General features: G+C 32.7%; 3 protein-coding genes across 3 annotated transcripts in view; 2 read left to right on the top strand and 1 right to left on the bottom strand.

Annotated features, from left to right (window-relative positions):
• The window catches only part of LOC124924290 (probable polygalacturonase At3g15720), a 4,395-nt gene extending 3,586 nt beyond the window's left edge, over positions 1 to 809 (top strand). The window contains exons 9-12 of the mRNA XM_047464348.1: positions 3 to 84; positions 182 to 290; positions 370 to 486; positions 570 to 809. Of these exons, the coding sequence (XP_047320304.1) occupies positions 3 to 84; positions 182 to 290; positions 370 to 486; positions 570 to 809 (548 nt within the window). The remainder of the gene's footprint in view (positions 1 to 2; positions 85 to 181; positions 291 to 369; positions 487 to 569) is intronic.
• Positions 810 to 31,190: 30,381 nt separating this feature from the next.
• On the top strand, positions 31,191 to 40,171 carry LOC124924288 (probable polygalacturonase At3g15720). The gene is made up of 9 exons (XM_047464347.1): positions 31,191 to 31,469; positions 38,057 to 38,191; positions 38,307 to 38,501; positions 38,703 to 38,729; positions 39,109 to 39,316; positions 39,400 to 39,481; positions 39,564 to 39,672; positions 39,750 to 39,866; positions 39,935 to 40,171. The coding sequence occupies exons 1-9, from the start codon at positions 31,191 to 31,193 to the stop codon at positions 40,169 to 40,171; spliced, it is 1,389 nt and encodes a 462-aa protein (XP_047320303.1).
• An 11,508-nt stretch (positions 40,172 to 51,679) lies between these two features.
• On the bottom strand, positions 51,680 to 54,026 carry LOC124924287 (probable polygalacturonase At3g15720). The gene is made up of 9 exons (XM_047464346.1): positions 53,865 to 54,026; positions 53,558 to 53,737; positions 53,351 to 53,401; positions 53,027 to 53,053; positions 52,595 to 52,802; positions 52,424 to 52,505; positions 52,218 to 52,326; positions 51,998 to 52,114; positions 51,680 to 51,913 (listed from the first exon to the last, which is right to left on the bottom strand). The coding sequence occupies exons 1-9, from the start codon at positions 54,024 to 54,026 to the stop codon at positions 51,680 to 51,682; spliced, it is 1,170 nt and encodes a 389-aa protein (XP_047320302.1).
• Positions 54,027 to 72,089: the final 18,063 nt, after the last annotated feature.

The raw sequence follows: 72,089 nt of genomic DNA, 5'->3' as shown, positions 1-72,089 counted from the left end.
AGGGGATGATTGTATTGCAATTTGTTCCGGTAGTTCAAACATTTTTGTTGAAGGAGTTCAATGCGGACCTGGGCATGGCATAAGGTAAAATATCGTCCATTTGAAAACCCTTTTTGAATCTGGATCATTATCTAGATAAGAACCATAATAATCATGTTTTTTTATTGTCATATTATTGAAGTGTGGGTAGCCTCGGTGAAGGGGGGTCTCAAAATACTGTGGAAGATGTTCATATACTAAATTGCAATTTCACTGGAACACAAAATGGGGCAAGGATAAAGACATGGCAGGTAAATAAATTAACTATGTTGAAAAATAAATTTATAATTTAAAAACCATTTAACACTGTGATTTGATCTTATTTTATAGGGTGGAAAAGGATATGCAAGAAATATTACATTTGAGCACATCCAGTTGAATGATGTTAAGAACTCTATTATTATTGATCAAAACTATTGCAATGGAAAACACGACTGTACCGCAAAAGTAAGTATATTGTTATACATCATGTCTAATTAATTGTGTACAACAATATAAGTATTACTTGTATTGATATATTTCTTTTGAAGTCGGGCGCGGTGGAAGTGAGCAATGTGAAATATATAAATGTGCAAGGAACGTCTACAATTGATCGAGCAATACTCCTAGATTGCAGCAATGAAGTTCCATGCAATAATATTGTTTTTGACAATGTAAACATAACTTCAAGCTCTATGGGTGTCAATGTTTATGCGACTTGCAAGAACGCGAACGTGTCTGTCCCTTCCGTAGTGTATCCAGTTGTATCATGCAGTATTGGTGACATTTAAAGAGTTAGATTTGATGTTTTTGTAATCATATTAATTGCTCTCATTTTTAGTTTATAATCATGATAATAAATTTAATTATATATATGAGTGAAATCATGAATGTTTCATATTGGAATAAAATGAATAGGTCTCTCTATCCATATTATGCTATATTATTTGCACATTAACTAAATATACTATACACTTCATTATCTAGGGATAGAATGATGTTTAATTCTACATGGTTAGGGGAGAGTTGTGGTTGATTTGAATACATTTATGAGTGTAAATAAATATTTGGTTCAGGTTTCAGGTTGACCGCTCATAAAATTGGAACGAATAATTAAAAAATTAAAATTAAAAAAGATGTATATAAGTTTTGAATTTGTAACATATAAATTATATGTATGGTTGTTTGTGTAGACGTTAGAGTTGGTCATGAGCATGTTATATGGGTGGGTTCTGGTTTTGGCTTGTCACATTGGTGTTTTTGTTTTAGGCATCATCGGGATTGGCTATCTAGTATTGCGTTATTCTATTAATGAAATGAATTTGTTCAAAAAAAAACTTATATGTTTTAAATTCTACCAAATATCTTTATAAATATACGCCGATAAATTTGCGACATTTTAATATTTTATTAAGTTCTTAGATGTTTTGTTTTATTTAATGTTATAGGATGATATATTTTTTTTTTTTGGAGAAGAGGATGATATATGTTTAATGTGGGTTGAGGGGTTTATTTCGAATTATTAATCATATAAATCATATACTCATACACAAAATTATAAATATTTAGTAAAAATACTAAATATGTGGAGGATATAAGTTGTGATAATGGGGATCGGAAGGTCGGTACATAATATACTTGAAATGAAATCATGGGATTAGTAATTGGTCTATTGAGATACAAAAATATTAATATGAATGAGATTGTTAATTGACCGAAATTAGGGTAAAAATGGGTCGGTATAAAATACTCGAAATAAATCACAAGATTAGTATTGTTTGATTGGGGAACGAAAAATATCGGTGTTAAGGTTAGGGGTGAGCAAACGGGTAAACCCAACCCATATTCAACCCAAATTAAATTTACCCAACCCATATTATTTATTAATATGGGTTGGGTATGTGTTGGGTTGAGTATGGGTTGGGTAACCCAAATTATTTTATTTTTATTTTTTCATTTAACATGTATTTGACTCATTTAACACATTATTATTCGTTTAATACGTTTTTGACATTTTAACTCGTTTTCCACATGTTTCACGTTTTTGACACGTTTTGAAATTTTTAACACGTTTTTCACGTTTTTGACAAGTTTAATACGTTTTCACACATTTTTGACACGTTTAACACATTTTTGGCACTTTTAACACATTTTTGACAAGTTGAACACGTTTTTATGTTTTTGGCATAATTAACATTTTAACACATTTTGACACGTTTTTCACGATTATGACACATTTAACGCATTTTGACAAAAAAAAATTCAAGTTTTTGGCACGTTTAACATGTTTTGACACGTTTAACATGTTTTTCACATTTTTACACGTTTAACACATTTTTCACGTTTTTGACACGTTTAACACGTTTTCCACGTTTTTGACACGTTTTGACATGTTTAACATATTTTGACACGTTTTTCACGTTTTCGACACGTTTAATACGTTTTTCACATGTTTCACACATTTTGACACATTTAATATATTTTTGGCACGTTTAACACATTTTGACATTGTTGACATTATTTTCATGTTTTGACATGTTTAACACGTTTGACACGTTTTTCACGAACATGACACATTTAACACATTTTGAATTTTTTTCACGTTTTTGGCACGTTTAACACGTTTTGACAGGTTTTTCACATTCTTAACACGTTTTTCACATGTGTTTTCACGTTTCTGGCACGTTTTGACCTGTTTTCCATGTTTTTTACATTTTTGGCACATTTTGACATGTTTAACAAGTTGAACATGTTTCTCACATTTTTGACACGTTTAATACGTTTTTCACAGTTTGACGTGCCAAAACGTGAAAAATGTGTGAAACGTGCCAAAACGTGAAAAACGTGTTAAATATTCAAAAAAACGTGTTAAAACTTATCAAAACATGTTAAAGTGCAAAAAAACATGTTAAACATGTGAAATGTGCAAAAACATGTTCAACGTGTTAAAATGTTAAAAACGTGTTAAACGTGTCAAAACGTGAAAACGTGCCAAAAATGTAAAAATGTGTTAAACGTACCAAAACGTGTTAAATGTGCTAAAAATGTGTTAAATGAGCCAAAAACGTGTTAAACGTATTTAATATATCAAAAACGTGTTAAACATGCCAAAAATATGAAAAACGTGCTAACGTGTGAAAAATGTGTCAAATATGTCAAAACCGTGTTAAATATGCCAAAAACGTGAAAACATGTTAAACGTGTGAAAACGTGTTAAAATGTAAAAAAACGTGTTAAACATGCCAAAAACGTGTTAAACTGATTAAAAACCTATTATCGTATTATACATATTAAAAACGTGTTAAATGTGCCAAATACGTGTTAAACTTGTCAAAAAAATGTTAAACGTATTAAACATGTCAAAACGTGTTAAATGTGACAAAAACATGTAAACGTGTTATTAGTGTGAAAACGTGTTAAACATTTCAAAAACGTGTTAAACGGGCCAACAACGTGAAAACATGTTAAACGCGTGAAAAACGTGTTATAAGTGTGTAAATGTTTTAAAAAAATAAAAACGTGTTAAGCGTGTGAAAATCGTGTTAAACATGTGAAAACGTGTTAAACGTATAAAAACGTGTTAAACGTGTGGAAAAATGTGTTATAAGTGAAGAAAACGTATTAAAAATATTTAAAACGTGTTAAACGTGTGAAAAACATGTTAAACATATCAAAAATGTGTTCAACTTAAAGTTGGAATATGATTAGTTTATATTGGATTAATAATAGAGAATTAAATTAAATTTATATAATTTGTGTAATTTGGGTAACCCTAACCCAACCCATACTGAGCTCAACCCATACTCAACCCAACCCATATTAACCAACCCAAATTAATATTTTGGGTTTGGGTAAACCCAAATTATGCTCATCCCTAGTTAAGGTAATGGTTAGTGGAACGGAGTTAGTGTAAAGACGTCGATACAAAATACTAAATATTGTGGAGTATATAAGTTTAAATGAAGGTGATCGGGAGGTCGGTACAATATATGCTCGAAATGAGGTCATGGGATTAGTAATTGGTCGATTGAGGTAAAAAGAATATTAATGTGAATGAGATTATTGGTTGTCCGAAATGAAGTGAAATGCTGAAATTAGTAAATGATCGATTAAAAAACAAACAAAAATGGGCTCCTCTCGTATGGTCAACCAAGATCATTCATCGACACCAGTTCATTCTATGGCTTGCCTTCTGGGAAAGACTCAGAACTCGTGACCGTATCAATAAGTATATGAGCATCTTGGACGTGAGAAGTCTTCTATGCAACGAAAGTGAAGAAACCATTGATCACCTGTTTGGGAGCTACAATATAGCATTGGAAATTTGGGACAGATTTTCTAAAAGTCTGGAGCTGATCAGTTTCCTACATGAATGGAAAGAAATCAAAGAAGCAACACTACTCAAAGCCAAAGGAAATAGATTTGCAACAAACATATTCAAGTGCGACTTTAGAGTAGTAGTTTACAACATTTAGTAGAATGTAATGCAAGAGTCTATTGCAGAACCCACAGAAGTCTTAGGATTTGTATCTCCCAAATCCAACCTACTTGAAACAATCTGTAAAAACGCAAGAAAAAAAAACACAAGAACACACAGCTTTATAGTGGTTCACTCAAATTGAGCTACATCCACTTCAGCCACCACCAAATTTCACTATGAAGAAGAAGAAGGAATACAGAGTTTTTTCCTCACACTTTATCTCTCTAGAATTCTGTCTCAACAATGTAAACCTTAATAATCACATATTTTTAGGGTAAACATTCAGGTAATAAACCTAAATAACTTTGGTCAGGCCCAAGCCCAAAACCAAAAAGAAAAACTCAATAAACTTTAATTAACAATGTAGAGTTTATTATAAGTGTAGGCTCCATAACTCAACAATCTCTCACTTGGAGACTAGCTTCATCATCTCTCTATCAGTAGTGACTTTCCATTCGGTGTCTTAACGAAGAAGACTAACTGATGTTGCACACAACTTCAGTTTCTCATTTGTCAAAGCTTTCGTCAACATATCAGCTGGATTCTCACTCCTGGAAATCTTCTCAAGAGCTAATACTCCATCCTCTAAAGCTGACCGGATGAAATGATAACGAACCTGTATATGCTTCGTCCTGCCATGATAAACAAGATTCTTTTCCAAATGAATGACACTCTGACTGTCGCATCACAACACACTTTCCTCGTAGTCTTAACCCAATTCTAACAAAAAAAGGTTGTAACCACATCATCTTCTTAGCAGCCTCTGTCACAGCAATATACTCCGCCTCACAACTAGAAAGAGCAACAATCTTCTGCAATTTTGAAACCCAACTGATTGCAGTACCTCTTAGAGTATAAATGTACCATGTTGTGCTCTTCTTACTATCAACATCACCACCATTGTCAGCATCAACATATCCTTCCAAACTCATATTAGACTTTCGAAAACACAAAGCGAGACCCCTACTTCCTCTTAAGTATCGTAGTATCCACTTTACTACTTCCCAATGTTGTCTACCTGGATTGCTCATGAATCTGCTAACAACTCACACTGCATGTCCTATGTCTGGTCTTGTACAAACCATCGCATAGATAATACAACCAATGACAGAGGCATACAGAATAGTTGCCATGTAATTTTTCTCCTCCTTTATTGAAGGCGACTGATCTTTAGATAGCCTGAAGTGACTAGCTAAGGGGGTAGTAACTGGTTTTGCATCATACAAGTTGAACCTACTAAGAACTTTTTTCATATATTTTTCTTGTGAAAGCTTGAGAACTTCTTCATCCCAAGGATTTGTTTAGCAGCACCCAAATCCTTCATTGCAAACTTTTCAGAAAACTCTTTCTTGAGCTTGTTAATCTCATACAAGTTTGCTCCAACAATCAACATGTCATCAACGTAGAGGAGCAAAATAATGTATGATTTATCAAATCTCTTGATATAGCAGTAATGATCACTTCCCATCTTAGAAAATTGTTACTTTTCATGAAGTTATCGAACTTCTTGTACCAATGACTTGGAGCCTGTTTCAAACCATACAGACTCTTCTAAAGCTTACACAAACTCATCTTTTCCTTTGATTTAAAATACTTCTAGTTGTCGCATATAAATCTCTACATCTAGATCACCATGAAGAAAAGCAATTTTGACATCCATTTGTTGAAGATGAAGGTCTTCTTTCACAACCAAACTCAAAATAGTTCTGATTGTCATCAATTTAACTACTGGAGATAAGATCTCATTGTAGTCAATACCTTCTTTCTGTTGAAATCCTTTCAAAACCAATCTTGCCTTGTACCTCATAGTTTTATGATGTTCTTCTTTAATCCTGAAGATCCATTTTTTGTGAAGTGTTTTCTTTCCCTTTGGTAGCTCAGTGAGCTCCCAAGTCTGATTCAACATCAAAGAGTCCATCTCATCTTTCATCACAGACTCCCACTTAATTGATTCATCATATTTTATTGCTTCCTCAAAGCATTCAGGTTCACCTCTATCTGTCAACAAGATATAGTTCAGAGATGGAGACCACCTCTCGACTAGTTTTTGATTTCTTTATGATCTTCTCAACTGTATAACCGGTGTTTGCTGATTTGCCTCTGGAGCCACGTTCTCAACGATTTCATCTTCAACAAGACAGTCTCTTCCAACTTGGAATCACCATATAATGTCTTGCCACCACAATCTTTATAGAGAACCTGTTCATTGAAGATAACATTTCTGCTACGAATGATCTTCAGATTTTGATTATCACAGAAACGATAACCAAACTCGATATCACCATAACCAATGAAAAAATATTTATTAGATTTTGGATCTAGCTTGATCCTATCACATTCATTAATATGAACATATGATAAACAACAAAATACTTTCAAATAAGAAAGGTTTACCTTTTTATTGCTCCAGGCTTCTTCAGGAATTCTGAATTCAAGAGAAACAGAGGGTTCCCTATTTATCAAATAGGCAGCAGTATTGATAGCTTCTCCCTAAAAAGTTTTAGGCAGTCTTGCATGTAATCTCATGCATGTTTTTTCAATGTTTGATTCATCCGTTCAGCTACTCCATTCTCTTGAGGCGTTCGGGGAACAATCTTCACCATACTGATCCCATTCACAGCATAATACTCTTTGAAATCTGAATTGATATATTCACCTCCGTTGTCGGATCTCAAACACTTAACTTTCTGATTTGTTTCATTTTCAACCAAAACCTTCCATTTCTTGAAAATAGCAAATACTTCAGACTTGTGCTTCATAAAATATACCCATAACTTTTTTATTGAATCATCTATAAACGTCACGTAGTATTGTGATCCGCCAATAGTAAAAATAGGTGAAGGTCCCCACACATCAGTGTGTACCAACTCTAGCCTTTCTTTCTTGAGCTCCTTCCCAATCTTTAAGAAACTCACCTGTTTCTGTTTTCCAAGAATGCAGTTTTCACATAACTGATGTTCAACAGACTTCAGTTATAGAATTTGTCCATTCTTCAAAAGAATTTTCATCCCTTTTTCGCTCATATGGCCCAACATGCAATTCCATAACTCATTGTTCTTTGAGTCATCAACTACAATAGCAACTAATTCTCTACAAGTTGAAGTCATGTATAACGTTCCAGTTTTGTGACCTCGAGCAACAACAATTGCTCATTTAGTCACCTTCCATTCACCATTTCCACAACTGAAATTGTGACCTTCTACATCATGTTGTGTAACAGAGATCAGATTGAGCATTAAACTTGGAATGTGTCTCACCTTATTAATCTTTTAAAAAGAACCATTTGCCATCTTCAATTTGATGTCCCCCATGCCAACAATATCCAGTGGCTCACCATCTGCAAGATATACTTTCCCACAGTTTTTAACCACATAATTCTCCATTAATTCTTTGTGAGCAGTGGTGAGGAAAGACGCTCCTGAGTCCAAAATCCATGAATCTATCGGGCTATCAACAGACAGAAGTAACGCATCAGTGACAGATTTTGTAACAACGTTGGCTGCATCATTTTTATCATCTTCATTTTCTCTTTTGTGCTTTGCAACTCCTATTTAAATGACCCTGTTTACCACAATTCCTGCACTCAAATGTCCGCTCAGACTTGGAATGACTCCTCCTGCTCCTTGATATAGATCTTCTCTTACCTCGTTGATTTTTCTAACATTATCTCTACCCCTGTTTTCTACATTCAGAGCAGAACCTTTGAATGTTTCACCAGAATCAATTTTACGAACCTCTTCAGTAAGAATACGATCTCTAACTTCAACAAATTTTAGTTTAGCATTTCTAACTGAATTACTAATTGCTACCCTCATAAGTTCTCAACTATTTGGTAGAGATGCTAACAAAATTAGGGCACTAACTTCATCCCCAAAATCAATCTCAACAGATAGCAATTGATTCACAATTGTATTGAATTCATTCAAATGAGTAGTGACAGAAGTACCATCAACCATTCTTAAGTAAAAGAGTATTTTCATTAAGTGTACCTTGTTGTTAGCAGATAGTTTTTCATACATATCAGAAAGAGCTTTCATCAGACCCATGGTGGTCTTCTCCATTGCTACATTATGAGCAACCGTCTTGGCTAGCGTCAATCGGACAACTTCCAAAACCTGTATAACAAGGAGTTTCTATTCAGCTTCATTCAAATTTTATGGTTTCTCACTCAAAAGAACATGAAGCTTCTTTCCATAGAGATAATCTTCAATCTGCATTATCCAGAAGACATAATCTGTCCCATCGAATCTTCCAATGTCGTGTCCTAAACTGTTCTCGCTTGTCATTGTTTTCAATGCTCAGATATAGCCTAGAAGCTCTGATACAAGTTTTTAGGATTTGTATCTCTCAAATCCGACCTGCTTGAAACAATCTGTAGAAACGCAAGAAAGAAGATCACAAGAACACACAAATTTATAATGGTTCACTCAAATTGAGCTACACCTACTTCAGCCACCACCAAATTTCACTATGTAGAAGAAGAAGGAATACAGAGTTTTTTGCCTCACACTTTATCTCTCTAGAATTCTGTCTCAACAATGTAAACCCTTAATAATCACATATGTATAGGGTAAACATTCAGGTAATAAACCTAAATAACTTTGGTCAGGACCAAGCCCAAAACCAAAAAGAAAACCCAATCAACTTTAATAAACAATGTAGAGTTTATTATAATTGTAGGCTCCATAACTCAACAATTCTAGAGAGATAAATACATAACCTAATAAAGAAGTGTTGAAGAATTGTGAAGAGACATAGTCTCGGATTGTGGCGCACTGGAGGGAACGTGGAGAAAAGTTTCAAGTTCGGAGCAAAATTAGAATATCAGTAAGAATTGGAATTTACCGTTTACTGAAATCATTAGAAACAAAAACATTGTAATCAGATAGTTCATTAACGATTTTGTTTTTATTGGGAATGATACGACTTCAAAATCATTCTAGGTCTGTCTAGATTTATCTCTTAAACTTGTAATTTTTTTCCTTTTTTGGAATTTTTTAATGAAATGAAGCTAAGTCGTTTTTTCAAAAAAAAAAAAAAAAAAATTAAATTAAGATAAAACTTTATAGTGATGTGAATTCCTAAGTTGCAGATTTACAGCATGCAAATGTAAAGCATGAAAATTATCCTACCAATTTTGCATTAGGATATTAATAGCCCGTTTCTTTTTTAGAAATGATTATGTGATAAAGTTGCAAAAAAAAGTATTAAATAGAAGTTAATCTTAATAGTCGATGTAGGAGATTAATCATGTCATTGGCAAATCTTTATGGTTTTTTTACAACAATAATGGTTAACATTTTCTTCTTTCCTAAGTTGCAAATTTGCTCTAGCTCTTATAAATGCAACATAAATTTAAAATCAAATTAAGTTAAGACTTGTGATTTTCTAAGTCGCAGATTTACAGCGTGCAAACGATGGTAAAGCACAATAATAATCCTACCGGTTTCGCACAAAGATATTTATTGTGGTTATCATTTTAAGAGATGGTTATGTGATAAAGTTTCAAAGAAGATTTTCTAAATAAAATTTAATCTTAATAGCTAATCAATTCCAAAACAAGTAATTTATGTTTTTTTTTCTATGACATTTGTCTAAAAATTTTATTCAAAATAAGAAATAAATTCTTGTATTTTTTTAATAAATTGAAACTTTTATTTTGAAAAATTAAAATTTGAGAAAATGATAATAATAATAATACTTACAGGTTATGGATTTCATTTTTAATAATATTTCAGATTCGATGAAGAATGAGCCAATAATAGAATTATGATAAATATGCAATTTAAAAATTACCTTAAAGACTATTAGTTAAAGATAAAGTAAAAAAAAAAATCAAAATATCCTTAATTTTTTAAATTGTAAAGGCATGTTTTGAGTGTATCATAGTTCATTAAAAAACAAATTTAAGAATATTGTAGCAAAATTATTTATAGAGATATTTGATGTGATGGGAGAATATGATAAGGAGTTCCATTTAGTAAACAAAGGAAAATAGTATATTGATATATCCTTAAAAACGGAATAGTAGACATCTTTTTATAACTGTTATTAATCAATTAACTGTTGGTCAACCTATATACTATCTCTTAGGCTAGTTTTGTGTATCATTTGAACATTTTTTTTACAAATGGATAAATTTTTACATGCACGTGTGGAATAAGATTAATTCATCTCTAATGCAATTACTAGACAACATACGGGATACTGTAACATATTTATTGATGAATATGTTTCATCATTATTTATATTGTTGTTCTTGTGTTCCTATATATTATGTAATAACGTCTCTAAGTGACATGAATTTGGTCAATCTTGAAAAATATAAAGGACTAAAATATAGATTAGGGATCCTTGCAATTGTTCTCATATTTCTACACACAACTTTATGAATTAATGGTGTGGATTTAAGTTGATTGATAATTCATGTTCTATGTCAATGGAGGACATGAGTGACATTTGAAGGAAGCCATGATAAATCACATAAGATGACAAGTTCTCAGAGAGCCTCATTGATGTTCTAGGTTAGAACTCATCATGCCGCAAGTTTTGCGCTTGGTTAAATGATTATGTGTGTTTTTGGGCTATGTGTTTAACCCGCTGAGATTAGTCATAATCCAAAAGAGAAGCAAAACCCATCATTTTAAAAAATAAAAATAAAAAAAAATAAAATAAATAAAGAATGACGAATTAACCATGCATGTAATATGTGATTTGTTTTCATTTGCATACAATTTTCTATTTGAATTTAGTTTTGTAATAATTTTCTTTTTTCATATAATCTTGAGGACTTATTGTCTATTGTGACTTTACATTTGGTCCCTACTTAAGTTCTAAAACAAGCTACAAATATTGGTATTAAGGTGACAATATGTTACGGTCTGCTCATCAAAAACCTCGGTCCTAAAATATTTTGTGCACCCGTCTCTCGGCCCAAGTGTGGATATGGGCCAGTTTATGTTTTTTATGGAATAATTCTGTTTTGTTTACTTTCTCTCTTATTTCTCTTGAAACAGAATTCTGTTATGTTAGAAGTAGTTGTAACCGAATACTTTTGGGTAAACCAACCTCTTTAAATGGTGATGCCCACCCCACTTTTTGGGGCGATGAATTGAATCTTTTGGAACTTGGTGCTCTAAGTTATCTCTCGGCCCTCATCTCTTTTTCTTGGACCGCTAGGTGTATACTAGTGGTATTTTCTTCTCACCCTGGTTTTTTCTCTCTTAACCTCGAATTCTCTCATCATTCTATGTCCGCTGCGTTTGAGTATTGAATTCTATCATCGATCCCAACAATCAAGAACTTGTTTCTTGAACTAAAGAACTCGAAAGGCTCGGTCATAGTTTAAAGTCTAACATTTGGTATCAGAGCTGACCAATTCTCAACATGGTAGAAACTCGCCAGCAATCAGAAATGGATGCGCTCAAGGCTCTTATTGAAAACTTGTCCCAACAAACAGCTGCGATGCAAGCTGCCATAGACCGAAGATTTGATGCGGGTGAAGAACGTATGGCAGCCTTTGAGAGCGGGGCATCTGGAAATGTGTAAGAACTCCGCCACAGACCCTATGAAGATAATTCTTGCCACGGTCCTTCACCATTTAGGCCCCCGCACCCTGGCCAGAACCGCGACCAACATTATGCTCCTCCTACTCGGCTAACCAAAGTCGATTTTCCTCAGTTTGATGGGTCGGATGTCGAGGGCTGGCTAATATCTGCCAATCAATTTTTCAGGGTGGACAAAACTAAGGATGCCACCAAATTAGAAATCGCCACCATTCATTTTTCTAGCGAAGCAAGAATGTGGTACGGGTCATATCTTCAAAACCGAAATCATATCGAGACATTATCTTGGGACGTGTTCAAGAGAGACCTTATGACTCAATTCGGGCCCTCTATACATGAAACACCAATGAGACAGTTGATGAATCTGAAACAGGTTGGGTCGGTTCAAGAATATAATCTGCGATATATGTCGATCTCTCAAAAACTCTACAGCATGCCAAGGGAGTACGTCATAGATTGCTACTTGTCCGATCTAAGGGAGGAAATTGCGAACTGCATCAGGTTGCGATTCCCGGATTCTGTAAACGAAGCCATGGCCATGGCTAAAGTCCAAGAAGCAACATATTGGTCCTTAATGAGCAGTGGTAACTTGTACAGCGCTGAAGCACCGTTGCTGCCCACGCCATCCAATACCAACACAGCTGGGCCGAGCACCAATACCGACTTCAAGAATTCGTCATATGGTTCCTCTTCAAATGCAAACCAGGGCCATGTTAAGCAAATTAGACCCAGCCTCAATGGATGAAAAGCGAAAGAAGGGCCTATGCTACTCTTGCAATGAAAAATGGCAATCAAACCATAGGTGTAAATCAAAGTTATTTATGGTCTCATCCCATCAAGAAGATCAAGAACCCGACCAAGAACCTGTTTTGGATGATCTATCTTCATTGCTCGACCCAAGGGATGAACCGGCCATATCCTTACATGCCTTGACCGGGTCTAAAGCTTTTCAAACGTTCCAGATTCTTGGCAAAATTGGGAACCTGCCGGTGGTGATCTTAATCGATACAGGTAGCACCCACAATTTTATCAATAGCAGGATTTTCGATAAAATAGACCACAAAAGCATAGCAACCCAGGTGCAATCGGTTAGAGTGGTTGATGGGTCTAATGTGTTATGTTCTAGTGTTTGTAAGGACTTGAAGTGGTCGATGGAAGGCAATGAATACCAAACAGAAATGAAGGTAATTTCCATGGACGGATATGATATTGTGTTGGGAATTGAATGGCTGATTACTCTAGGCCCGTCTTCTTGGGACTTTGAAAAGCTGACCCTATCCTTTGAGAAGCAAGACAGAACCACGGTCTTAAAGGGGATTCCTCAGTCGCAGGCCAGTTTGATGCATGAAAACCAGCTGGAAAAGACCTTAGATGAATATATTGTTGTTGCCAAAATGCAAGTAAAGAGTAAACCCAAATTTCACTCGCGGCAATGACCTTGGAAGATATTCCTAACTATCTAATTAGAAGCTATGGCTCCTTTGATGCTGTTGTTATGCTGGTTTGAGAAAAAGACTTGACCTGGATTTTTGAGCCAAGTATGGAGTTTAATCGAAGTTGGAAGAAATTATTTTTGCACCAGGCGCTGGAGACATTGCAGCAACAAAGGTCAGCTCTAAACAATGAAAAACTCGACCTTGGGTGCACAGAAATTCTAGACAGAGGCGGAGTGGCAAGCGACCCGGCAGTGCAAAAGACTGCAAGGACCCGGCCAGTTCCACTACTGAAGCGATTCTACCGAAATATTTTTAAGAAGACCGGTCCTATGCGGCGAAGCTTTCTGAATATTATGAAGCCCGACCGAAGCAATAGTTTCGAAGTTGAATATGCGTATTAGAGGCTGACCAGTCCACGTTCTTTTCGTCGAGGGCGACGAACCTCGAAGGGGGAGATTATGTTACGGTCTGCTCATCAAAACCTCAATCCTAAAATATTTTATGCACCCGTCTCTCGGCCCAAGTGTGCATATGGGCCAGTTTATGTTTTTTATGGAATAATTCTGTTTTGTTTAATTACTTTCTCTCTTATTTCTCTTGAAACCGAATTCTGTTATGTTAGAAGTAGTTGTAACCGAATACTTTTGGGTAAACCAGCCTCTTTAAATGGTGATGCCCACCCCACTTTTTGGGGCGATGAATTGAATCTTTTGAAACTTGGTGCTCTAAGTTATCTCTCGGCCCTCATCCTCTTTTCTTGGACGGCTAGGTGTATACTAGTGGTATTCTCTTCTCACCCTGGTTTCTTCTTTCTTAACCTCGAATTCTCTCATAATTCTATGTCCGCTGCGTTTGAGTATTGAATTCTATCATCGGTCCCAACAATCAAGAACTTGTTTCTTGAACTAAAGAACTCGAAAGGCTCGGTCATAGTTTAAAGTCTAACACAATACTAAAATAAATTTAAAATTTTAATAATATTTGAATACATTTATTTATCTTAAAATATTGAAATTGAGTTTTCCTCCTATAGTATAGTATTGCAACCCAAGAAGTTATATTAATATTTAGATATAGACTAAAAACAAAATGTGTCATAAAAGGTTGACGAGTTATTTGAAAAAGATCCATTCAAATTAAATAAATGGGAGTCGTTTAAGCACAACGACAAAAGCATAACAAGAAAAGAAAGAAAGATAAAAACAGAAATAAAAACAAACAAGCAACGTGACATAAATATGTTCACAAATGACCAAAGGGTATGATAAAATAACAAACTTTAACGAGCACAGAGATCTTCAATAAGATAAATGAGTTCCCCGACCGCATCAACTTGTTTTCCCAAAGAAACCTCCCCAATTGTCATAATAATAGAATTAGAATTATACGCATTGGTTTTCTACGGTTACTAAACGTTCTCCGGTTCCTTTCAAGCCAAATGGTCCACCAAAAGATAAGTGGGATAGTGGTCCAACGAGTCAGCCCAACCGAACTCACTGTCTCTATCCAAACTTCACAACAACTAATATTAGATTTTGGCATAACCCACTGAATACCAGTCATATTCCATAAAAGACTCCAAATCGCCAGCACTCCATCACAATGTAAGAGTAAGTGAGGCGCTGACTCCACTTCTTTATGACATATTCGACAACGGCTCGCCATAATACACCCTTTTTTCATGCATCTATCATCCGTTAAAATCCCTCTGTGCATGACACTCCATCCAAAGAAAGAGATTTTCGACAAAAGGTTGACAAGTTATAATTAACATTATTAAAGAAAGGTGGATGAATATATTTTAAAATTATAAAATCTTGTACTATGTCATGTTAATATTTAATTTAATAAATTGAGAATGAATTGAATAATTTTTATTTATTTTTTGAAAAAAATAGTTTGAATTGTATTATAAGTAATGTTTTTCGACTTTAATTTTCAAGAGTGGAGGTAACAATATAAACATAATTTATAATAGAGTGGTAAAATAATGAAAGATTAATTCATAAATATAAATCTTCCAATTAATTAATAATATCAAAATTAGTGAGCTCTCTGTCTATAATAACTTTTGTTTGAAATAAGAATAAAAATTCAGTACATACATTAATGTCCAACCATTGGACTAGCCAAAATTGTCTTGAACAAAAAAACATCCTCAAACATTTGAATCAAAATGTATATATTTTGTAAAATTTGGTATTAATTAGTTATCAAAGGTCTTAATAATATAATATTAATTACAAAAGTTGAATATGTTTTCTCAAGATAAAGAATTTTTTATGTTTAAAAATGTGTTATTGTTCTAACAATAAATACAATTAAGTATGTCAAATTTTACCCATTCTAGATCGAATGCTAAAAATTGTGTCTAAGAGACTAAATGTTACCGATTCGATTTCAACTAAAATGTTTTAAGTTGAACGAAATATCATCACTATGAGAGATTATACTAACTTTCTGTTTTTTTTTTAAAAAAAAAAATAGGCCAAAAATAAACTTAAAATACATGAAATGTTTTAGTTTGCTTTTAGTTGTTTCAACTTTTTGTTATGAGATAATTTTATAGAAATTGTTTTTTTTAATTATATATGTAATTTTTATCTTCCTATATAACTATAACGATATTCTTGCTAGTTAGTATAAAATGTATTATGAAAATAATTCATTTCAGGCAATAAAAAACCAAACAAAAGACAACGATGCCCAAACTAGTAAAAAGTAATCTTTAACTATTGGAAAAATGGTTGTTAAATATTGTTTTCAAGTCATTAAAAGTCATTAACAATAGTAACAGTTTGGTGTTATTTTTCATTATAAAATTAACCGTGAAACTTTCCTGTCTTTCTTTTTGTTACGAATGGATATCGAACAATTTTAAATGCGTCTCAAATGAAATAATTATTTTTTAGGTTAAAATCAAAATAACAAAAGTAACTCTACAATATAATTGAACAACTAGAGTTTTTAAGGAAAACATAACCAAAAACACATTTTAAATCAATCTTAGATCAAAGACTAGGTAAACAAACTTTATTTGCAACCATTCTTAAAAACTTCATAGTTATTGAATTTTGATAATTAACTTGGAGAAAATTTAAATTAGTCTGAACTCCATTTCTAACCATATTCATTTATTGAAAATATGTTTTAAACTCCAACAAAAATTTCACAAATCTTCATTTTTCTTTCCTTTAGACAATGTTACAAAATAATATACAATTAGCATGCTTAAAACAATATAAATGTAAGTCGCAAAATTCAAATCCAATTAATAATGTTTTTTTTTATAATATTGAAAGCTAGCACAAACCTACAACTATGAGATTTTTTTGGAACGACTTATTGTCTTTTCATTAAGAAAACCTAAACAGAAAAAAACCTACAAGAGTTTGGAATTAGGCAAAACAAGCAAAACCTTAATTCAATGAACAATCAAACCAAAGGAAACAAACAAACATGCATCTAAACAATCTACAATATTACTTTAACTTAAGTCATTTTAAGTGAGAACAAAACATGTGAGCAATCTTCTTCTATCAAGAGCACCAGGATAATCAAACTTGACCTAACTGACAACTCCATCTCTAGTCCTACCAAACTGTAAGTGAACGTCCGTTGAACTTTTAAAATAATGTAAGATCCACCAAACTACTATCCAACAATCTTTACATGAATTTATCAAATATCTTCATGTGCTAACTGTATTTATTAAATATGTGAAATTTATCGAGTACAAATCATTGCATACATAAGTGAATCAATTGCAATGAAATATGGAGCTCGTAACAAATACTAGATATCTTCATTAAACTGAGGTGACATAGCTGAAGAGAGTTTAAAATGAGTTGTTAATGGACAACATAGAGGACTAGAATAAATTTTTTTGAATATATTAAGGATTTTAAACTAGACGCAACTATCAAAATATACTCTCTTGAAGTCATGAGTGGTGATAAAAGAGTCAAAACTTTTATATCACTACATTGGGGATTCCATTAAACCATAAAAGCATTTCTTCAAATAACAAATATAGTTCTCTTAAGAACGCAAATCATTTAGGTTGATACATATTAATGTCTTCATCGAAAACATCATGTAGAAACATGGCCTTCACATCTAGCTGCTCAATCTCCAAAATATGCATCAACACGATGCCAAATAATACTAGAATCAAAATATGTTTCACAATCAAATTAAACACGTCAGTAAAATCAATCTCCGGAATTTAACTATAACTTTCCTCGTCGAGTCTTCAAGGAGGTCTAATTTCATATTTGGGTTTATCTACAACAATATGACATTGTGGTGTAAGTGATGAAGTATCTAACAAGTCTAGTGTAGTTGACAATATTGTTGCAAGTTCAGATTTTGATCTGATCTCAAACATCACCTTCTTGCTAAATTCTTACTGAATTTTATCGTGAAAATATATAGAACATCGGTGTAGCAAGTAACATAGGTGTTTCATTGAAATTAACAACTCGAATAATTATTACCTTTCTAGTTTCTGGACACCATAGGTTGTACACCTTTACAACGGATTTATAACCGATGAAAATACACTTCATAGATTGAGTCTCCAATTTTTCTTGATTAACATGAGTATACGCTGAACAACTATAAATTCTCAAATCAAAATAAATAGAAGGAATACTATATCATACTTCTTGCAGAGTCTGTTTATTAATTGTATTTGACGGAGAACGATTGATGAGGAAATAGGTTAAAGTTACAGCTTCAGCCCAAAAGACTTTTATAAATCAACATTAAGGAATATACAACACACTTTCTCCATCAACGTTTTATTCATCCTCTCTACCACACCATTTTATTGTGGATTCTTAGTCATTGTGGGGTGCCATACAATTCCTTCAGTTCTGCATAAAGCTATAAATTTTTCAAAACAGAACTCCAAACCTACGTAAAAGTTTTATTGGTTTCCCTATATGATTCTCAATCATAGTCTTTCACTCCTTAAACTTATTAAACACATCACTCTTTTGCTTCAAGAAGAAAACCAAACTTTTTTATACAAAACATCGATAACTGTCAGCAGCATATAATAATCATCTCTTATAGAAGGCACCCTAGACGGTCCCCATAGATCAAAGTGGATACAATTAAGTATTCCTCCAGTATTTTGAATTCCATTAGAGAATTTGACTATTTTCTACTTGCTGAGAATACGGTGCTCACAAAACATTATTTTGATAATACTTTTTCCATCAAGAAGTCTTCGCTTACTCAACTCGGTCATGTCATTCTAACTCATATAACCAAGTCGTATATGCCACAATTTTGTGATATCATCATCACAAATGAGGAGGTAACGACAATAATATTGCCTACAATTGTGGAGTTTTTAAGAACATATAACATGTCAAGTTTTCTTTCAGCTTTCATCACGACAAGAACACATCTACTAACATTCATAACTCCACCTTCAATAATGTACTTGTAACCTTTTGAATCGGGAGTACTATGAGAAATATAAATTCTCTTCAAATAAGTAACATGTCTCACATCATCAAGTATTCGAACAGATCCATCAAACATCTTGATTTTTAATGTTTTTATACTCATAACCTTGCATGATTAATTGTCTCTCATTAACACAACACCTTTGGAAATTGTATCATATGTTGAAAATTAGTCCCGATCGGGACAAATATGATACGTACAGCCAAAATCGAGTATCCAATCATCTTGCAACATTGCATTGCAAACAGAAATCATGAGTAGTTCACTATCTTCGGTGTCAATAATACTAGTTTCTCTGCAATTTTCTGTTTGATTTTCAGTGAGAATATCATCATCTTTCTTAACTTTATATTTGTAGTTTCTCACACTCATCTTTTATGTGGCCTCCTTTTTTACAATAATTGTAAGTCTTCCAAAGTTTTTTGAATTTGATATATTTATTTAATAACATTTTGAACCATTTTTGGGTTATATCTTAAAAAATAAAGCTCTCTACCGGATCATCAAAATAATCAACAAGATATTTCATTTTCTCCTTATAGAATAATGCATTATAAACATCACTAGTCGTGATAATATCATGACTAAATAACATAATATCACAAAGCATGATATATGATGGGGGTAACGAAAACAACAAAATTAAACTATAACTTCATCGTTATATTTGAACTCCAAGGCCTCTAGATCAACAACAATTTCTTTAAATGTAGATAAATACTCTTGTAGAATTGTACCTTCACATACGATGAAAATATAAACTATGCTTCAGATGATTCTTACTAGTAAGACTTTTTATCATACATAATTTTTCTAGCTTCATCCATAACCTAGCATCACATGTCTCCTTCAAAACATCTTGTAGAATATTGTTTGATAGATATAGATGTATATGAGACATAGCTGTAGACACTCATTTTCACCCCCCCCAATTTTATAGTTTATTTTTTAATAAATCCGAGCCTATACAAGTTTCTCGAATTCATTCACGGGCTCATTGCACGATTTATTTTAAAGACGATTATTTTTAAAACAATTGAGTTTTTGAAAATAATTGATTTTGGATTTTTAATAAAGTTAAGGTAGTAATTTGTGTATGTTACAACACTTAGGGAAGTTATTATACTTAGAATATCCAATGTTTAATTTAATTAATTATCTTTGATATTTATATATAAAATAAAAGTTTTATAATATATATATTAAAAATGTTTATAAAGTCGTTAGTATAATTTTTATGTATTTTGTTTTCATTAATTAGATTAGTTTTCTTAATTTGTTAGATTAATTGTTGATTAGATTAGTTGTTATATTATATTTTGCAATTTAATTATATGAATTAATTAGTTAACATTATGTTATAATTAGAATTGTTCATTAGAAGTAGGAATAATTAATAATAATAAAATTGCTTTCTGTAATTGTATTTGTTTGTTTTAATTTTATTTCTTTTGTAGGATAAAGGGAAATAGGTCAATCCAAGATACACATGCAAGATACGGATCAGATTTGTGAATAGGTCCAAGAAGATCCAAATCAAAGGCAAGTCAACCCGAAGTAAAGTCAAGGAAATGATCCAATTGATGGATCCGACCAGTGATCCGACCTATGGACCGACCAATGCCTAAGATCCGACCCATGCCCAAAATCTAATTTCTAAATGTGAATGCAGCCTTCACCTTCACGATGATGAGCCGCAAATCTAAAATCTCAATCTGATCATGTGTGGTCAATGAAAGAAAGGGAAGTTGCTAAAATAAAGGAAGAAGTTCCCAAAGGAAGAATAATTCAGCCGCTTGGTCATTTTTAATTACAAAATCAAAATGACCAAGTATTATGTTATTATTAAATAAATCTTAAATCCAATTGGATGAAAACTTGACATTTAGTGACATGTCAAGTGATTGCTACATTATTTTAAACATTTGTAAATGTTTAAAATAGTTTTTCTTTCCAACGGTAAAGTATGTTAAATGGGACTTTGGGCCCTAGGGTTTCATAGCTTTTGTTGGGTCAAATTATTTTAACTAAGTGTTGAAATAATTTAACCACTGAGATTTTGATGATGAAATAACTTATGAGTTTTGATACAGGTGTATTGAAACAATATTTTATAATACTTGGATCTAATGAGGGTCATTAGACCGATTTTTGGTATTGAATGCATAAAATTAGACGTACAGTCTAACTCATCAGAGTTAGACGTGTAGTCTAATAGATGTAAAGAATTAGACGCAAGTCTAATGAATACGGAATTAGACGTACAGTTTAACTCATAAGAGTTAGACGTGTAGTCTATTAGATGTAAAGAATTAGACGCAAGTCTAATGAATACGGAATTAGACGTACAGTCTAACTCATCGGAGTTAGACGTGTAGTCTAATAGATGTAAAGAATTAGACGCAAGTCTAATATACACGGAATTAGACGTAAGTCTAATATATTCCGAATTAGACGTACAATCTAACTCACCAGAGTTAGATGTGTAGTCTAATACAATTGTAATTAGACGGGTAGTCTAATTGATATTTGGAATTACACGTACAGTCTAACTCATCGGAGTTAGACGTGTAGTCTAATATATATGTGCAATTAGACGGGTAGTCTAATTAATGCGGAATTAGACGTGCAGTCTAACTCAGTGCAGTTAGACGTGCAGTCTAATAGAAAGTGAGAGTTAGATGTGCGTCTAACTCCTTCAGACAAGTCTGAGGTAACACCGGAATTTGACGTGCAGTCTAACTCAGTGGAGTTAGACATACAGTCTAATGGTTATTGAATAATTAGACGTGTAGTCTAATTAGCGAAAGTTAGACGTGCGTCTAACTCCTTTAGACAAGTCTGAGGTAGAACTGGAATTAGACGTGCAGTCTAACTCAGTGGAGTTAGACGTGCAGTCTAACTCAGTGGAGTTAGACGTGCAATCTAATGGTTATTGAATAATTCGACGTGTAGTCTAATTAGAGAAAGTTAGACGTACAGTCTAACTTAGTGGAGTTAGACGTGCAGTCTAATGGTTATTGTAATTAGACGCGAGTCTAATTCTATTAGACCACGCGGTCTAACAGACGTTCTCTATTAGAATGAGATGTTTTATTTCATTAGACTGATTTTCACAATCCGTCTAACTGAAATACATCTAATACTCAGTTTAAGCAGTACGCTTGAATCTAGCATTTCACCTACCCACGTGCTATAGCTGTATCATACTCCTGCTCCACTTTCTAATGAAGATTAGTACAACAGCTATATGCATCCAATCAAGGAATGCCACGTAAGAGAATTTTCCTCATATTACTTGTTTTGCAGGTACATCCCTGATGGAATATTTGGTGCACTACTAGTTGTTGTACGACCATGATCCTTGTGCTCAGAACCTGTTGTGTACAATGGAGGCTTTCCAATGGAAGAATGCCACGTATCATTCTAAAGATTCGACCGTTAGCTCGTACTTAGTATTTAACAAATCTCAAGGACAACGGACAATCTGCCTCAGCAAACAAGCAAATACAACGAACAAGCAATCTGATTTTGCAGAGAGAAAAACTACTCAATCATCTTGCTTACTGAATTCATACTGTGAAGCTTCTTTCTGATTGTACTGTGTGTGAATCAAGAGAGAGCTAGAATCAAAACACATTTAGTTGAGTGATATTCTTCATCTTGTAATTGAACAGAAAGTGTTATGTTCAATAGTGAGCTAAGTGTGTGTGTAAACTGTATTTGATTCGAATCATATTATAGTGAATCCTTCCGGTGGTTGGAAGAAGGGGTGACGTAGGAGAGTTTCTCCGAACATCCATAAACAAACTGCTGTGTTCTTCATTTCTGCCATCTTTTCATATTTCATCTTGTGCTTCAAATCCATGTAAACAATTCCGCCTTGAATCCGTTTCAAGTGTTTACACAAGTTTGCGTAGAATAGAAAGCGAATTAAATCCCTAACATGATTTCTTTCAACCCGTTTTTCATAAACCTGCATCCTTAGCCAGACCCCTGTCTCTATCGATAAAGCCGATCCTATCAGCTTTGCCTATAAATATCCCTCTTAACACCCTAGAAAAGGATCTATTTTTTCACAGTAACTTAGGATGCCCAACCTTTTCCACAACTGAAACCCTAAGCAAACACCAACCATTCTTGGGTTGTGTCACGAGTTTTTTTCTTTGGAAATTTCTGTTTTTCATTTCAAAAGAAAGGAGCAGCCCCATTGTAAGCCTCTTTACATAGATCTTTTTAGATTATACTTTTATTTTTTATCTTTATATACCAACCCATCATGATTTCTTTCTTTTTAAATTTGTTATTTTGATAGGAGTTTAAGATTCTATTTTGAATTTGTAAATATGTAAACCTTAATAATACATTTAACATTTAATTAAATAAAATATTACTAAAAAAACAAAAAGTTCCATCTAAATAAAAGTTCATTGACCAAGAAAAAAATTTGTTTTTCATAAAACCAAAATTGGCCCTTGAATTGGCCATTTAAAATGACTCAAAAAGTTAAAAAATCTGTTTTGATTTAATTTTTTTTTTGTATAATATTAGATCTATGATTTACTTGTATTTTATTAATAAACTACTTAGGTTTAAAAAAGAGAAAAAAACACAAAGATAAAAAAAAAAGAGAATAAATTTGTTTTGGTTTAATTTATCATTTGTATGACATTAGAATTAGGATGTAAAACTTTCTGGAATTTTTTTTATGCAATTTGGGATTCATTTGGATCACCAAATAATTTTTTAGATTAGGATTAGGTGGAAAAATTGGTAGAATGGCAGATATGCTGCTTTAGGACCGGAAAAGCTGCCCTGAGATAGCATCTGAGCGGCAAAAGGGCCCACTAAAGCATATTCGATCGCCATCCGACCAAGGTTGTCTCTCTACATAAGAAATTTGGTGCCTTCCTAACGTTTCTGTTGATTCTGGACGCTTCTGTGCACATGAAGACCGAGGAAACTAGCCTAGATTTGCACCTAAGCTAGTTCCATACTGCCTAGATTTGCACTTATGCTAGTTCTCTACTGCCTAGGACCCTAAAATCTGACCCGAGCCTCTTTCTGACCGAGAAAACCTAGCCTTTTTTTTTCTTGTACCCAGTTTTTTTAGACATTCTTAGGATTCTATGTTATTTTATTTCCACTATAAGCCTTTTGGGTTGCAATTTGCACCCAAAAAGTACTTATTGCTTATTTAGGACCGAAGGGGAGAGTTGTTGTAGGTCTAGGACCGAAGATTTATGCACCCAAAGGCTGAGAACCGCTACTGCTTGTCAAAGGACCGAAGATTTCCGCACCCAAAGGTTGAGGACCGCTACTACTTGTTAAAGGACCGAAGATTTCTGCACCCAAAGATTGAGGACCATTACTGCTTTTCAAAGAACCGAAGATTTCTACACCCTAAAGTTGAGGACCGCTACTGCTTGTCAAAGGACCGAATATTTCTGCACTCAAAGGCTGAGGACCGCTACTGTTTGTAAAAGGACCGAAGATTTCAGCACCCAAAGTTTGAGGACCGCTACTTCTTGTCACAGGACCGACGTTGGCCACACCTTAGGACCGAGGACTTAAAAAAGCACAATTTTTCAACCGATCTGGATTTTCACCTCGACCAAAAATCAGGTATAGGACCCTAGAGGCTAACAACGGTCCTTTTGTTTGGTTTTTCATATTTTTGAGTTTATTTTTTATTTTTTTCCTTTGGTTTGGTTTGGTTGGTTTTGATGTAAGTTTCTGATTTATGTGATCCTAGAATAGTATAAAATTAATTTTTCTAAAATGTAAAGAGTACATTTTTTTTAAAGAAAGCCAAAATTAATTAGTAGAGACCTTAGGGTGTTGTGGGACATAACGTCTAAAAAACTCTTCCCACACGTAACCAAACGACGAACTCACTTATCTTAATTTCCTAAATTTTGAAATTATGTGGTGGCTATCTAGTCGTGAGGATTAATTCAAATTGAAAAAAGTTAAAGTACGCCTATGACATACTTTCCATAAAAAAAACTCTCAATCTCTCTCAGATTCGACGGGACGGTAAGATGAGGAATTGTCTATAAAGCCTCATTTTTAAAATTAAAGTTTTCAAACATTAAAATTAATTCCTCTCACATTTTTCTAAAATGTTTTAAACAGAGTCCAAGAATTTTCAAACTAGTCGATAAAAAAAATGTTTTTAAAAATCGATCACAATTATCTGGCGATTCTACAGGGGACATTAGACGTTTGACTCCAAAGTAATTTTGGTCAAGTATTTAAACTTTCTTATGATTTAATTCATACTCCATGTTCTCATTAATTGACTATTTGTATGAGACTTGGAGCTCCAATGTGGAGGTGTGTGGGTATACATTGTTGGATGAAGCTCACACATCTATATTTTATGTGCTAAGGGTAGTCAATGTGAATGACACCCTCAACCCAGGCTTTGAATGCTTTTGTGTGATTTGAGAGTTGATAAAAACAATAGAAAAAACTTGTATTAACCCTTTCTTCTTTTCAAATATCCCTTACTATTGAAATTGAGAGATTTTGAAATAGAGGTGAGGGGGATGTCCAATTGAGAGCTCCACTTAGATCAAGAGATCCCTTTTGGGATAGTATCCTTGTCGGTGGAACAACTCTCTCTTAAGCCATTTCCAACTTTATAACAGAAAGCGAAAAAGTCAATTATGCAAAGTCGTTGCCTCGTCTCGTCCTGTCGAGCAACAAAGCCACGTCACGAAGCCTTTTACCTTAATAATATATATGATAAATACATGTATGTATATAGATATTTCTAGGCGCTCAGTTTATCCATTCAATGTTTTAAAATGCAATAAAATTGGGGTACAATTTCGAAATTTTGAGGCTAAACCTAATCATTTTAAAGGAGTAAAATCGAGGAAACCTAGAAAAACTAAAATAAGAGTCTAACCTAATGAGTTCTTGTTTTTGTGTCTTTAATACATAGGTTACAATGTCGATGATAGATGGTAGACAAATGTACCAGTGGGATAGGAAATTCAAAAGGGGAAGGCTCCAATGTAACGTCTACGGTTTAAATAAGATCATTCACCTATTGAACACACGATATCATCCAGGTTTACTACTCAAAATGCGCAAAAGGTGGAGTCTGGTTACTAGAACATTCCACCTATGCTCAAGACAGATATGCCCTACATTCGAAGAGTTCATAGCTATTCTTATGGTCAGATATGATCTTATCCTAGTGTTAAAACCCCTTTCAAGGTCAGTATCTTTGAAGAAAGTCATGAGGGAGGAATTCAATTATGAGAAGGCAAATGTAGATCTAATACTAAAGAACAACATCATAAACTTCCAAAAGTGGCACAAGCTGGTAGTAATAACGACGAAATTCCGGACACGCCTAATGTCCATCTAATTGTGATGACGATTCTCATAGTCCACTATCTTTTGGCTCCAAGTGACGGAAGACCATCCTTAAAAACATTCGAAGTTGCTCACACATTAAGAATAGAAGCTTACAATATCTCGGGTTTGGTCCTCGCGGAAACATTATTAGGCCTTAACGAACAATTCCAAAATCAAATGTCCGAACGAGGAGCACCCATGGTACTGTGCATTTGGGTTCTAGAGAAGATCGAAGCGCTCTCTCCAATTCCTACGTCCACCATCCTCACTCCAGATATTCAAAGAATGCGACTCAAGGCTTTCAAAACTCTAGTGATGGTTAGAGACAACATGCATATTAGATACTTAATGCCTTGGTACGAAATAAGCAAAATGATTTACTCAATGGGGGAGCATCCAATCATTATGTTGGGCATATTGAATCAAATAGTGTCATATTACACGTCTCCTCTTTTCAGACAATTTGGCTTAAGAAAATTTGAACCATTCGAAGGAATGTTGTCACCAATGGATAGACCCATCAACTTCATGTTCTACCAAGCATACTTTGAGAAGTGGACTAAAGCATCGAAGTACAAGATCCCTTCTGGGAGAAAAGAGCTTCCTCTCAGAATTCAAGAAACATCCAAGGAAAGGAAAAGGTCAAGGAAACATGACTAAGAGGAGGAAACGACAAACTGAATTCCCTTTTATGCACTTTTCATTTATTAGACTATATTTGTTCGCTTTTCTAGATTAGACTTTTCTTTTATTATGAACTCGTGAGTATGTAACGTGAGGACGAGGGGTGGATTGTTTGCGATTGTGAGTTTGCGATTATATCCATAACACTTAGAATTTAAATAAAAATAACTCATTCTATTTTACTCATCCTTTTATACATGTTATATATTATGAATGGGTAAATTGAGCTTCTATTGCGTGTTAGGGATTATGTGCATACAAGCAACGCATTGCTTTTCTTATCTTACTAAGGGTTCCACACTCATTGTATTCTTTTGAATACATATCTTTAATCTATGGTAACCTCACGTGATCCAATCACAGGTCACTACTCTGTACGTGACCCAATTTCTGGACATTACGCAAGAGCTATGTCTAATTCGGAGGAGCAACCCAAGCAAGGACGAAGGACAAGTCACTTTACTAGTATCTAAGCAGAATCTATGGCAACCAAAGATGATTTGAAGGATCTAGAACACAAGATAACACTTCTAATGGCGCAAGTGGACGCGATGGTTCCTCCTAATGATCCACAACCCCATTTCCATACTTCTAACCTGAATTCCTCTAAACCAACAGTTCCAAACCCTGAGAATGATGAAGGAGTGAAGGCGGAAGAATGGTTTGACTATGATGAAGAAGTAAGGCGGATGCAGATAAACAGTTAGCATGGATCACCTAGATATACAAAAGAAAGGCGTTAATAGAAGAGCGTGACGTTGAGTTTAAAGAGGTCAACGAAAGAGCAAGAGCTGGTGCAAAAATGAGAAGAGAGAACTGGGCACCTCGGTCCAATAATGGACAAAACGGTTCAATATTTGATGTTATTCTCGATCAAGTAGAGGAAATGAACAACATGAAGAAGATACAAGTTGAAATCCTGAAGAAGCTAATCGATCCTACCGCTAGAGGAACGTCTAGGGCCATGGAATCTTAGAGGTATAGTATGGAAGCTGCGAAAAACGTTTACATACCTCTTGGACTGAAATTGACAAAACCTTCCAAAATACTTAGGAAAAAAGGATCAGGCAACCTTCATGAACGAATATGTCTTAAATATGATGTCTCACAATTTAGTAGAAATCACGATGACTCAATTATTTCCTAGATACATGGCAGACACAACTCTAGAATGGCATACACGCTAGAATATTGCAAAGTACCCGACCATAGAAGAACCGGCCAAGGAATTCATTAGTCGGTTCTCTATGTTTGTCAAGGTTGACAAACTCGAGCGGAAGTTTCGTCAGATCCGCCAAGGGGAAAACGAAACATTTGGAAGCTACGCGAACAGATAGAAAGAAGTCGCGTATCAATTAGATGAACTACCTAGTGAGTAGGCTCTAATTGACATGCTTTACGTTAATATGAACGTATAGTATACAAAGAAACTGTCAGGTGCAAAATATCGCTTCTTGAAAGACTTAACTAGTGTTGGCAAAGGGTATGATGATGCTTTTAAAAAGGAAGTCGAAGAAGAAAAAAATCAATACTTAGCGCCCCCAGGTATAATCCACGGAAGAAGGCAGAAATTAACCAAGTTGTCAACATCTGGGAGGAAAAGAATAATGGAGCAGCGCGTCCTTCAAAACAATCCTTTCCCCAAAAACAAATGTTTCCACCAAGGCAGGTTCACACGCCACTTCAAACAGGAACCAATGGTACTAAGCCTCGCAGGAAATTCGTTGATCTGAGAATGTCTACATCCAAGGCTCTAGAAGTTCTATTTCCAAGAAAGATCATCAGAGTGTTGACCCCTCAACCATGGAAGGAAATAATGGGAAGACTTACCATGAGTGGTGTAAATACCACCAAGCGAAAGGACACTCTACTGACTTATGTTTCGCCCTCAAACATAAGATTCAGGATCTTATCGATGATGGAACTATTCTGGCACCCCAAGTGAAGTCCAGCCCTTTGCCGGAACACAATGTAAACCTTGTAGAGTTAGACGCAAATATAGAGAGGATGTTAGACCTCCCTTCCTCAATTGATGATGATAATTGGATGATTACCATTTTCGATTTTGATGATTTCAAAGAATCTGACCAAGACAACTGGTGGGAAGTTGAATTGGCCAAAGCTGATGAGAACATCCTAAATGAATAGTGGAAAGATAGGCCAGTACAAGAAACTATTGAATCTGCAAACGATTGGTGGTCTCAAACTGGAGAATGTGAAGTTGTTGTAAATCCGAATGATTTTTGGAAGGTAGATGAAGATGTCAAGCCCAATGAAACTGAGGTACATGCGACGCGAAGAGGCATAGACTACCAGCCCACATTCATGAAAAGAACGCCTTTGGAGAAGCAAACTGAAACTAATAAAGAGAAGGGTAAAGAAGCTGATGTTAGAAAAATTAAGTAAATTAATTTTAAACCGACCAAAGAACTTAATAAGTCTCAACTTTCCTGTGCAGGTACAGATCAAGCCGCATCATTCCGGCTGAAGCACATGCCTCAATGACCCGGTCATAATCTGTAAAACCGGCTGAACACATTCAACTGGATCGGCTAGCAAAAGCATCATCACCCGGCTGACCCATTCCATTATTGAAGATCATAAAGCTCAACGGAAAACCTTGAAAAGTGATGAATATGAGAAAATGACGTAATATGATGATATAAAGATTTCTCATAAATATACAAGAAGAAAAAGATCCGGATCTGAAGCATGCAACGAAAACAATGATGAACTGTTTATACAAATCTACAAGCAACATCTGATTCAGGCGGCCGACCTAGTGCATGTATGCCATGTGTCTAAAATGCAAGCCGGCCTAAGTGCATTGCTGCCAAGTGTCCAAAATAACAAAGCGTGCACGCAATCCTCTGAACCGGCACGGGCCAGTGACCAATCACCTGGAAAGAGTAAAGATAACCATTATCATCTTTTCACTATAAAAGGAAGTCCAAATGTTTTCAGAAATACAAGTAACAGTGAAAAAGAAATCTTACGCGCGACCTTGAATAGTAATTGAAATTCCCGAAAGTGTTCTTTTATTGTGTGTGTATTTCACCATTAAGTAAAAAATATTGTATTACATCATTGTGTGTGGTGTAACCGACGAGCAGTAAATAAGACTCGATCGACATTGTGTGAGTGTTGTAATATTCCGGTTAGTGAATATCCTTCTCATCATTTGAGAAGAAGGGGTGACGTAGGAGATTAAACTCTGAACATCCATAAAATCTGTGACTTGTGTTATTTTCTTTATTTCTGGCTTACTCACTCTAAATCGAACTATCACTTATTTTAAACTGAACCGGTCCATTTCTCCACTCTAACCGACTCCTTCTAAATACCCTCCAAACCGAACTATGTGTGTTGCTTCAAGTTGAAACAAACCACTTCCGCACTTGAACCTGGTTCAAGAGGTTTGTGACAGTTTGTGTAGTGTTAAGAAGCGGTTCTAGTCTTTAACCGGACTATTACCAGTGTGTGTTGTGTTGTTTAAGCGTTCACCCTTAAAGCCGGACCCCAGTTCTCCAAGGGCGATCCTAATCCTATCAAGTGGTATTGGAACATGAATCTTAACATTTAAGCAACTGAAAGAAGATGGGAACCATGACCCACAGCGATAGGCCACCGATGCTAAATAGTGAAGTGTTTAGCGGCTGGAAGAAATAGATGTACTTGCATCTGATCACGCTTGATGATGAGATGAGACAAGTTCTAAAGGAGGGACCAATAAAGATTAACAAGGAGATAGAAACATGGACGGCTGAAAATCGAAGAAGAAATAACTTGGACAACCATTGCATGAGACATATCTTCAAAGCTATAGACGACAACACGTTCAACAAAATTTCATATTGTCAAAATGCAAAGGAAGCCTGGGAAACGATCATTCAGGTTCATGAGGGAAATGAAAGAACTAAGGAGAACAAAATCTTGGTGGCAACTCAAAAATATGAGAACATCAAGATTAAACCGGGAGAAAACATGAAAGAATTCAGTGATCGGTTCACTAGCGTGGTCAACAAGCTACATACACTTGGAAAGAGATATGATGACCGGGAGATCATCATAAAAGCTTTGAGATCTTTACCAAGTGCATGGGATATCAAGACCATGGTGATTAGAGAATCAAGCAACCTCGGACAGATGAAGCTCCACGACGTGTTTGAGGACCTGAAAGCTTATGAATTCGAGATAAAATCTCGGATCGAAGACGAAGCATCAACATCAACCGCAACTAGAGCTCTGGTGACATCGGTGGAACCAGCGGTCCATGTATCATCCGCTCCAATCCCCGTTAAAAGCGTTGACCAGATCAGTGAAGATGTGATGGCCATGCTTGCACATAAACTCGGGAGATTCATGAAGAAGAATCAACCACCATCGAACAACAATTACAACTATAACTATGCCGATAAATCCAATGTAAGATGTTATAATTATGACAATTTTAGACATTACAGGTCAGAATGTAGAAAACTGAGAAGAGACGATTGAAAGCAAGGAAACTACTACCAAAGAAACAACTATCAAAGGAACGACAATCAGCAAACCAATGAAGGAAAAGAAATCCAAAAGGCACTCATCGCATCTGACGGTGGAAGCGAATGAGCACACTCCGACACCGAAAACGATGAAGAAAGAGTCACCTGCTTCATGGCAAATGAAGAAGACGTATTCGATTTTTCTTCTGAAGAGTTCATTAAGGAGGACTTAGTTACTACACTCAACGAAATGGTCGTTAAGTTTAGAAAATTGTCTACCTTTATACGGACTCGGTCAAACCATGAAACCGGAGAGTCAAGTGGTACTACTGGTGAGCCATGCAGAACCACGATATACGAACCGGGTGAACTATCCTTAAAGAATAAAAAAACTCAAGGAGACAGTTCAACCGGTAACCGAAGAAGATGAAAGAACCAAATACATCACGTCTGCCTGGGAAAGATCCCGTGAAGCCGTAGACAAAATGTGTAAATATAAAAGACATCCCAAATGCAAATTTGGTATAAGATATAAAGACAACAAATCTTCCAACCGGAACACTTCCAACGGGATGAAACTCACAAAAAAAAATCTTCCTTTCATAAGATTTGTCAAGAGTTCTTCAACCAACAATGAGGCAAAACTTACCCTAAAACCGGACTTAAAATATGTAAGTCCAACCGACACGGAAAAATGGCTTCATCCTGAGAGAAGGAAAGTCAAACGGTTAGGAGGTAAACAAACCAAAACACGTCCATACAAAACCAATCACCAATCACCATCACAACAAAGTAAGGCACTCTTAGGAAATGTTGTGATGGTGATTGGTGCTGTATGGACGTGTTTTGGTTAAACATATTAAAACGTGTTAAACGTGCCAAAAACGCAAAAAATGTGTTAAACGTATCAAAAACGTGTTTAACGTGCCAAAAATATGAAAAATATGTTTAATGTGTTAAAAACGTGTTAAACCTGTCAAAAACGTGTTAAACGTGCCAAATATGTGAAAAACTTGTTAAACGTGTCAAAACGTGCAAAATATGCTAAAGTGTGAAAAATGTGTTAAATATGTCAAAAACGTGTTAAACGTGTCAAAAACATGAAAATCATGTTAAACGTGTAAAAAACGTGTTAAACGTGTTAAAAATGTGGAAATCGTGTTAAACGTGTCAAATACGTGTTAAACGTGTCAAAGATATGAAAAACGTGTTAAATATGTCAAAACGTGTTAAACGTGCCAAAAATGTGTTAAACGTGCCAAAAACGTGTTAAACGTGCCAAAAACATGAAAACGTGTTAAACGTGTTAAAAAACGTGTTAAACGTGACATAAATGTGATAAACGTGTTTAATGTGTGAAAAACGTGTTAAACATGTCAAAAATATAAAAAAAATACGTGTTAATTTGGAATTAAAATTCCGACCTAAAAAGATTGTAATTGAGAATTATCAAATTACACTATATTGAATTTCATTAGAATTCTAATTCTAATTCCATTGGAATTCTAATTCTAATTCTAATTCTTAATATTAAGAATTGGAATTAGACCCTACAATTCTAATTTCAATTCCAATTCCAATGTCAATTTCAGGGTTACCAAACACACCCAATTGTGATTGAAATGATTGAACATGATTATGATTATATGAGTAAATTATAGTATTACTAGATGATAGGGTAATGATGAAATCTTCACATTCATGGTTTGATTTTTGACGGGTCTTTGGCTAACCAATTAATTTGATAGCTATGGACTATTGGATTTTTCATAAACAATTGGAGAACATATATTTTATTTTAGTTATTTATATGATTAATAAACAATATTTGAATTTAATAAAAATATTAGGTAAGTTTGATCAATAATAAAAAAATTATTTTTTTATATCTGAAAACTTTTTATTCATGTTAAATAATGAAAATTATATAAAACAAATATTAGTAATGATTTTAATTTAATATAGCCACCATTTAGTTGCAGCCACTTTATAGCTACGCTACTTGGTCCTAGCCATTTTAGTTACGGAATCAATAGCGTCGGTTGGCGACATACATGTCAATTGTGGCTATTTACTTTTAGCAACAGTAAATTAACCAATAACGACAGTATTTCATGTTGCTATTGATATGTGTTTTTACTAGTGATGTTACTTTTAATGTTGGATTAATCAATTCTCAATAATTTTGATGTTATTTAAGTTGCACTATTTTACAAATAAAATATATAATAAATAAATAAATGAATTTATTTAACACTTAATTGTTATTTGTTGCAGGGTTTTATCCAAGAAAATAAATAACTCATGAATAAATTATTTATTTTTTTTTTTTTTTGGAGAAACAGAATAGTGTCATTTCATTAAAAAAAAAAATTAAAAGCGAAAATTAATAACTTCGCTTAAGTTACATCATTTAATAAAAATAAAAAAATTAGTCAACTAACTACAAACATAAAATTATGGTCAGACAACAAAATGGATTCACAATTTGAGCTAGGGTATACTTTAAAATATTTGGAATGAACTTGAAGAGAATGAAGAAAAGAAAATAATTTAGAGTTAGAGAGAATCGAATATATTTGATTTTAAAAGTTTGTAAAAGACGGTGATATTTACAGACTTGATAGGTAATCATATATTTTTTACATTATTTAGCTCAGTATAGTCATTTTAACATTCCTTTGTTGTAGAGTTTCTTAATCTTAAAAATAACAAGCATTTAGAAAGGAGATTCAAAATATGCAATTACTTAATATACAAATTAAAAGAAACCTGTCAATTGGATTCAAAATTTGTTATTTCACCTGTAATGCTGATACTTTAAAATTATTATTTGGTTAGTGTAGATGCATCATTTTACTTAATAGTATTTTTTTTACATTTTCTCTGAGAAATATAATTACAAGAAAAATTATTTATTATGTTCACAATATGTTGGTTTCTTTTTTCTTTATCATAAAACGTTGATTTGATATTTTAGAAGAAAAAATGAAGTAATAAGAAGCAAAGCTTATTTATATATTTATTATTAATCTTGTTTTTCTGTAACTAATAATATAATCAATCATATACATGGTTTGGTTCTTTTAAATTATAATGTGGAGTTCTATGTTCAATTAGATTTCTCTATCTTTTTGTAGAGCAGGGATAAACTGTTTCACAGGTTGAGCCTATATATATATATATGTAACATTTGAAAAAATATCATTTAATAAATATAAAAAACAAATATGGGAATTTAAACAACGATATGATTTTTTTTTTCAAAGGGTACATATAGGTTTAGACTGTGAAACAACTGATCTTCACCAAATAACGAAATGGGCTTCATCCATTTACAAAACAAAAGGATGATTACATAAATGCAGTGGCGGACCTACTACGGGGTCTTGGACCCGGGCCTCCTCAACCCTAAATTTTTTTTAATATAATAATTGGGTCCTCACCTTTTCCTCTGTAGTATGAGCCATCTCTATCTCTTCTTCTCTTTATTCCCTCATCTCTTTTCCTCTCTGTCCTATTTCCTATCCATCTGATTTCTCATGGCCTGCTTGTTACTTTGATTTTTGTACTTCTGAATGAGAATGGGATTAAAAATGGATGTTTGTTAAGTGGGGAATAATCCAATCCTCTCAATATTAAGAATTAGGGATTGAAACCCATTCCAATCTCTCTCCTCCATATCAACTACGAAAATATATTAATATAAATTAAAATTTATAATATAAACCAATTAAATTACATCAACAATCATATAATAATTAATAAAAATATAATAAAGAGAATAAAAAATTTAATATAAAACTTATTAATAATTTATTTTATTTTGATTAATTATTTCTTTTTTTTATATTTATTTATTTTTATATAAACAATAATTTTTATATTTATTAAAATTAATTTTATTCAAATAAATAGGTTTTTTTTAATTAAATTAAAATAAGAACATCAAAATTTATAATATAAACAAATCAAATATCGATAATAATTAATAAATATATATATAAAGAGAAGAAAAAATTAAATATAAAATTTATTAATATTTTATTTATTTTGACTAATTATTTATTTTATTTATATATATATATATTGAATTAATTGATTTATTTATATATATTTTAAATGAGTAATAATAAAAAAAGAATAAAAAAAATTAATAAAATTTAGAACTATATTAAATTAAAGAAAATATATAGAATTAAATATAAAACTTATTAATATTTTTTATTTTGACTGATTATTTCTTTTTATTTATTTATATATATATATAATATATATATATATTGAATTAATTGATTTATTTATATGTTTTTTAAATGAGTAATAATAGGAAAAGAATAAAAAAATAAAGTTTATAAATATATAAAAATTAAATATAAAATATAAAATATAAAATTTATTAATTATTACAAATAATATTATCAATAGTGATTCCTCCATTCAAACCAAACACTATCACTTATCACTGATAATGGTAATTATAACATGTCTCCATCCTAAAAATTCATTCTCCCAATTTGATATTCGTAAACTTTTTCGTCATGTCAAACTTTATCTCAAAGATTTCACAGGTAGTGATTATTTATTTTTGGAACAACAATTTCGGGCTTACTTGTTTAATTTGCGGAATGATCCTCAATTTTCTTCAATTGAAGATTTGGGAATTATTTCTCATAAATTGGTTACAACTGAAAAACATATAGTCTTTCCATTGGTTTATCGATTGATAGAGTTGACTTTAGTTTTACCAGTTGCAACTACATCCGTTGAAATAGTTTTTACTGTAATGAAGACCGTGAAGACTGATTTGCGTAATCGAATGGGAGATGAATAGATGAATGATAGTTTAGTTGTATATGTTGAGAAATATATTTTCTCAACAATTGAAAATGAGCCAATATTGCAATATTTTCAACAAATGGAATATCGTAGAATAAATTTATCTTCTTTTGTACTGACTAATGGACAAAAATAATTTAGTAATTGTGCTTGTTAGTATTTTTTATGTAATTATCGAGTAAAATTTTAATTAAAAAATGCATTTATTTGATCGCCAAAATAATACTACATTACTATGTATATTTGCCCCGAGAAAATATTTATGGGTCCGCCACTACATAAATTGTTGATATTTCATTCATTAGACTATATTTATATCACTAATAAAATTTTAAAATGCAAGGGAAAGTTATAAAATATGATTATTTTATATATGTTTATTAGTATTTTTCATTAACTAATTAGAAGATGATGATATTTCTCATTGTGTTTTGAAGAGTGTTTAATGACATTTTAAACCTTCGTATTTTTGTTAAGGTTTTACTGTCATGTTTAAATAGGGACGAATCAAGAAATTAGAGTTAGGTGAACTCGTAAAAATTTTGAGGTGTGATTAAAAAATAAAGAATAAATTAAACAAAGATGTTAATGTATTTTTTTAAATTAGAAAAAAGTAGTGAATTAAATTAAAAACAATTAAGGAGTAATGACACATTTCTACATTAAAATAAAATAAAATATATATATATATATATATATATATATATATATATATATATATATATATATATATATATATATATATATATATATATATATATATATTATTTTGGTGGACTGAAGCCCACCTAAACCCTTTAATAGATGTACTGTCTTCTACTCCAACGACTCTAATTTATATTATATTGTGTTGAATTTTTTTTAAAATTATTCATATAACTTAATTTAAGTAATAATTTGAAAATCTTTATAAATAATGAAATAGTAAATATTTACTAGAAAAAACGACGAGGTAGCCAGATAAATGGTTGTTGTTCATTAAAGGATTATATTCATATAAATAAACTTAATGAAGTAATATTTTGAAAATCTTGAAAAGTAATAAAGTAAATATATATATATATATATATATATATTTTATATATCACTAATTAATGTTTTTATATGTTACCAAAATTTAGTAAATATGTTTCTCCATTTATCTTAAAAAAAATATAAGATGATCATGCAATAACTATATAAATGATTGTTGTTCTTTCATTAGACTACATTCTAGATTTCTTTTTGACAAAAATGGTGAGACATTTCTACATAAAATAAAATATACTTTTAATTATTTTATTTATTTTATGATACTCATTTATTATTATTTTTATTGACAGGAGTGGTTAAATACAATTTTAACATTTTCATGTTCTCTATTATTAATTTTAGACCTTACTTTAGCAGTTACATTTGATGTAACACAATTTGGTGCCAAGGGAAATGGGAATGTAGACGATTCTTGGGTAATTATTATTTCGCTAATTGATCTGTAAACTTTATATTATTATGATTGATGTCATAGTTAGACAATGATTCAATGAACTAGATTAAAATAAAGCACTTTGAATCTAATCCATGTTATAGATTGACATTGTAGATATCATTCTTATTAAAAAATTGTTTATGCATTGTGTTTCATCCACTTCCTTAGACTAATCTCAGTTTAATATTACAATGGACATGAATTTGATGAATAATTTGAAGGCTTTCTTACAAGCATGGGCTAAAGCATGTGCAAGTAGCAGCAGTACCACCATGGTGGTGCCTGGAGGAAAGACATACTTGTTGAGTCCTCTTCAATTCAAAGGTCCTTGTAGAGGATCAACTATACAAGTTCAGGTGATCTAATTTGATGATAGAAACAAGAATCTTGGATGACCCATCTTTTAATTTCTTTTCAATCTTTTTAGATAACTTTATTTATATATTTAAAATACAAAATAAATCTTTTTAGATCGATGGAACCTTAGTGGCACCCAAGAAATTAAGTGATTGGAAAGGTTGTGTGGCAAACACATGGATAGGGTTCTCACATGTTGATGGTCTTCAAGTTTATGGAAAAGGGAAACTTGATGGGCAAGGTTCACCATGGTGGAAAAATCTCGTTAGGGACGATAGTGAATATATCAATAACAATTGGAACCAACAAGTAAGTTTTCTTTAAATTAAGGGATTGATTTTTACCTTTCAAAATCGATTCTAAAATAGAATATATAGTATTTTTTTTCTTCACTTAAATAGGTATCTAGAAGTTCAATTTGATAGGAGATTCTAACATAGAAACCATGTGTTTTAATAATATTGATATACATTTCAAACTGATATACTAATTGATAATGTTCATTTTCAGAATGCAAACATGTGCTCAAGACCAATGGTAAGAGTTTTGCATGACTCTTTGATCAATGTCAGTTTTGTTAATTTTATTCTTATCATTGTTCTGATATGTGGGGTGTTTAGAAAGTTGTTGCAAAAGGCTAATTGGACTTAATTAAGGTTTTCAAGTTCGATTTTCATTAAAATAATTTTCAATGGAAAATGTCTATTTCGTGGACCAACCAAGGTAATTAGCGAGAGCTGTGCCAAGCACCTTATACAAAAAAATAAATAATTCTTTGCAACATATAAATTTCTTATAATTAATTTGATGATAATTTTGTTAGATTGAATTAACTAGTTAAGGTACTCATAACTAATTATTTTCTAGTTTTTTTTATCTTCTCCACTTATTCAAATGTGAGAATTAATTGATGCAGGGATTAAAGTTTTCAAGCTGCATAAACCTTGCATTAAGAGGCTTGACTCATATCAACCCTCCAAGTAGACATATATCCATACTTTTATGCAACCAGGTTACCATTTCCGGCCTTACAATCTCCGCACCCGAAAACAGCCCTAATACCGATGGAATCAGCATCTCTTACTCAACTAACGTTAATGTCACCAACTCAATTATTGGCACAGGTTTGACCGGTTGTCTAGTAACTAGTTTTATAGTATTTATTATTAAAATAAATTCATCTAATTTATTGTATGTATCATTGTAGGAGATGATTGTGTTGCAATTAGTGCTGGTACTTCAAACATTTTGGTTGAAGGAGTTCAATGCGGACCTGGGCACGGCATAAGGTAAAATAGAGCCCATTTGAATTTTTTTTTTTTGTTGAGAACCGTATCGTAATCGTGTTTATTTTTTGTCATATTATTGAAGTGTGGGCAGCCTTGGTCAAGGTGGATCTCATGATACTGTGGAAAATGTTCACATATTAAACTGCAATTTCACAAGAACATCTAATGGGGCAAGGATAAAGACATGGCAGGTAAATTAACTAAGTTGAAAAAAATAAACATATAATTAAGAAATCATTTAACATTATGATTCGATGTTATGTTGTAGGGTGGAAAAGGATATGCAAGAAATATTACATTTGAACACATTCAATTAAATGATGTTAAGAACTCTATTATAATTGATCAAAATTATTGCAATGGCAAGCACAACTGTCCGAAAAAAGTAAGTATATTTAATTAATTTTTTAGAATAATAAAAGAATTGTTTGTGTTGATATATTTCTTATGAAGACGAACGCAGTGGAAGTGAGCAATGTGAAATATATAAATGTGCAAGGAAGGTCTGCAATTAATGAAGCAATTCTCCTAGATTGCAGCGATCAATTTCCATGTAACAATATCGTTTTTGACAAAGTAAACATAACTTCAAGCTCTACGAGTAACACTTACGCGACTTGTAAGAACGCAAAAGTGTCTATCCCTTCCAAAGTAAATCCAATTGTTTCATGCAGGAGAGGTAATATTTAAAGAGTTGGATTTGATGTTTTGATAGTAATTATATTATTTCATTTTTTGTTGATAATATATATGATCATTATGATCTTAATTCATGATGATAAATTTAATCATATATGCATGATTGAAATCACGAATATCTCATATTGGAATAAAATGAATAAATTTCTCTATCCATATTTTGTTTTACCATTTCTACATTCACTAAATAAACTATGATTATTAGTATAAGAATGTAATATGAAAATAATTCATTCTAGGCAATAAAATAAAAGAAAAATTAAACAAAAGACCCACATTAGTAAAGAAAATTAATCTTTAATGATCGGAAAATAATCGATAAATATTGTTTATCCCGTCATTAAAATATTTACATTAAGAGTAAATACTTTTTCTTTTAAATATATAATTTTTTATTGTTAACTCGGATGTGAAGATTGCAATTTTGTGGCTAGTATTGCAAGGGATGTACGATACTCTCTATAAGATAAAACCAATGTTAAGATTTTTGGGGAAAACATACTAAATCAATGTGATCGAAATAAAAATATGGTGAAACATGCATGAAGTGGGTGAAGCATGAACTGGGCAGAAGTATGGGCAAGACATATTATCCTCGGTCGGAGCTGTCTGTCAGATTTCTCGGTCCTATTTGAAATTATCGGTCCTAAGTTTCGGTCCTAGATTCGAATTTCCTCGGTCCTTAATTCCAATTTTCTCGGTCCTTGGTCTCGAACGGGACATAAGATATTCGGTCAGAAATGAATTTTTATGTGAGACAAGTCCGATACTCTATAAGTAAGATTGTTTGGGAAAACATAACCTAAAACCATACTAAATCAATGTGATGGAATTAAAATAAAACTTAAAAACTTTTGTATTTATATGGACTTGAGAAATAATTTAGCTGAATTTAATCAATATGAGCACGATATTGTCTTAGTCGACCTTAATTAATAAGTTTTATTATAAAATATTGAACTGTCTTAATACATGTATTTGATGGGATTATCAGAACTTGAAGGCTTTTGAGTTTTTTTTCCTAATATGAAGGAAACCTCAAATAAGAAAAGTTTTATCTAAAAGATAAAAAATTTCACGAATTTAAATTTACTTTAAAAATGTCTCAAGTTAATGTTCATGCATCACAAAAAAAAAACAATTTTACAAAAATATAGCCCAAATGACAGAAATAGGCACGTATGAACTTTGGACCCTCACAATGTCTATCGATTTAACTCAATAACCTCCACATTATTAGTAAAACAAAATACCAATTTCCCATGCTAAATCCCTCGATATCCCACCATACAAGAATGTAACAAAGACTTAGAGCTAAAAGAAGCCTAAAAAATTAACATCTAACCAAAAGAAGCCTAAAAAATACATGTCAAACTAGAGTTACCACACCATACAAGCAATACATTAAAAATTGACGGAGTCCACGATAGAAGAGTATTGAAGTCGACCATTTCATGAATGCCTAGACCCCAAACTCCATTAATGAGATAGATAAAAGAAAATTTGCTCAATTCATTTTTACAAGTGCACCTTAGTGTTGTTAGAGTGGTTAAACACGTTTTTTTAATATATTCATGTTTTCTAATATTAATTATTGGTATATAATTAATATTACATAACATGAAAAATATAAAAAAAAAAAAAAAAACTGTTTAACCATTCCTACCAATACAACTAGGAAAATAAATTATGATGGGAATGTATCACTATTCTATCAGAAATACAAGTCAATTAGAGCATGAAAATGAAATATATAATATAGTCTAGTGAAAAAAAAACATCAATCAAACATATAGCCTAATCTCATCACAAAAAATGATAAAAACAGATACATGAAGTAATCATATTCTAAATTTATGTAACATTTTCAAAACATAAATTTAGAATATGATTACTTCATGTATATCTGTTTTTATTAAAAAAAAACAAAAACAAATAGTGATATATAATTATTTCATGTATATATGTTTTATTTAGAATATTAGAAAGTGACATATATATTACTTTTTAAAATTTTGAAAATGTTACCTAAATTTAGTAAATATGAATGTAATTTAGTATATATATATATATTAGTTTAATGAAATAACAACAATGATAATCATATCTATAGCCTAATTATATAAGCTTAACACAAAAAACTAATTAAATTGATCAACTTAACTAGCTAAAAATTCAGCAATTTTTTAAAATCATGGTGTAACGTTTATTTTTTCATTTTCCAATAATTGAATAGATGAGATAAATAAATAAAATAATATTTCTTCTGAAATCTTATTGGAACTTTTTGGTTCTCTGATTATTTTTTTTTTTTAGATTTTGAAAATTGCAGATGTTATAATCATGTTTTAACGTGGCTTTGAGTTTTTCAAAAAAAAAAAAAAAAAAGAGGTTAATTATTTTTAATTTTTTTATAGCATATTTATATTTTTGAAGGTAGAAGTTATGATTATGCCCTAAGGCGTTCAACATATAATCAAATTCGTGATATTTATTCTCATATGTATTAACTTTTATCATTTAAACACTTATTTGAATAAATTATTTTTTAATAGCATATAATCAAAGACAACTAAACCTATATTTAGAAAATTGTAATCTATAAATACACTATTTTTCATTTTTTTCAGGAAAATGGAGAACCTTTTATTATTAAATTAGTAAAGTAAACCTCCTGAACAAAATAAATTTAAATTATTATTATTAGTTGCACTTATCTAACAAAATGAAAGAGACGACTAAACTAAAATTATGCAATGCAGCTAGATAAATAACATTTTTGAAGTATCAATGTCAAATTTTATACCATATAACAAATTTTAATTAAGTACAAGTGACAAATTTATTTCAAATTATATTTTTCTTTCTTCTAAATTTCAGAAATACAAGTTACAAAAGAATATTTTGTACAAAGTAAAATAACTACGTTTGATTTGTTATACTTATAATAATTTATTTATTTAAAGGAATAGACACTTTACTTATACATTAAACACGCGTACAATTGTCAAAATCTTTATTTGACTTACAAACATTATTTTTTTATTTAACTTAGATGTTTGTGATCTCTACTCTCACTTTAACTCAAATATATTGGATTTTGTTTCACTAAAATCTAAAATAAATTACCCAAATAAACTATTGGCAAAAGAAACTTCAAATCACTAAATTGCATGTTTACATTATTATGTTTCAAAATCTTGTATAGATCAATAAACAAAATATTTAAGAACACTTTAAATTATGGCCATAAACCAAAATTTTAGTATTTAATTTAATTTATTTGAGTATGAATATGTTTGGAACTATAAATAAATACAATTTTTACTCGAATAAATTAAATACTAAAATGTTGGTAAAGTTTAGTTTAAAAAGAGAAGACTTACAATTAATCAACAATCAATAAGCTAAATATTAGTGATTTGAATTTCTTAAGCTTTATAAGTAGTAATTATATTATTTATGTGAAATTCAAAAACTGACTACCCTTTTATAAAAATGTTTAAAAAATATATACCTGTTTGAACCTAGGTTTAAAACATTGGAATAATCGAGTTTATCAATCAAATTATAATTTTTTTTAGAAATTTTAACATTATGAAATTATACATATTAAATGTTATTTAAAAATATATTAAAGATAAGTTCGTTGTTTTGTTTATGATGAAAAACCGGTTTGTGGTTCCCCCAAGTAACCAATCTCCTTATAGCTCTTACCAAATTCGGATGTTGTTTTCACCAAAATGAACAAATTTCAAAAAATATCATTTTAGTAAAAATATTAATCTGAAAATTAAATTTTCTATAGAATGATCTACAAATTTAATCAAAAAATAATCTATATTTTTCTTCACACTTTTCATTTTTTTCATACATTTTTCAATAAAAATATATAGTTTCATATATTTCAATTATATTTTTCTTATCATATATGTAAACAAATTAATTTTACTTTTCACTATTATTATTGTTCAAAAGTGATTATAATTTTGATAATGATATATGCAAAAATATGCTTTAACGATGTATAATTATAATTTTGGAAAGTGATAGATCTGTGATTACTGATATAAAGATAGTTCTTAAATTAATATGATATATATATAATTCCATAAAAAAAAAAAAAGTAATGAAGGCTATATATATATATATGATTGTGATTTCTCATTATAACTTTGTTAAGTTATTTTTTCAATATAAACAAGTTTATTTATCAAACTAAGTTTTTCATATTTATATTTTTATATTTTATTAAATACATTCTAAATAAATTTAATTATTTATAATATATATATATATATACATTTAATTATTATTTTATATAATATAACAATAATTTAAATTTATAAATATTTCGAAAACCAAATTAATATTTATCATATTATATCAAATAATAATTTAAATGTATAAATATATATATAAATAAATATAATTAAATTTATCTCTATTACATGAGAGAGTTTTAAATATATAAATAATAATGTATTTCCTACTTTGTAAACTCACTTTTTTTAAGATAAATTTAATTATTTATATTTTAATATATATATATATATATATATATTAATAATTTAAAATAAATAACAATTTAATAAAGGGTATATATATATATATTATACATTTATATTTATTTGAATTAAGTAAATATTTATTATATTATATAAATAAATAATTTAAATATATAAATATATATTAAAACATAAATAATTAAATTTATAAAAGTAATAATTTAAATATATATATATAAATTATAAATAATTAAATTTAGAATGTATTTAATAAAAATCTAACATGGGTTTCTTTCTATTAGAAAGCTCTCATTGTATATAGAGTCGAGTTGTTGATTGTTGATAAATGTTTGCACAAAATGTTAAACTTCAGAAAATGATATACTTTAAAAATTAAAAGATTTGCACAAAGAGAGATGATGGAGGGGGTGGGAGGTGTAAAGTCACATTTTCAAAATAATTATTAGACTATCTCCTATGCACCTACTAGTCTGGATGAGCAGGCGGAGTCGTTTTATTGATTGGTCAACTTATGACCTAGTGTGAGTTTTGGGGGTAAAGTAACGTACAACATCGTGAGAAATATTGGAGAGTCGAAGGGTCATATCGGTCTTCGGTCGAATTTCTCAACCACCCCTAAGGGTGCGTTTAGGCCGGAGAGGCTTTGTGTTGTACTATGAGCGTTATTGGTGGTAGATGAAGGGATTTAGAAATGGGTTGGTTTTCGACTAGACTCGATTTCCACAACCAAAAGAGGGAGATGTCTCCAGTTGGCACACAACTTAGTCATCAAACCCGACCTAAAGTGGTCAACTAGAACCTCGTGTGGACAAAGCTAGGACCTTTGCGGTAGTGGTAGGCGCCGGGAGGTACGCTATTTGGATAGACTAGACGAAGACGGTTCATGTCGGACCCAAATATTTTGAATTTCAAACGTTGGAGGTGCGCCCCGGAGTTGTTGTTATCTCAGAAAAAAAGAACAGAAAAAAAAGAGTGATTGAGGTAGACTTGATCCAATTAAAGTTATTATGTCGAGATCTTTAAACTTCAGCTTAGAACTAAGGGCATCTCAAGCCCGGACCTAATCAAGGCGTCTTTTAGTATGACTTCTATTCTCTAGGAAGATATATTACTCTATGGAACAAATTTAAAACAACATTTATCATGTCAATCTAAAATTGTATTAAAACGTTAGTCAATGAATGAATTTGATGACTCGTTGATCATCTGTCGGTTAATATTGAGAATCCACATGTTGTTGCACCTAAACACATCATAAGACCCGTACATGGATTCAGTTGTTTATAATGTAAAAGAGTATGTGGAATTCTGATCTGCATAGTCAGGTCGGTAATGATCTTGGAGGATTTATTGAGCCGAATGAGAACACCCAGTTATTTTAAAGACCGATTGTGTTAGAATAAGGGTGCATCACTCTTATGTACATATTTGTTACCCAAAATCCATCTATGTTGATAAATAAAACATATGTATGAGTTGATTGTATGATTTAGTCTTATTGACGTGTCTCTCGTTCATTGAGAACAAACACATTGAATCCACATATGTTGGAGTCATCGACTTCGTTTAGGAAAAAGAGAGAGTCGGTGATAACCATATTTTACGTTAATTGAATACGTATGGCTAGCCTTGGAGATGTTGAAATACTAGTTATAGAGATGAAAATTTTAGTGAGATTCAATATGGGTAGGAGTGATGTCGTGCAGACTAAGGAGGGATTAAATAAGCCAACAGGTTTTCTTGAGGTTGAGATCGAGTATTCATCTTCATAACCCTCGGGTTGAAATGTGAACCCAGATGGAAAAAAAGGGAGTGCGGGCAGATGGTGGAGTATCAAAATATGAGGTCATCAACCCATTCTATTTCGAATTTGTTGTTCGAACAAGAAGCGATGGATCATGTAGAAAATGGATAACGAACACATGTGGAAAACATAATTCAATCCACCCATATTAGAACCCTTTATCCTGAAATTAAAAAATGAATTGTTAATGTAATCCCCAGAAAACCCTTTGGGCCTAGAGAAGCTCGAGATTCGAGAATTTCAACCTCGGTTTGCTTATTAGGAATCTTTTTAAAATAAAACATTATTTTACAATATTTTAAACAATTTCTGACAACTTTTGAAATTAATTATAAAAATAATTAATTTGGGTTCAAGTTTAAATCATCTTTAGATTTGTATAATCAAATTAAGATTTAATTGTTTGAAAAAATGTGTGTAAAGTAATTTAAATTAATTAATTTAAAAAATATTTATTTAAAATAGAGTCGCCAATTGATTTTTGAAAATCAATAAAAGTTGTACGTGTACAAACGTACTTTTCTCTAGAAATTCGTTTTAGTTCGAAATAGTGATACTCGGGAAAGGGATTTCACGCTTCATCCTCCGTACCCATATTAAAAATGGTCTCTACTTTATAAAATCTTGGTTTTTAAAAATCGGTTGTATAATGTTTTATTTTTATTCGATTATTTTTCCGGTTCTAGACATGTATAGGTTTTTGCGTATTTAAAAAATTTTAACAACAATTATTGAAGTGTTGATACTAGTTGGTGATGATGACTAGAGAGGAAAATACCTGAAAAATATGAGTATTTAAAGACATTAAGGTTCAAACATAAATCTCAAACAAGCCTAAGATCAAAATATTTATGTGGAAATATACTAAAAATATTTTGAAATCATTTTATAATTTTTGGGATGTTTAGAAAATTGTTTGGGGTTCAAAATTACAAAATAATTTTGGAATTTGAAAATTGGAACCAAACAGGACTTAGGAACGGTGTCGTAGGTCCTGGGTTCATTTTTATCAATCGGGACTAAAAAACCCTTGGTCCCTGTCGGGAATCCCTCGATCCGGGTTTATGATCCTCGGTCGGGGTGCTAAGGCATCTTGGTCCTTGGCTAAAATTCTCGTTCGGACGCCTCGGTCCTAGGTGGAGGTCATCGGTTTTGGGTTCAAGAGTTCTCGATCGGGTGCGAGACTCATCAGTCATATGTTTTATTTCTCGGTCGGATATAAAAATCATCGATCGAACCTCTTGATTCTAGATGAAAAACATCGGTCGGACCTCTCGGTCTTGGATAAAGAACACCTGTTGGACCTCTCGGTCCTGGCTGAAAAGAGTCGATCGGATCTCTCGGTCTTAACTAAAATTTATTGGTCCTCAAGAACATCAAAATTTCAGGTTTTTCAATTTTGATGGATGCTTGGATCCTTTGATCCAAGAGATTGGGTAGCTTCACAAAGCTCCAGAACATTAAAAACATCATCCCAAGGTATCATCCGACATAGGTGATGATCAATTTGTTCAAAACAGTTTATGGCCAAAAATCAGGTTTTTAGTTTTAAATTTGTAATGAAGTGTAAAGAGTCTTCCAATAGGTTCTTTATACTTCATATGATTGATTCATACCAAAACATGAACACTAGATGTTCATTTAGACAAATTCAATAACTTAAAATTTTCATTTATATTGAAATTTTTGATTTGATTAAACATTACTGGGATGGATCAAAGATGATCCAAATAGTTTCCCAACATTAGAAACATGTTCGGAAGCTTTTTAAGCTGTTGTTCTTGAGGATTAGCCAAATAACAGAAAACCCGTTTTTCAAATTTTCCAAATTCAAATTTGGTTATTTTGTTTAAGATTGTTTGGTCGATATTGACTTACACAGAATGCTCATAAATGATCTAGGATCATTTCGCAATCATAAATTCAACTAGACAACATACAAACTTATAAAAACTGAAATATAAAACTTTTAATTTTAAACTTGAAGTATGAATTAAAGGGTGATTAGAAACATACCAAGTGTTGGAGAACACTCTTTAGACCTTAAGAAACCTTTTTGGATGCATAAATCTAAGCATTAAGGTCTTATACGAAGATTTCAAAAAATCCAAAAGCTTGAGCTTTAATGACGAATTTTATGTAAATTCCGATTTGAGGCTTGGGATCATATCTATTGGATTTAGAATTGTTAAGTGGTAGCCTCCTAAAGTCGGTTGAGGGAGCAAGTGAGCACGAATTAGTCAAAATCCATTAATGATATTTTGGTTGTTCTTCCAGCTAATTGACGGAATAGGCATCATTGATGCCTATAGATGTAGCGGAAATGGTCACCATGGTAGGGTGATCATTTTACGTTTTCAATTAGTCGAAATAGTGGACTATCGACGAAGTTTCATCTTTAAAAAATAAAAGATGGTTGTGGATGGTTATCCAACTGGCGTCGCAACAAAGACGATGATCAGGGTAAAGAACGACGTCGTTTTGGGCGAAAATGCAGACATAGAGCATTTTGTTAGAATTCCGTCATCGCACTATTGTGTTTTGACCGTTCGGTCGCATTTCAGCTAAAGGAGCGCTAGCCGATCCTACGTGGCGCGGACGCACGCTTCTTCTTCTGCAGCGGGCTACGTGGGCGATTTCCCTAAGCTTTGAATGAAAATTCAACGTCCATCCAAAGGTCGCGATTGCCTGTGGCGATTTCTTTGTATTTCAGTTAGACTCGATTACAAATTTTATTTTTTATTTAAAACCTTAAGAGTTTGTTTGAAATTAATTTTTCTTTCACAATTTTAGTTTTATTTTTCAATCTTTAATATACACAAAAATATTAAAAATAAATATGACAAATATTTTGCCAATTTATTTATTTTTGTATATTTTGGGTTAAATAAATAATTTTTTGGGATAAAAATGGGTACCACATTTCATCCTAAACTATTTAGTTTAATTCCTTTGATATTTCTAAAATTATTTTAAGATAAAATAAAGACAAAATGTATCCCAAATAATTTTATTTATTTTATTTGGCCCTTTCCTTAATTATTTAGGTTTTAACTATCACAATAATTAACCTAATTAATTGTTTAATTAGGCTTTTGCTTTGGGTTAAATAATTTGATTTTATTTATTCAAAATAATCAAAATAATTATTTTCAAATTTATAAATTGGCTATGTAGATTTTTAGTGCTTACATCTAATTTTCATCACGATGTGTCTGATAAGGAATCGATGAATTATAAGCTAGATTATGATATCCATGAGAATATCTTAATTGAATTCTTGATACATAATTTAACGTTGAATGAAAAGATATTTCCGTTGAGGAGGTCATTCAATTGAAGACTACAACGTGACCCAATGTGCACACGTTCTCACTCTTTCTATAATACTTTCCACCCAAGCCTTTCTTCATCGAGCGACTATCAACGTTGTCATATGAAGAAGCTAATGAACTACCGCATGATTATATATACAAGATGAAAACGTGTTTAGAAGATGAGAAATGGTTATTTTTATTAAATTTTATCAATGATTAAAAAAAATTATTGTATGGAACGCTTATGGAATCAATGATGGTGTGAAGAGATACGACATTAAGTCAATATTGGGAACTCTTTGTTGTGGCATGTATTGTCTTAGTGAGACTATAATTCGAATGATTGATTAGTGGATTGTAAGAGATTAATATAATTGACAGTCGTGTGTTGGAAGCATAATGATTCATAGGGGCTTGTCATGGGATTTTTGTGTCATTATGGAATAGAGTTACATTATGGTAGGTCGATGTCGTATGTGTCATAAGAAGTTGAAATTAGCGGACTCACTTACTTTTGCATTGTCAATGGTCACTAATATCTTGAGTATGATCAAATATTAATGGTTTATATTTTATTAAATTATGACTTACATAAATATTTTGTATATTTAAAAAAATATATATGATTGTAATAAGATATAGTAAAATTGAGATTAAGATATCAATACTAGTTTCGATTACAAAATAATAATAATAATTTCTCTATAATAAATTCAAACATTGTAAATAAAAACATTGATAATGAAAATGTGAATACTTATATCAATCATACTTATTATTATTCCTCACATCTATCGATCCTATTTATATTCACATTCTCTTATTTGAACCCAGGGTCCCTAAGTTTCTCATTCTTTTTATGAACCAGACACCCCTTAAATTTGAATAATAAACTTGTTTAGTTTTGACAATTAATGATAATGTAAGTTGGTTTAGGTAAGTGAACTTCAAAGTTATATTGGAAACTTCGTGATCCAAGATTGATTTGATGAGTTGATACAACTGTGCCTATATACTCGAGTTGTTAGATAAGGGTTTTTAATGAACATCACATTGAAATTCTATCTATTAGAATTGAAAATTTATTTTTTCAATTATTCTGAAATTTTTCTTCAGCTATTCCCTCTTCATCTCTCTCATTTATGGAGTAATATATACATATGAATTATACAAGTATAGAAAAAGAGAATAAATAGTGAGACGTAAATATTATAATGACATAAAATTTGATTGGAGATGGGGCGAGAATGATATTTGTGTCTCCGTCCCGATGTGTCCCCCGAATACTATAAACACAATTAAATATATAAAATCACATATATATATATATTTTATATTTTATAAGAGTTTTAAATTTAATTTTTTATAATAATATAAATTTTCAATATATTACAATATATTATATTAAAATTCGTTTATATAATTTTTTTTTTATAAAAATATGGTATAAACGGTGTCTGCGGAGATTTCTCGAACCAGAACGAGGCGGAGATTATAAATACATTCCCCACCGTTTAGATGTGACCTTGACAATTGACATATCTCTTAATATAAACTTTTAAAATTTTCTGTCAAATAATAATAATAATGAATTATATGCCCTAAACTTGAAACCCTAAGTCAGTCAGTCAGTCGATATAAATAATCAAGTCATACATCAATAAAATTGATTTCATAATATATTTTTTATGATATTAACCAAGTATTCTATTTAGTGAATGAAAGAAAAAATAATGATAAAGCATAAGAATAGAGAATCTTATTCAATTTATTCCAATACAAGAGGTTAATTAATGATTTCAATCATATAAATGAGATTAAAAGTACCAAAACAATAGATCCTAACTCTTTAAATGGCACTGATGCACGAAACATTTGGAGATATTGCGGTCTGAATAGACACCACTGCATTCTTGCAACTAGCCAAAGCATTACCCTTAGAGGACGACGTTATGTTTATTCTGTTAAAAATAATATTTTTACAAGGAACATGGTGGCTGCATTGTAGGACTATTGCTTGGGCCGTTGCGGATGTTCCTTGAACACCTATATACTTCACATCACTCACTTGCACTGCCTGCGCCTTTAAAAAGACGAAAACATCAAACAAATTCTTTTGTTTTCATATATTAATTAAACAAAAAGAAGAAGAATTTTATACACTTACTTGATCTTGACAATTTTCAGCGACCTGACAATATGTCTGATCAATAATAATAGAATTCTTAACATTATTCAACCGAATGCCAGTAAATGTAATATTTCTTGCATAACCTTTTCCACCCTAAAAGTTAACAAAAAAAAAACATGTTGATAATTAAATGTTAAATTTATCATATGTAGTTAATTAATTAATTAATTAATTAATTAATTAATTAATTAATTACCGGCCATGTCTTTATCCTGACTCCATTTTCTGTTCCGGTAAAAGTGCAGTTTTGTACAAAAACACCATCCACATTTGAAGAAGACCCCCCTTGACCAAGGCTTCCAACACTTAAATAATAATAATAATAATAAGACCAAAAAAACTATATCAATTGATTTAATTTCTCAAATATAAAAGTAGAGTAAATAATTTTCACTATTTTACCTTATACCATGACCCGGTCCACATTGAACTCCTCCCACAAAAATGTTTGTAGAACCCGTTGAAATTGCAACACAATCATCACCTACAATCATATAGGTTAAATAAATTATGCGAAATATTTCTTTATAACAAATAACTACAAAACTATAACGAAAAGACAACATACAACACCTGTGCCGATGAAAGAGTCGGTAATTCTGACGTTACTAGAGGAAGAAATTCCGATTCCATCTGTGTTAGGGCTGTTTGCAGGCGCCGTGATTGTAAGGTGAGAAATTTGGACGTTTTGGCATCCATATATGTTTATATGTCTACTTGGAGGATTGATATGAGTCAACCCACTTAATACAAGGTTATTGCAACCTATGAACCTTATTCCCTGCATCATTAATTAATTATTTACATTTGATAAAACAATTATAAAATAATTAATTTCAGTAACTTAACTAGATTTAATCAAATGTTAATTTGTAATTTACAAGAATTCACTAGTTTAACACATTTAGAAATGATTGATCACATCAAATAAGAGCTCCGGATCACAAAATTTTTTACGAGACCTATAATATTTGATTTAGTTAAAGAATCATACAACACTCTTACCGTCGGTTTTGCGCAAGCACCTAATATCTGAAAAATGAAGAAAAAGAAAAGACACATTAGTATTATTAGATCACATAGTTTTCATTTGGGAATCTCTTCCTATCAAATTGAATTTCAATATGCTTATGTTTTCTTACATAAATTAAGACAATACTATTCTCATCTAGAATTGATTATGAAAGATCGATAAAAAAGAATGTCCTCATATATTTGTTATAGATGTTTTTGCATATATATATATCAAGGTATATCAATTTGGTAAACCAAAAGTTCTAAACATCCTTATGTATGATAACCTAAAATTGATATTGAGTATGTGCTTACCGTCGACGCTTTTGAGCAGAAACTCGTTGATTTGGTGCAAGGACTCTCTTTCTGAAAATGAAGGAAATAGATTACAAGGTTTAAAATTTAGAATATCTACCTATCAAATTGCATTTCAAGATGCTTATTTTTTTGGTAATCAAATTGCATTTCGTTAGAATTGATAATGAAAGATAAAATCAAGCCTTGCATGTAAAGAAAACTTACTTGGTTCCATTGGTTATAGTCGTTACGTGGGTTGGTTTTCCACCATGACAAACCTTGGCCATTGAGTTTTCCCTTTCCATTAATGTGAAGGCCGATAATTTGTGAGAACGCGATCCATGTATTATCCGGGCAATCTTTCCATTGACTCCTGATGCTGGGTGCCAATAGGATTCCATCAATCTAAAATAATGAGAAACATATTTATAATGAGTAAATAAAATCATCTTAAAAAATTAGAAAGAAATTAAAATCAGGTCATAAAAAGTTCTTGCTTTTTTCTTAAATCGACACAAAATTAGATCATCACCTGAACTTGAATAGATGGCCCTTTGCAAGGGCCTTTGAATTGAATAGGAATCAACAAATATGTTTTTCCTCCAGGAACCAACATGGTAGAAATGCTGCTACTTTCACATGCTTTACCCCATGCTTGTAAGAAAGCCTTCAAATTAGGGTTTATCAAATTCATGTCCATTATAATATATATTAACTGAAATTAGTCTAAAGAAGTTAAATAAAACACAATTTGTTAAGAATATTGCAATATATTAAAAGTTAAATTTATTACAAGTGTGCTTTATTTTAAACAAATTTCTTCCATGACATAATTAATAGTAATATAAAGTAAAATAAATCAATTACCTGAGAATCGTCAACCTGCCCATTTCCACGTGCACCAAATTTAGTTACATCAAATATATCGGCTAAACTAATGTTTAGAAATAATGCTAGGGAACACGAAAATATTAAAAAGATGTTTAACCACTCCTGTCAATATATATATATATAAATAAATATCAATCAATACCACAAATAAATAAAATATATAATTACAAATTAGTTTTCTTATGAAAGGAATGCTCACCATTCTATAAGAATCTAAAAACCAATTAGAAGAACAAAGAAATATTCTATAGTCAATCATTTATATAGCAAAAATTATAAGAAAACTTTTAGGAATATTCACATATATTTACTATATTTAGAGAATATTTTGAAAGTTTTAAAAAGTGACTACTTTACAAAGCATATGTATATCTTTATAAAGAAAGTTGTCAAAATATTACCTAAATCTAGTAAATATGAATATATTCTAATGAAAAAAAAGCAAGCATTTATATAGCCTAATTAATATCATCAGTCTATTAGTTGATGAAAAATGAGAAAAACTGTAGTAAATATTTATAAAATTAAAATGTATAAATAGTTAATATAGTCTAATGAAAAAATAAAAATAATTTATATGCCTTGATCATCTCATTAATTATATAAAAACTGGTGAAATAACATTTATTGTCCTGAAAACTTAAAACTCTTTGTTAGTCAGCACTTGGTGAAAAAAAATAAAAATAAAGACAAGCCCGCCCAACAACCAAAAAAGACAATTATGGATGTGACTAAAAATTACATAGAAAATTCACTATTTCTCAAATAGCTATTGCAGGCAAGTATTATTTTGTTACACAAATCACTTTCTATAATCCCACTAAAAAAGGCTAAAATGTGACATTGGTCTTTGCGACTGAATTTTCATTTAAAGTGACACTTTACAACTTATTTAACGACAGAAGTAACCTTACCCATAAAATTTGTGACATTTCACAAATAAGTCGTACAATCCTAAAAGTCTTGCTTTTCTATAGGGTCTTTCATACAAAAAAATATTATTTAGTGCGACTAGAAGACTCATTGGTTAGACAATTGTTTTTGACCAAATCAAAGGACAACTCAATTACGTCAAAAATCTTAAGGTTCGTAACAATTTTATCTTTGGACTCAATTTTCTTAGCATAGGAATCCGTAACCACTTCTTGATACGTGATTGCAAGTATTGAAATTTCTTTACTAAACTAATGGATGAGTTGTAATGAGATGTTTCATTCCACAAAATTTCAAGAGAGAAACAAATCTTCATTCATAAGCTATTTATTCTCAAATTTGATGGACAAGGACTTTTGATACACAAAACACACACGTCAAGGATGACGGGCTGATGATTCGATTCATGGCGAATTTCTGTCTTTTGAAGGATTTTCGGGACTTTGGCGGCGTATTCAGGATTAAATAGAAATCGGGCACAATAAGATCTCAATCATGAACACAATCTGAAATGCCTCCATGATCGGCTTAATTTGGGTACCTCTTTTCTTTTCACACGAGAAACGCACAATATTGAAGTTGCCATAAACAACCCACGACTTATTCTATTTCAAACCAATTCTGATTGCTTGTACTAGTTTGTTAAAATTAACGCGGGGTAACATCCACCATATTAATTAGATATTATTAGAAAATCTTAACAATCAACTACATTATTTTCTTATATTTTATATATTTTAAATCAATTATGAGCAAAACGTTAGACTCATCATATCATATTGATTAACAATATTTTTAAGATATGTTTTAGTCTATATATTAAGGCTGGTAATTCAAGTCTAATAATCAAAATAATAATAAAAATATCATTCTCTATCAAAGTCCCTCTTCAAAATATTCTAACATTTGGTATCAGAGCTTACAGGTTCTACAAATCCACAAAGTCTTATACTAATATATTAAATTCTCTAAGTTTCTTTCAATTCGCCAAAGTCTTCTACCAATCTATCCAAATTTATGGCCTCAAAAAATATGAACCATCACATTCTAGAGTTTAATGTCGGAGACTATGATTTCTGGTACATGAAGATGAAGACTATCTTTCAATCTCTTAACCATTGGAAGATTTTGAAGAATGGAGTGAATGAGCGAAAGGAAGAAAATGAACTCAATAAAACCGACTTGAAGGAACCAATGTAGTCCTAACAAGCCGACATTAATTAACACTCTTTCAATCCTCCAAAGAACAGTGCATAACTAAACAATCTTTCCCAGAATTATGTGTGCCGATATAACCAAAGAGGCATGGGAGATCTTATAGAGTGAATTTCAAGGAGATGTGAAAGTTAGATCAATTAAGCTTCCATTAATACTCAGGAAATTTGAAAATACCAAAATGAAGGAGACAAAGACCCTGATAGAGTTCTAGACCCAAATTTTAATTTAGTCAACCATATGGAATCTCATGGTGAAGATGTCATAAACCAGAGAATTGCGCAGAAAATTATCACATGCCTTTCTGAGAAATGCAATCCCATCGTAGCTGTCATTGAAGAAATAAAGGATATGTAAACACTCACAGTCCAAGAAGTGATATCGTCCTTAAAATTATTTGATCAACGATTTTCTAGACACTCCGAAGAGTCAATAGAGAATGCATTTCAGTCAAAGATTAATACCAGCAACAACGAATGAGAGGATAACTCGAATTCTAACTAGCCAAAAGGGGGAAGATATTCAAGAGGACAAGGTGTACATTGCTGAAAAGGTAAGGAAAAAGACAACACATCAAATTGCAATAACTACAAGTGAGAAAGACTGTTGGTACAAAGACAATCTAGATGCAACAAATGTCATCGATTTGGTCACCTCACCAAAGATTAATGAAGTGTAAGCACTAATAAAGCAAGTCAGGTTGAGGCAAATCAAACAACACCGAATACACACGGAAAATTCTATGTGTGTGACATAGCTAGTGACAAAGAGATAGGAGAATGATTACTAGACAATGAATGCAGTAACCACATGACGCCGACCTTAGTAATTTTCTCTGAGCTCGACAAAAGCATCAATGTCCCTATTCAATTCGGGAATGAAGAGCAAGAAAAATCAAAAGGACTTGGAAGAATTGCCAACAAGACAAAGAAATGACCAAGCTATATTAATAATGTACTATGTGTGTCGAGCTTGAACCAAAATTTACTTAGTCTCGGACAATATGTTAAAAATGGGTGTAAGATATTTTTTGACAATGTGTATTATCTTTGATAGACAAGATAATTAATACAATAAAAGAAATAAAGAAATATAGAAATATAGAATATATATATATAGTTAAGTGTAAAAATAGCCTAATGTCACCACCATATAATTAGTTACAAAAAATAATTATAAAAAAACAAAGATATATATGAAATATTTACATCTACTAAATTTAAGTAACATTTTCAAAATTTTGAAAAGTGATCCAAATTTAGAGAATATAATGGTAGTCACTACTCAATATTCTTTTAATTATTTATCTAGAATTATTTAATGATATATGATTCCTTTAAGTGTCATATTGCAAACATTTTCTATTATTATGAAATTTATATAATTTTATTTTTAGTTAAACATTAACTTAAACTTAGTAATGTGTTTAGCACTTTCTTCTTTAAATATTTTTTAATTAATGAATAATTGACTAAATGAACATTTAATTGATTAATCAAATCTTTTAATATAATTATAAAAGTCGAATTATGATTATAAGATTTCCTTGAGTGTTATATTGCTAACATTTTCTATTATTCTTATGAAATTTATATAATTTTATTTTTAGTTAAACTTTAACTTAAATATAATAATGTGTGTGTTTATTACTTTCCTATTTAAATATTTTTCAATTAATAAATAATTGTGTAAACCCGAAAAAAAAACTTTATAATAGATTCCATGGATAGCTCGAGCTTCGAGAAATTCAACCTTGGTTTGTGAGTCAGAATTTTTTTTTAAAAATAAAACATTATTTTTAATAGATCACTAATTCCTGTCAACTTTTTGAAACTAATTAATAATTAATAATTAATTTCGGGGTTAAATTTTAAATAATCCGGAGATTTATTATAATCAAATCACAGTTTATTTTTTAAAAAAATCTCTTAGTTTAAATTAATTAAACATAACTAATTCAAAAGATTATTTATTTTAAAATAGAGTCGTCAATTGATTTTAGAAAAATCAATAAAAAGGTATACGTGTACAAACGTATTTTGCACTAGAGTTTTGTTTGGTTCAAAGTTTTTTTTTTGGAAAAACGACTTAGCGTCATTTCATTAAAAATTCCCAAAATGGGAAAAAAAACCCACGAGTTTAAGAGATCATTCTAGACAGGTCTAGAATGAGTTTGAAGTCGTAACATTCTGAATAAAAGCTAAAAAGCTAAAAACGTAAATGAATTATCTGATTACAATGCTTTCAATTCTAGTGAGTTTAAAAAACGGTAAATTCCAAGTGCTACAGATATTTCAGTTCTGCTCCGTGCTTGGAATTCTTTTCCACGTTCTCGCGAGGGCGCTGCAATCCGATACAATATCTTTCCATAACTCTTCAATGCTCCTGCGGGTTCTGCCATATACCCTTACATTCCGTTCTTGTCAAATATTATACACCACTGCTTCAAAGCCGCACTTGAACACGCTTGTTGCAAATCTATTTCCCTTGGCTTTGATGATACCTGGGAAAGTATTTTCGCGCTATGTCCTCTGTACCCGTTTGAAAAATGATCTCTACTTATAAAGTTGGGTTTAAAAATCGATTGTATAACGTTTGAGTTTTAACCGTTTATTCTTCCGGACCTAGTCATGCTTCTAGACTTAGCATTATTTAAAGTATTGAAAAATCAATATTTAAATGTTGGTACCTATGGCGGATGATAACTAGGAAGGAAGTACCTAAAGAATATCAGTCATTTTTAAAGGTATTAGGGTTTAGAAATAAACGCCAAACAAATCTTTGTTGAAATATCTCAAAAATATTTAAATGCATTTTCTAATTTTCGGGATTTTTAGAAAAAAATTTAGAGTCCCAAAAGTACAAAAATAATTACAGGTGATGATCATGATGATATTGAATAATTGAAGTTTGAGTTGACACACTCATTCGTTATGAAAGATTTGGGCATGCTATGTTATTTTTTGGGAATTGAGATAGATTATTCTCCAAAAGGTTATCTTTTAACTCAATCTAAGTAGATTGTTGATTTATTTGAGCATGCTCGACTAACCGATAACAAAACTGTTGATACACCCCTTTAGACAAATGCTAGATATTATCTGTCCAATGGCACTCCGGTATTTCTCGTACCATTGTTGGCAACTTGGTTTATCTTACTGTAACTCGCCCAGACATTGCGCATGCATTTCATTTGGTTAGTCAGTTTTTCACTGCCCTTACTACAGTTCATTGGTTTTTGTTCTTCATATTCTCAAGTATCTTCAGGGCACTCATTTTCATAGTCTCGTATTTACTTACATGTCTTCATTAGAGTTGCGTGCCTACTCTGATGCGAATATTGTATTTTCCTTGGTGATTCTCTTATTTCATGGAAGAGCAAGAAACAAGATGTCATCTCTCGGTCTTCTATAGAAGTTGAGCATCATGTCATGGCCTTGACTACCTGTGAAATTGTTTGGTTACCCCGATTACTTACTGATATGGGTATTTCTCTTTCTCACCATACTCTGCTAAATTGTGATAATCAAAGTGTTATCCAGATTTCACGTAATTATTTCTTTCATGAGCAAACCAAACATATCGATATTGATTGTCAATTCACTTGTCATCATCTACAGACTCGCACCATCACTTTACCATTTGTTCTTTCCTCCATGAAGATTGCTGATATATTTACAAAAATGCACTCAACTTCGTGCTTTTATTTTCTAACTGACAAACTCTCAATTCTTATTGTTGTTGCATCGTGATTTTGAGAGGGGATATAAGATATATTACTTTATTATCTTTATTAGCACTTAAGGGTATTTTAGTCTATTAACACTTAAGAGTATTTCAATCTATTATAATCACTAATTATGTAAACTCTTTTATTAAATTCAGTTTATTTTATACTTGCTAATAAAAAACCCTAGATTCTCTCTTTATCTTATCACTTCTATCATTATATATCCTTTTATTACTTTGTCTAATAGATGTTAAAATATATATATGAAGAGATGGTAATATAACAAACCTTTATAGAAAGAAAAACACAATACTTACGATTGATATTTTTTATTATTGAATGACAATGGTAATGACATTCGAGGAGAGTTATTAATTTTATTCATATGGTTGAAGTTTTCTTGTAACTGCGGTTATTTTCCCTTATTTTTAGCATTTCAATTTTGTGTTTGTGGTGTAATGGGTAATTTCTATGAGAGTTTCTAGTAAATCATTACCATGTATTTCCTTATATTTTTGGCTCCACTATTTAGTCAATTAGTTATATTTAAATGATTTCTACTTAATGAAAGACTATAATGTTTTCCCTTGCATCTCTTTTCTACTTTAAGAAAACATTCTTAGTTTAAATAACCAACAAATTAGTATCCAAGCTTAGCATTCTTGAGAAACCTACCACGACATCTATCTTTTTCCATGGATTCAAACATACCATTTACATTATTAGCATCACTTGTGTTCAATGGTAACAATTATCATGTCCGGGTTGCTCGAATGGAGGCTCATCTAGAGGCAAATGATCTATGGGAAGATGTTGAGGAGGAGTACGTAGTGCCGTAATTACAAACTAACCCAACATTGGCATAGATAAAGAATCAAAAAGAGAATAAGACAAGGAGGTCAAAAGCAAGAGCTACTCTATTTACTGCTATGTTAACTAAGATTTTCATCAAGATAATGACCATAAAGTCAACATTTAAGGTCTGAAATATTCTCAAAGAATAGTATGATGGAAATGAATCTGCTAACAATGTTGTCTACCCGGGTTGCTCATGAATCTTCTAACAACTCCCACTGTATGTGCTATGTATAGTCTTGTGCAAATCATCGCATACATAATACAACCAATGGCAGAGGCATACAGAACAGTGACCATGTAATATTTCTCCTCCTCTGTTGAAGGCGACTAATCTTCAGATAGTCTGAAGTGACTAGTTAAGGGGGTAGTAACTGGTTTTCCATCATACAAGCTGAACCTGCTAAGAAGATTCTTCACATATTCTTCTTGTGAAAGCTTGAGAACTTCTTCATCCCTGAAAATTCTCATCCCAATGATTTGTTTAGCAGCACCCAAATCCTTCATTGCAAACTTTTCAGAAGACTCTTTCTTGAGCTTGTTAATCTCATACAAGTTTTCTCCAGCAATAAACATGTCATCAACGTAGAGGAGCAGAATAATATAGGATTTATCAAATCTCTTGATATAGCAGCAATGATAAGCTTCACACCTTAGAAAATTGTTACTTTTCATGAAGCTATCGAACTTCTTGTACCATTGCCTTGGAGCCTGTTTCAAACCATACAGACTCTTCTGAAGCTTACACACAAGCTCATCTTTTCTTTTGATTTCAAATTCTTCTGCTTGTCGCATATAAATCTCTTCATCTAAATCACCATGAAGAAAAGCAGTTTTGACATCCATTTGTTGAAGATGAAGGTCTTATTTCACAATCAAACTCAAAATAGTTCTGATTGTCATCAATTTAACTACTGGAGAGAAGATCTCATTGTAGTCAATACATTATTTTTGTTGAAATCCCTTCACAACCAACCTTTCCTTGTACCTCATGGTTTTATCATGTTCTTCTTTAATCCTGAAGATTCATTTTTTGTGAAGTGTTTTCTTTCCCTTTGGTAGCTCAGTGAGCTCCCAAGTCTGATTCAACGTTAAAGAGTCCATCTCATCTTTCATCGTAGACTCCGACTTAACCAGGCCTAGGGTAGGATAATGATTACTATTTATCCAAGATCTCAAGAAAATCTCTGAAACATGCGGCTGGCTAATGCATGTCTGCCATGTGTCCAAAATGGCAAAGCGTGCACGCCACCTGAACCTGACCGGTGCATGCATGTCTGCCATGTGTCCAAAATGGCAAAGTGTGCACACCACCTGAACCTGACCGGCGCGGCTTTAGATGACCAATCCAGCAGATAGAGAAAATTATGACCGTTGTCATATTCTCTCTATAAATAGAAGCTCATTGTGCCAAAGACACATACGCATGAGATCACTACGAAAAAGATTATTCAAGAGAGAAGAAACAGCAAACATAAGATTTTACGCACGACTTTGAATAGCAATTGAAATTCCTGAAAGTGTCTTTGTATTGTGTGTATTTTACCAAGTGTAAAAGTATTGTATTACATCATTGTGAGTGGTGTAACTGACGACCTGTTACTCGTTCGGATTGTGGGTTGAGGTTGTGTGATATTCCTTAGTGAATATCCTTCTCATTGTTTGAGAAGAAGGGGTGACGTAGGAGATTAAACTCCGAACATCCATAAAATTCTGCCTCGTGTTCTTTACTTTAATATTCCGGCTTACTCTCTCAAACCTACCCGAAACATCTAAACCGAGATAACTAATATACTCCTAAATCAAACCGGCTTTCTCCTTAAACCGATATCTCCTAAATAACCTCTAAACCGAATTGTATGTGTTTCTTCAAGCTGAAACAAACCATTTCCGCACTTGAACCCGGTTCAAGAGGTTTGTGACAGCTTGCGAAGTGTTAAGAAGCGATTCTAGTCTTTAACCGGACTATAACCAATGTGTGTTGTGTTGTTAAGCGTTCTCCCTTGAAACCGGAATCCCGGTCCTCCAAGGGAGATCCCGATCGTAACAAGTGGTATCAGAGCGAGGTTCTTAACACTCAAGTAACCGAAGAAGATGGGAAGCATGACCCACATCGATAGGCAACTTATGCTAAACATTGAGGCATTTAGCGTCTGGAAGGTTCGGATGTATTTACATCTGATCACGTTGGATGATGAAATGAGCACCATCCTAAAGGAAGGTCCGATAAAGATTGAAAAGGAGAAAGAAGTATGGACGGATGAAGATAGGAGAAGAAGTAACCTAGACAACTATTTCATGAGACATATTTTCAAATATTTGGACAACAACACTTTCGAGAAAGTCATGGAATGCAAAACGGGAAAAGAAGTGTGGGAAAAGTTGATCCAACTGTTTGAAGGTAGTGATCAAACAAAGGAGAACCAGAAAGAGAAGAAGGCTCTAACGGCTGCTAAAAGAAAGGGAAAATAGGCCGATAGCGATTCAGACGATCATCATCCAGCGACAGTGATGATAAAGTTGAAACCTGCTTCACGCCTAAGAAAGAATCTGATAGGATCGACTTTATCGATAGAGACGGGGGTCTGGCTATGGATGAAGGCTTATAAAAAACGGTTTGAAAGAAATCCTATTAGGGATTTAATTCGCTTTCTATTATACGCAAACACTTGTAAACACTTGAAACAGATTCAAAGCGTAATTGTTTACTTGGTTTGAAGCTCAAGATGAAATATGAAAAAATGACAGAAAAAAAGAACACAGTAGTTTGTTTATGGATGTTCGGAGAAACTCTCCTACGTCACCCATTCTTCCAACCACCGGAAGGATACTATAATATGATTCGAATCAAATACAATTTACACACACTTAGCTCACTATTGAACAAAACACTTTCTGTTCAATTACAAGATGAAGAATATCACTCAGCTAAAGGTGTTTTTGATTCTAACTCTCTCTTGATTCACACACAGTACAATTAGAAAGCAGCTTCACAGTATGAATATTCAAAGGCTTGAATTCTCTGTAATTTCCGTAAGCAAGATGATCGAGATCGGCAAATTCGTAAGGCAGATTGTCTGTTGTCCTTAAGATTTGTTAAATAATGAGCAGGAGCTAACGGTCGAATCTTTTTGAATGATACGTGGCACTCTTCCATTGTAAAGCCTCCATTGTACACAACAGGTTTTGAGCACAAGGATCGTGGCCGTACACCACTAGTAGTGCGCCGAATATTCCATCAGAAAATGTACCTACAAAACAAGTAATGTGAGGAAAATTCTCTTACGTGGAATTCGTTGGTTGGTTTCATATAGCTGTTGTACTGATCTTCACTATAAAGTGGAGCAGGAGTAGGGTACAGCTATAGCACATGGATAGACGGGTGCTAGCTTCAAGCAAACTTCTTAAGTTGAGCATTAGACGTATTTCAGTTAGACGGATTGTGAAAATCAGTCTAATGAAATCAAACATCCCCTTCTAATAACAGAGTCTATTAGACCGCCTAGTCTAATAAAATTAGACTTACGTCTAATCACAATAACCATTAGATTGCACGTCTAACTCCACTGAGTTAGACTGCATGTCAAATTCCGGTTCTACCTCAGACTTGTCTGAAGGAGTTAGACTTACGTCTAACTTTCACTTAATTAGACTACGCGTCTAATTATCCAATAACCATTAGACTGCACGTTTAACTCCACTGAGTTAGACTGCACGTCTAACTCCACTAAGTTAGACTGCACGTCTAATTCCGGTTCTACCTCAGACTTGTCTGATGGAGTTAGACTTACATCTAACTTTCACTTAATTAGACTACACGTCTAATTATCCAATAACCATTAGACTGCACGTCTAACTCCACTGAATTAGACTGCACGTCTAATTCCAGTTCTACCTCAGACTTGTCTGAAGGAGTTAGACTTACGTCTAACTTTCACAATCTATTAGACTGCACGTCTAACTCCGTTGAGTTAGACTGCACGTCTAATTCCGCACATATTAGACTATCTTTCTAATTGCAAATATATTAGACTGCACGTCTAACTCCACTGAGTTAGACTGCACGTCTAATTCCAACTATATTAGACTGCATGTCTAACTCCGCTGAGTTAGACTGCACGTCTAATTCCGAATATCTATTAGACCATACGTCTAATTCGATGCATTCATTAGACTGCACGTCTAACTCCGTTGAGTTAGACTGCACGTCTAATTCTATACATCTAATGCCAAAATCGGTCTAATGACTCTCATTAGAGCCAAGTCTTATGAAGTATGATTTCGATACACCTGCATCAAAACTCATAAGTCATTTCATCATCAAAATCTCAATGGTTAAATTATTTCAACACTTAGTCAAAATAATTTGACCCAACAATTTCCTCATTTTTGATGAAGAAATTAGAAACCTGCATATATCTACCAAAATATGCATTCATCATATAAATAAAACAAACCTTTGTTCACTTACATCAAACTTCCAAGAACCAATATTCATAAAATCATCAAAGAAACATTGTTTGAAAGACTTAAATAGAGTAGAAGAAAAGAAATTATTGTTCTTCCTTTTTAACTCGAGGATCGGTTGGGCTCATGTCTTGGTTGGTTAGCATGTTGAGAAAAGGAGGATAGCCGCGGCCACCACGACCGCTTCCGTTTGATCTACCACCACGATCACCACCACTGGCACGACCTCCTTGATCAACATTGGATAGCCTACTACGGCCACCACCACTATTTCTGCCTCCACGATCACCACCGCTTCGACCTCCACCTCTCTTGGTTGGCCTAGGATTATCATCGTTGCTTGGTGCTCGTCTGGATCTAGTGCCGGTTGACACACCGTCACTTCTTCTACTTGATTCTCCTTTGGTGATTCAAGGTTGAACTCTTTCAGCATTAGCCTTTGCGTTCTCCTTTGCTTGAAACTTCTTTGCAATGGAGTCAGCAAATTCCTGTCGTTCACTATCATTTCTACTCAAACAACCCTGAATTTCTACCATCTGATTCTTCACCAGACTGAATTCTTCCAAAGTCTCCTTATGACGTTCATCATTGATTTGCCTTTCAATGTCCAACAATTCAGTTTGACGATTGGAGATTTTCTTTTCAAACTTGGAGAAGTTTATATTTGAGACATGAGTCTCATACGTGTTCTTCTTCAAAGTGTTATCCAATTCAGTAAGGACCTTGATAATCTCGCCAAAACCCTTTCTTTCTTCTTCCTTCGTGTTCATGGCCTTTATCATGCTCTTCTGAAGAGATGAAAGCACAGACTTCGTAAACTTTAACATCTTGTTTCCTTCGGCAGAGGATTCTTCATTTGATGAAATCTCTTCAGACTTTGCTGCCATGCTCTGAATTGGCTCAAAGTTTGTATAAATCTGCAAGGATTTCTCTGGTTGATTCTTCTCAGCTTTCTTAGGAGCTTCATTCTTCTCTTCTTCTAACAGTTCTTCTTCAGCTCTCTGAAATCTCTCATACAAATTTCTAGAGTAATGAAGGTGTTGATATTTTCGTGAACATTTCCCACAATGGTGTTGGGAAATAGACGGGGATTTTTATATGTTGTGTGTTGATCATGTTCCTCCTCAGATGAGGAACTTTCTTCTTCATCAACCTTATCTTTGGAGGGTTCCCCCTCAGATCTGGTAGTTTCTGGCTGAGTTACCTCGGCTAGTTTCTCTTGGGCTTCCTCTGTTATCACAACATAGGGTATTACAACATTTTCTTCTAGAGGAGCTGGATCAGCCTCCTCAATCACATCTTCTACAATAACTTCTTCTTCATTTGTTTCAAGGGCTTGTTTAGGCTCTTGAATAATTATTTCTTCTTCTTTATTTGAATTCTCTTGAATTGGTTGATCCAGAATGCGTCTCTCTTCAGCAGAAAAATTCCCGAATTCGATTAAGAGAGTAGCATCTAGCTCATCGGCATCGTTATCAGCATCAAGAATATCCATAGCTTCATCATCATCGAAAGGTTTTGCACCAGAGCAATTTGCTCCATGAACGTATCGAGTAGCCACCGAGACGTAGCTATCCATGATGTCATTTAGCCTCTACAAAACTTTCACTTCCACCTCAGATCCTTTCTCAACAGGATTGAAAATAGCCTTTCTGGCTTCAAGAATTGGAAAATGGGCTTTTCCATATAGACAAGTTTCAACAAGATCTTTTCTCTTTAGAGCCTCAGCTACCTCTGAAGTTCTAGTCCATTTAAGAACTTTTTCTTCTCATTGGCTATCCGCTTCTTCCACTCTCGGGTTATCGTAGAATTTGACAGAGTATCATTATACTTGGAAGACAATCTCTCCAGGGACCATGATTCAAAAATCTCCAATTTTTCAGCTGCAATGACTTAAACTTGATCTAAAACGAGGTCAATAATCCCTATTGCCTCCGATACTTTTTCAGGAATTGAAGTTGCAATTTTCTTACCTTTTCCAACAACCTCTACGGGTTTTGGAGCAGGTCTAGGTTCACTGATCACAATTCCACCTGTCTGTCTTGCGGAACGCATCAGTTCGAACGCCGATTGGGGTTTCTTACACAGCTCAGTTGGGAGCTCTACACGAATAACTTTCCCAGCTACCAATGAATCTTTAGGAGTGGGAATAGAAGATTCTTGTTCAGCAGATTTATCAACAACAAGGGTAAGAACTACTCCTTGTTCTGGTTGAGCACTTTCTGTAGCACCGGCGGCTACTAGATCAGGTTGAACAATAGGAGACACGTTCCTGTTAGCATTTTCATCATTTAGACCGGCTGACTCAACAGCGGGCCCTTCAGCAGTTTCTCTTAAGGGAGAAAATACAGATTCATCTTGTTCCACTACGGGAACATCAAACTTAGGCACAACGGTCAATGATTTAGAAGAGGTTACCTTTAATGATTTAGACGCGCGGGGCGCCTTCGTCTTCTTCTCCTTTGAGACAGTGGATCTCAAAGGCTTTCTTAGAATAGTTGCTGGAGTAGATAGAGAGGACATCGGAGTTGCAACAAGTGCGCCTGGACCTTGCCTTAACCTTGAATCAACTGATTCGGAGTCCTTCTTGGTTGAACTTTTCAGACTAGAGGAACTGGCCTCCGATTCATTCACTGTTTTTAATCATTTTGTGCCTGTTGACATAACAGAAGCACATGGTTGTTTGGATCGGGTAGAGGACTTTCCACCAGTTTAAAACCTAAATGCACAGAGGCACATTCCATGTAGTTCTTCATCCTTATCAGTGTGCTCGCCACTGTAAGAGCAGTGAATACTCTCGGAGAGTTGATCTGCTCAGGTTCACCAACAGGAACCCCCAAATGCTTCATCAAATGACTCAGTTGAGCCGCATACGTTATGCTTTCCTTGTTCGCCTGACAAATCGAAAAACAGAGGTTCAGGAAAAGGGTAGAGGCCTAGTTTACCTAGATTCCCATTGAAATATTGCACATATAGTCAAAACGGTCTTGACTATAGAGATGGAAGGAGCCAGATTTCCCTTGTAGAGCCTTTGCTACCACGTCGTTCATCAAAATGAAGTGGGGTTTGAGAACCTTCTTATTTCCATTAACATGGATCATCGAACCATCGACAGAAAATGTTTTCTTCATCTCTTCCATAACTTCTGGTGAAAGGATCAAGTCGAACGTGTGCCCCTCCGTTGGAAGTTCAAAGAACTCAGCATATACAGTTTCATCGAAAGAGAACTCCACGCCGTTGACGGTTGCTACGATGGATTCACCCACCATAGTTGTAGATTTGAAGAACTCGCGAACTTCTTTCTCATAGAATATGAACGGACCGCCGAGATACTTCCTCAACCCAAAATATTCTAGGGTTTTGAACATATCCACCACTTTCGGTTGATCGAAAGTGTACACTGATGGAAAATACACCTGCAAAGTACAGTGACCCAAAATGATTTTCTTGTTCACCATTTTCGAAAGAATATGAACCGACACAAGATTTCAGAGAGTTTTAGAGAGAGAAATGCAAAGAGAACTAGGGTTCTTAGGGATTTCGAGAGATGAAAAACTTTCAAACTCATGCACTAATGTCCTTATATAGACAGAGAACAGAAATACAGAATAACCGTCTCTTCTTAAGGGTATGGCCCATCAATTAATGTTAGACGTCCATTTTCAAGGAGTCATCATTAAAAATGAGGGTATATTAGTCATTTTCTCTAAACTTGAAAGACACGTGTCTTCATGTTGATAAGAGATGACTGTTTGATATTTTGAGAGGGAAAAATAAATAGCTCTCAATGTGGGACAACTGTCCTTGATCAGTCTAATCGGCATGTAGTTAGACGTTTTTCTTACTCCACAAATCCATATAACTAAACGTCTATTAGATGGATGGGTTTATTAGACGCATACGTCTAATTCCGTATTATAATAATCCGTCTAATGTCTATTAGACGTGTACGTCTAATTCCGCATGAACACCACGTGTTAGACGCGTGTTTGATTAGACGTGAGCATCCATTTTTTCATGACGTAAAAACGTCTAACGTCTATTAGACGTGTCCGTCTAATTGTGTAGGTATAACACCTCAACATATAGACTTAGATGAATAGATTTTGAGCAAAAATACGTCTAAGTACAAACCGTTTCTTTTAGACACAATTGTCTAATTAGACCGATTAAGAATATTCGTCTAAAGAGTATCTTTACTTCCAAAGTAATTTTCCCTCTCATTATGTATAAGGACAGAAAAACATTAGAGACAGTTTTTTTGGTCCAAAGACCAAAAACATTTTTAACAAATAAAAACATTTATCTACTAGAATGGAAAAGGTCATTGTTGATCTTCCAGGCTGTGTACTCAAAAGAGTATTCTTCTTGCTTCCTTCCTGCAATCCTCCTGCATCACCTACAAAAGAAACTATTTATACATTTTAATACCCATACTCAATTGGGTCCTTGATCAATTAGTCCCTTAGAAAGCCATATTTGAGTTATTCTGATGGATTTCCCATTTTGTGTTGTGATTAATGCATAAGATTTTGACTTAGCAGATGACTTCCTGCTAGCCACTGATCCCTTAACTTTTGAAGAAGATTTTCTTTTAAAACTCCTTGACCTAGAGTCAGGTTTTAAATTGTCAGACTTATTAGCTGCTTCTAGCTTAGCTAACAGTAGGCGGAACATAAACTATTTCATTTTTGAAAGCAACTTCTCCGTGAATAAGATCAGATTCAATGTCAGTCATACTCCCTTTGACAAAACTTATTGGCTTAAGTTTGTCAGATGAGTTGGACTTTTTGCATGACAGGTTAGGGTCATTGCTATCAAACCCCAATCCGAATCTAGATCCAGCAGGTTTCAACATACTGATCTGATGTTTGACAGCTTCTCCAGACCTTGTCCATGCACAGACAACATAGTTTAACCTTTTTTTTTCAGATGAAAGGGTTTGAATCTGTTCTTTGAACATCTCATTCTCAGATGAGATCTCTTCAATCTTCATTTCAAAAACATTTGACTCTTCAGCTTGAGACAGATTTGGTTTGTTTACATCTGATGAAGATTTAGTTTCATTTAGAGATTCTTCTAGATTTCTGTACTCGATGACCATGTCATCTAGTGCAGTTACCAGTTGTTCCCTTGAAAACCTTTCAGAAGATAAATCAAATACCTCAGTCTCCTGAGTTCTTTCTTCATCTTCTCCTGCCATGAAGCAGGCCGCCTCTTCTTCATCACTTTCACTAGATGAAAAGTAGGAACCGCGGTTGCTTCCTCTGTTTTTTCCGTCCCCTGCCATAAAAGCCTTCAGCTCTTTTCCATCATCCTTGGCATCTTCACGTTTCGGCTTCCGGCATTCCGATGCATAATGACCTTTAATACCACAGTTAAAACAGGTAACATTAGCTTTAGATTTTTTATTGTCATTAGAATTTGAAGAGTTTGAGTTAGAGTTGCTCTTCTTCATGAAGTCGTCAATCTTCTTCACAAAGAGAGACATGGCATCGCTGCTCAGCTTTTGAGTTGCCATCTTCACATCCGGAGCAGTTGGTGGCTCTTCAGCAGTCACCAGCGCCTTGGCAATAATAACGGATGTGGATTTATCTTCTTCCATTCTACAGTTCAGCTCGAACTCATAGGCCTTGAGATCAGCAAAGAGATCAAAGAGAGAGATCTTGTTAAGATCTTTGGATTCCCTCATCGCCATTGTCTTTATGTCTCATTCCCTTGGAAGAGAACGCATGACCTTGATAGCTAGATCCCGGTTGCTATAGGTCTTGCGTAGGATAGACAGAGATGAGACGATCTTATTGAATCTGGTGTCGAAATCGTTCATTGTTTCACCAGGACGCATCTTGAAGTTGTCGAACTGTTGACTGGCAACCATAATCTTGTTTTCCTTGGTTTGCTCGTTTCCCTCACACAGTTGGGTGAGTCTGTCCCAGACCTCTTTGACAGTATCGCATTTGATAATGTGGTTGAACATGCTGTCATCGAGAGATCTGTACAGAACATCAAGAGCCATGTTGTTGAGGTTGTTCTGCCTCTTTTCATCAGCGTTCCAGTCAGTCTTCTCCTTATCAATCTTGATAGGACCTTCTGTGACAACGCTCTACATGTCATCATGAAGAGAAGAGAGATGAGCACAAACTCTTTTCTTCCAGACAATGTAGTTTTCTCGAGAGAAAGTTGGAATGGCTGTAGCACTAGCATCTTTGGTTATGGTCGACATATTTCAAGAAAGGCTTGAGAATAGAAACATGGCTCTGATACCAATTGATAGGATCGGCTTTATCGATAGAGACGGGGGTCTGGCTATGGATGAAGGCTTATGAAAAACGGTTTAAAAGAAATCATGTTAGGGATTTAATTCGCTTTCTATTCTACGCAAACACTTGAAACAGATTCAAGGAGGAATTGTTTACTTGGGTTTTAAGCTCAAGATGAAATATGAAAAGATGACAGAAATGAAAGAACACAGCAGTTTGTTTATGGATGTTCGGAGAAACACTCTTACGTCACCCCTTCTTCCAACCACCGGAATTATTCACTATAATATGATTCGAATCAAATACAGTTTACACACACTTAGCTCACTATTGAACAGAACACTTTCTGTTCAATTACAAGATGAAGAATATCACTCAGTTAAAGGTGTTTTTGATTCTAGCTCTC

The sequence above is a fragment of the Impatiens glandulifera genome, chromosome 2 (assembly GCF_907164915.1).
Source record: "Impatiens glandulifera chromosome 2, dImpGla2.1, whole genome shotgun sequence".
Lineage (NCBI taxonomy): Eukaryota > Viridiplantae > Streptophyta > Magnoliopsida > Ericales > Balsaminaceae > Impatiens > Impatiens glandulifera.
Note: the sequence above shows the minus strand (reverse complement) of the source record. Positions and strands in the feature narration are given on the sequence as shown.

What these genes read in the sequence shown, in the direction of transcription:
- LOC124924288 (XM_047464347.1), top strand. Translation starts at nt 31,191, where the DNA reads ATGAAGCTCCACGACGTGTTTGAGGACCTGAAAGCTTATGAATTCGAG. An exon ending in GATCAACTATACAAGTTCAG is followed by an intron (nt 38,192 to 38,306) that starts GTGATCTAATTT and finishes AAATCTTTTTAG; the next exon opens with ATCGATGGAACCTTAGTGGC. An exon ending in AGCACAACTGTCCGAAAAAA is followed by an intron (nt 39,867 to 39,934) that starts GTAAGTATATTT and finishes TTTCTTATGAAG; the next exon opens with ACGAACGCAGTGGAAGTGAG.
- LOC124924287 (XM_047464346.1), bottom strand. Translation starts at nt 54,026, where the DNA reads ATGAATTTGATAAACCCTAATTTGAAGGCTTTCTTACAAGCATGGGGT. An exon ending in TCTGCTCAAAAGCGTCGACG is followed by an intron (nt 53,054 to 53,350) that starts GTAAGCACATAC and finishes TTCATTTTTCAG; the next exon opens with ATATTAGGTGCTTGCGCAAA. An exon ending in CGACTCTTTCATCGGCACAG is followed by an intron (nt 52,506 to 52,594) that starts GTGTTGTATGTT and finishes ATATGATTGTAG; the next exon opens with GTGATGATTGTGTTGCAATT.